This window comes from Papaver somniferum, unplaced genomic scaffold (assembly GCF_003573695.1).
Source record: "Papaver somniferum cultivar HN1 unplaced genomic scaffold, ASM357369v1 unplaced-scaffold_19, whole genome shotgun sequence".
Classification (NCBI taxonomy): Eukaryota; Viridiplantae; Streptophyta; class Magnoliopsida; order Ranunculales; family Papaveraceae; genus Papaver; species Papaver somniferum.
This window is the reverse complement of record NW_020628818.1, coordinates 4006543-4078631: the sequence shown is the minus strand read 5'-3', so window position 1 is coordinate 4078631 and position 72089 is coordinate 4006543. Positions and strand designations below refer to the sequence as shown.

At 36.6% G+C, this 72089-nt stretch overlaps 4 protein-coding genes and 1 non-coding gene across 6 annotated transcripts; 2 read left to right on the top strand and 3 right to left on the bottom strand.

Moving 5' to 3' along the window:
* Positions 1 to 37382: 37382 nt before the first annotated feature.
* Positions 37383 to 38327, bottom strand: LOC113338426. Its single transcript, XM_026583855.1, has one exon. The coding sequence runs from the start codon at positions 38325 to 38327 to the stop codon at positions 37383 to 37385; it is 945 nt and encodes a 314-aa protein (XP_026439640.1).
* Positions 38328 to 39744: 1417 nt separating this feature from the next.
* On the top strand, positions 39745 to 39817 carry TRNAF-GAA. Its single transcript has one exon. It is a non-coding gene; the product is annotated as a tRNA-Phe (tRNA).
* Positions 39818 to 40127: 310 nt separating this feature from the next.
* LOC113338376 (protein trichome birefringence-like 3) lies at positions 40128 to 46005 on the top strand. 2 transcript variants are annotated; one of them, XM_026583807.1, is made up of 6 exons: positions 44123 to 44402; positions 44507 to 44735; positions 44839 to 45013; positions 45097 to 45296; positions 45387 to 45545; positions 45645 to 46005. In XM_026583807.1, the coding sequence occupies exons 1-6, from the start codon at positions 44174 to 44176 to the stop codon at positions 45970 to 45972; spliced, it is 1320 nt and encodes a 439-aa protein (XP_026439592.1). In that variant the 5' UTR covers positions 44123 to 44173; the 3' UTR covers positions 45973 to 46005. The 2 variants fall into 2 exon arrangements, with proteins under 2 accessions (XP_026439591.1, XP_026439592.1); XM_026583806.1 differs by lacking the exons at positions 44123 to 44402; positions 44507 to 44735 and adding an exon at positions 40128 to 40600.
* On the bottom strand, positions 45879 to 49282 carry LOC113338375 (asparagine synthetase [glutamine-hydrolyzing]). Its single transcript, XM_026583805.1, has 13 exons — positions 48934 to 49282; positions 48703 to 48841; positions 48515 to 48610; positions 48279 to 48420; positions 47999 to 48189; positions 47696 to 47857; positions 47528 to 47608; positions 47224 to 47445; positions 46997 to 47131; positions 46815 to 46895; positions 46648 to 46734; positions 46443 to 46550; positions 45879 to 46345 (listed from the first exon to the last, which is right to left on the bottom strand). The coding sequence occupies exons 1-13, from the start codon at positions 49011 to 49013 to the stop codon at positions 46097 to 46099; spliced, it is 1773 nt and encodes a 590-aa protein (XP_026439590.1). The 5' UTR covers positions 49014 to 49282; the 3' UTR covers positions 45879 to 46096.
* Positions 49283 to 50476: 1194 nt separating this feature from the next.
* Positions 50477 to 56673, bottom strand: LOC113338684 (putative disease resistance protein RGA1). Its single transcript, XM_026584057.1, has 3 exons — positions 51232 to 56673; positions 50976 to 51079; positions 50477 to 50777 (listed from the first exon to the last, which is right to left on the bottom strand). The coding sequence occupies exons 1-2, from the start codon at positions 55629 to 55631 to the stop codon at positions 51070 to 51072; spliced, it is 4410 nt and encodes a 1469-aa protein (XP_026439842.1). The 5' UTR covers positions 55632 to 56673; the 3' UTR covers positions 50477 to 50777; positions 50976 to 51069.
* Between the last annotated feature and the right edge of the window lie 15416 nt (positions 56674 to 72089).

Genomic DNA, 72089 nt, shown 5'->3' with positions numbered 1-72089 from the left:
AAAATATTGCTCAATCGAACACTAGAAAATATCAAAACTCTCGGGGTTGAGACACAGACGTTATGGTGACACGGGCATACCTCCTTGGCAGACCAAGGTCGATACTAAGGCTTGCAAGGAGCCGGTCCCACACATTCTTATGATTTTGACCTAATTTTATGAATTGTTCATATTGGGTCCAAACTCTTTCCAACCAACTTGGAGTTTGCTCAAACGACCATCAGCTGGTCCCACGATCACCAAGGGCCGGTCTCTTTCCCTCTTGGTCGGTCCCTCACTTTTCCATAACTAGGTTTTATCACCTAATGCTCAATCGAGCACTATTTCAATAAATGATGAAACTGGCATTTAATCATCATTCTGGAACTTAGGAGCCACATGGACATTCATCATCCCATGTGGTCGGTCCCTCCCTCACTCATGACCTATTTTCAGCAATTCATCAATTAACGAACAATCGATCAAAAATTAGGGTTTCGAACAAACGCTCCACAAATCATCATTCTGAACAAGTTTAAACACTAAAAAATTTATGTGGGTTCGGAAATCAACATCTGGATTAGTCATATACTATTTGGTAGTCTAAAAATATTTAAATTAATATTTATTGGGTCCCGTCACCAATAAATAATTCGTCGAATTGAGCAATACTTGCTCAGTTGCTCGAATATTAATCCAACTATCAATATTTAATAATTTACCAGTAATTCTACGAATTGAGAAATACTTGCTCAGTTGCTCGAATATTGATCCAACTATCAATATTCAGTTTTTTATCAGTAATTCGTCGAATTGAGCAATACTTGCTCAGTTGCTCGAATATTGATCCAACTATCAATATTCAATAACTTGTCATCAATTAGTCGAATTGAGAAATACTTGCTCAGTTGCTCGAATATTGATCCAACTATCAATATTCAGTAATTTATCAGTAATTCGTCGAATTGAGCAATACTTGCTCAGTTACTCGAATATTGATCCAACTATCAATATTCAGTAACTTATCAGTAATCCGTCGAATTGAGCAATACTTGCTCAGTTGCTCGAATATTGATCCAACTATCAATATTCAGTAATTTATCAGTAATTCTTCGAATTGAGAAATACTTGCTTAGTTGCTCGAATATTGATCCAACTATCAATATTCAGTAATTCGTCGAATTGAGCAGTACTTGCTCAGTTGCTCGAATATTGGTCCAACTATCAATATTCAACAATTTATTAGTAATTCGTCGAATTGAGCAATACTTGCTCAGTTGCTCGAATATTGATCCAACTATCAATATTCAGTAACTTATCAGTAATTCGTCGAATTGAGCAATACTTGCTCAGTTTTTCGAATATTGATCCAACTATCAATATTCAGTAACTTCTCACTAATTCGTCGAATTGAGAAATACTTGCTCAGTTGCTCGAATATTGATCCAACGATCAATATTCAGTAATTTATCAGTAATTCGTCGAATTGAGCAATACTTCCTCAGTAGCTCGAATATTGATCCAACTATCAATATTCAGTAACTTATCAGTAATTCGTCGAATTGAGAAATACTTTCTCAGTTGCTCGAATATTGACCCAACTATCAATATTCAGTAATTTATCAGTAATTCGTTGAACTGAGCAATATTTGCTCAGTTGCTCGAATATTGATCCAACTATCAATATTTTATCGATGCTCAATTGCTCGAATTTAAAATATTTGCTCAGATAAGCAATATCTAAGAACGTCTAACATGTTCAATCCATGAATTATTGAGCATTCGATCACTCATGCTCGATTCAACAAAACTTAGACTTACTGTCAAATAGTCAACGACTGACTAATGAAATACACGTATGCTCTGCAGACTCCACGTTCATGAGACATCAATCACGTCACATGGGGGGATATCAATTAGGGTTTTGGTCTGGCGGCCTACGGCACGTGGATTGATCCACGATGAGAAATGTGAGTAAGTCGTGCAAATGGTTGAAGGAGTTATCAAAGTAGTGGGTGGACGGTTAATCAAGTCTCCACACGACCTGAAACTGGTTTCACCACGATTTCCCACTTTTCCACTATTTCACTCAAGAAACCGTCACACTTACAGGGATCAATGTGTTTATTATGACAATATAAATAAGTCTCTGGATCCATGACTGAAGAAAAGACAATTCTCGAGCAATTACTCTCAAGATTTCATCAATCTTCCAGAACTTATTCGAACACATCAGTTCACAAAAACCTTCAACACATCCACAATCCTTGATCATCATTGATCCCACACAATTCTCAGCTTCCCTCCTGCAGATCATCCAATTTCCCTCTTTGTGAACGAATTGACTCTAGAACGGCCATTGACGTGGTTTAGGCCGGAGTCCTACAGATTGATCTCTCGAATCTAAGCACTCCCTTTGCAGTGCATCTGTGGGAGGTGAACAGTTTGCTCGGTTGAGGAGTCTCGACAACACGTCTGTTTCTTCAATTCTCTAAAAAACCAGCAAATCGTTTTTCCCCATCTACAGATTGGCGACCACGGTGGGATATTAATCTCTCGGTTGCAATCTCAACTTTCACAAAATGGCTGGTCTTAGGTCCGGGTTAGTTACAAATAAAAACGACGCTAGCACTAGCAACACTGGTGGTACTCCAAAAACTGCTCATGCTCCCAACAAAAGAATTGGTGTTACCACTCCTGCTCCTCAAACCAACATTGGAGACAATCCTCTTAGGCAGGCCTCCCGAAGAAATCATAGAAAATCCGCCTACCATAGCTGATCTTATGAAGGTCCGGGAAGTTCTCGCTAAATCAGACTGACATGGCTGCAAAACAGAAAGAGTTGTGAAACTATCTCAAAACTCTCACTGACAAGATGTCAGAGAAGATTTAGGAGAAAGAAAAATCCAAGGAAACATCTTCAACTGCTGATCCTGAAGTTGTTCAAGTCCACGTAGTTGATGATGATGAACTCCACAAAGCTGCGGAAAACCCACCAACAAAGGAGCCTTCTGGTTTCATCACTTGTGAATACCCAGAGCGATTCATGGATGATCGAGGAAAGGGCAAGGCACCATCTATCCATCGTCATCAACATCCATATTCCTCTGCTGTATAGAAGGGTTCTCTCCCAAAAGGCTATACTTCTCCAACGTTCATACTTTACAATGGAACGTGGAATGCCCGAGAGCATGTTTCTCGATTCCTGAAGGCATTAGGAGAACATGAACACAATCATATCTTTCGACTGAAGGAGTTCTCAAAGTCTCTGACCGGCCGAGCATATACTTGGTAAAACAACATCTCACCAAGGAGCATCGCTATTGAGGAGAAATGGTTAATGCCTTCTACAGGAAATACTTTTTCGTTTCAGAGCAGATTACTCTCTGTGACTTAGGGAAATGGCTCAGAAAAACACCAAACATCCGAACGAATATGTGAAGAGGTTCAGAATTCAAGCCTTGGATTGTCATGATCCTAATGTTATTGAACAAAAATTGGTGGACTTGTCCATCAACGGGATGATCCCTGTCTACAGATCCTTGATGGAAAATCTTCGTTTCCAAACATTCTCAGAACTCCATGAAGCGGCTAAGCGATCAGCAACCACTGCTCCAGCCTTACTGGAAAGAACAAACTTAATCTGGTTACTTAAGTACGCGTACTTATTCTCATACTTAGGTAGGTTACTTTCTAAAATGGGTTTGTTCATGAACTAAAACATTTATATAATAAGGAATGCAATCTTTGTAAACCGTGTCTATAATGTTCATGAATCGATTCGAGTGAACCAAAACCGTTTGCTTCGATTGTATCTTGTATACTTCTATGAGATCTAAGCAATTGAACAACTCTCTAACTAGTTCATTTGAGTCATTTGAACTAGTTATGGTGAAGATGAATAAGTCTGATATGAAAGTGCTCATATGGCTAACCATTGGTTAACTATTGTTGAATCAACTAAGTGTACACGTTTAGGTACGGCTACTCAAACCTAAATGAGGTTACATTTCATTTGTGTATAACAAGCTAAGTTCGATCTAACGCTTGAAAGATATTAGCTTCAATCTGATCAGGTTTTCATCTAATGGTGAATATTGAATGCTTTGTTACCAAGGTAGCATTGATTGCAAACCCTGATTTGGAGACTGTATAAAGGAGAACTCTAGCAACTGGGAAACCTAATCCCCACATCTCCTGTATGATACTAGTTGTATAAGCTAGAATCGATTCTCCTTTAACCTTAAGTTTTTCACGAAACCCCGTAGGTTAACGACTTGAAGACTTCATTGGGATTGTGAGCCAGACCCAACTATTTTCTCTGTAGTTGCGTCATCTAATCTTGATGTTTCTAATCATACTGAGAACAATTGTAAAATTTGCTCGAGATTAATTTCTCTGATAGGAAAGATATAAAAGTAGTCACAAACATCTTTGTCTAATCGTTTGTGATTCCACAATATCTTTTTTCGCTAGTCGATTAAGATTATTGTGAGGTGATTGATATTTCTAGGATGTTCTTCGGGAATATAAGTCAGGTATATCAATTGGTTCATGTTCACCTTGATTTATCAAAAGACGAAACAAAACTCGTAGGTATTTCTGTGGGAGACAGATTTATCTATTCCTGTAGACTTTTCTGTGTGATACAGATTTGTTTATTAAAGTCTTCGACTTTGGGTCGTAGCAACTCTTAGTTGTGGGTGAGATCAACTAAGGGAATCAAGTGCATAGTATCCTGCAAGGATCAGAGATGTAAGGAGCGCAACTATACCTTGGATCAGTGTGATATTGGTTAGGGTTCAACTACAATCCATACCGAAGTTAGTTTTGTTAGAGCATTTCTAGGTCAAACTCGCATGCGTTGCTATCTCAAGCATGTTTGTCAATGTTAGTGATCAAAACTACAAGTCTTGATTTCTAGTCTATTATAGCTAAGTTTCGGACTAGGATATAAAGTGTAGTTGAGATCAAGGAATTCATGGCGATTCATCATACAATAAGAAGAACTACTCAAGGAACCGGTAGAACATCTCGACAAAAAGGTATGTGAAGACTTGAACTTATCTGTCACTCAAAAGTCTATCTACTCTATCTCCTACTCTTTGAGACAAGAAGTCGTATGCTATATATATAGACTTGGATTATACACATTTGGTATTTCGAGCCGAGTATACCTCAGCTATCTATATCTCGAAATATGTGTTGGTAAGCTTTTTGCTTCAATCAATTTTATCTTTACCTAGTGACGAAAGTCATGATATGTTTCAATCACTTAGAAAATTGCTTTGACGAGAAATGGTGTAAAAACTATATAACGTCCTCTGAGAATGTTTCAATGATTGAAATGAGAGTTTCGATTACATAACCAATGGTGCACATAAGCATTGTTGTGGAAACACATTTATGTATAAGTCCTATTCCTTGAACCAAAGTTTGCGAACTTTGTTGATCAAGAGAACCGGAAGAATGGCGTGAGCCAAGTACGCGAACTCAGTCCGTGAACTTCCAAAGTTCTCAAACCCGATAATTTCTGCTGGAGTTGACAAACTACTTGCGTGAAGCTAAGTCCGCGAACTTAGTCCACGAACCGGCGAAGTTCTCAAACCCGAGAATTTCTACTGGAGTTTGCAAACTATGCCCGGTAACTTAAGTCCACGAACATAGTCTGCGAACTTGAGAAGGTTATATATCTGAAGATGATTTCTGAACTTAAACTTAAAAAGACTAAGGAATGCAGTTTGCAAACCGTGGCTACAAAAGTTCATGAACTGATTCAAGTGAATCAAATCATCTTTGCTTTAACTGTGTCTTGTGTAGTACATGAGATTTCCTTGCAATTGAACAACTCTCTAACTAGTTCATTTGAAGTCATTTGAACTAGTTATGGTGAAGAAGGACATGGTTGATATGAAATGCTCATATGGCTAACCTTTTGGTTAACTATTGTTGAACCAACAAGTGCATACGTTTGGGTACGGTTAACAAACCTAGAAGTGTGCATTGTCAAGTGTGTGTAACAATCTAAGTTTTCGACTAACGGTTGAGAAATATTACCTTGAATCTAAATCAGGTTTTCATCTAACGGTGAATATTGAATGCTTTGTTACTAAGCTAACATTGATTGCAAACCATGATTGGAAGACTATATAAAGGAGACATCTAGTATTGTGCAAAACTAATCCCCACACCTCACTGAGATACTAGTTTGCATACTAGAGTCGATTCTACTTTAACCTTTGGTTTTCTTATTCTAAAACCAGGTTAACGACTTAAAGACTTTATTGGGATTGTGAAGCCAGATCGATACTACTTTTATCGTAGTTGTGTGATCTGATCTTGCATTTTCTATCGTACGAGTACAATCAGATTGATTGGCTTGATATTGATATCTCCGATAGGCAAGATATAAAAAGTAATCACAAACATCTTCGTCTCATTGTTTGTGATTCCGAAACATCTTGTTACGCTACCATAAGATTAAGATTGTTGTGAGGTTATTGATAACTCTAGGATGTTCTTCGGGAATATAAGATCGAATTAACGATTGGTTCCTGTTCACCTTGATTATTACCAAAGACGGAACAAAACCTTTAGGGTTTATCTGTGGGAGACAGATTGATCCTTTGATAGACTTGTGTGTGGGAGACAGATTTGTTTATTGTCAAAGCCTATGATTTTGGGTCGTAGCAACTCTTAGTTGTGGGTGAGATCAGCTAAGGGAATCAAGTGCGCAATATCGCTGGGATCAGAGGCGTAGGAGCATAACTGTACCTTGGATTAGTGGGAGATTGATTGGGGTTCAACTACAGTCCAGTCCGAAGTTAGCTTGGAGTAGGATGGTGTCTGTAGCGGCTTAATACAGTGTGTGTTCAATCTGGACTAGGTCCCGGGGTATTTCTGCATTTGCGGTTTCCTCGTTAACAAAATTCTGGTGTCTGTGTTATTTCTATTTCCGTATAATATTGTTTATCTTTATAATTGAAATAATACAGGTTGTGCGTTAAATCATCAATTAGAGTAATCCAACATCTGGTTGTTGATTGTCATTGATTGATCCTTGGATATTGGTCTTTAGTACCATCTAAGTTATTCCTTGTATTTTATTAGAAATCGCAGTTCTTGCTTGAGTAAATCAAATCAAGAAGAGAGATATAAACTCGTTGATATACTTTTAATTGATTGAGTCTTGTTGATTCTCTTAAAATTATATTCGAGTTTGTCCATACAGATTGCTAAGCGAAACATTGGGTGGTGTTGTTTGACCCCCGCTTTTTCAATTGGTATCAGAGCAGGCAAACACGTTTAAGACCTTACAAGTCTGTGTTTGTAGCGATCTGACTCTATGGAAAGAGGTGTTATCTATATTAACGTACCACCAGTATTCGATGGCTCTAATTACTTATGGCGGAAAATTGTTATGCGAGCTTTTCTTCAAGCGCGTGATTTTCAATCATAGGTATATGTTGTTAATGGCTATGATGCTCCTGTTATGGCAGTTGGAGATGTAAACGTTCCCAAGAATATTGGTGAATATAATTTTGCCGAGATGCTTGCTGCAAAGAGATATTACATCATACATGCCATTACCCAAATCTTCAGCACCATGTGTCAAATTTCACTAGGTCTAAAGATGCTTGGGATATCTTAGAAACCGTATTTGAAGGTAACTCCAGTGAAAAGGAAGCTAGGCTTCAAAACCTTAATTCCGATTGGGAGAACCTTCGTATGGAAGATGAAGATACATTTGATGAGTTTAATCACAAAGTTTCTGAAATTGTTAATGCATCTTTTGCATTGGGTAAGACTATTCCTGAAAAGGACATTGTGATGAAATTCTCAGATCGATGCCATCTAGATACGAGTATAATAAGCATGCCATCGTTGAGGGAAATAACCTTGATAATCTTTCCATAAATACGTTGTTTGGAAAGCTAAAGATCCTTGATCATGAGCATACATCCAAAATCGGAAAGGATGTTGCCTTTAAAGCACAGAAGAACACTAAGTTACTTGATAAAAGTAAAAGTGTTTATGTCTCTGAGGATGATCAGTCTGAGGGTGATTTTTCGGATGAATATCTTGAAAAATCAGTCTTCTTGATCACAAGACAGTTTAGGGATCTTCTATTGAAGAGAAGTAAATGGTTTTCAAGAGACAAACCTAGGTCGTAAGATAAACCTCACAATCACGTCCCTCCTAAAAACAGGGATGCTCACGAGGCTGATGACGAGGACATACTACAGTGATTTAAGTGTAAATGTTTTGGTCATTTTGAAAACGAGTTCCCAAATCGTAGAAAATACACTGGGAACAAAGGTCTTGCTATAACACTTGATGAGATGTCTGAGATCTATGATTCTGATGAAGATAGGAAATCAAGTGTTGGTCTTCTATGTGAAAACATTGATTTTGATAATTGTAGCAATACATATATCAACCTTGATGGTTTCGGTGAACAATATAATCCAATCAAGCTGGAAGAATCAATTGACACATCCTTTGGGAACTCTGTTTGTAATGTTTCAAGATCTATTATGTGTCTGGCTGCTTTCACATCACAGATGCCTGAATACTACCCAAGTTTGACGTGCTCGTTTTTTTCTCAGAAGGGTCATGAACTATCAAGATGTCACAAGTACAAACATCAAGTGAGGCACGCCAACAAACTTCAACGAAGAGAAAATCGATTGCAAGGAAGCTTAAACTTGCTCAGAAGACTGCTGAGGTATGTAGGATTTTATCCTCGTCTAAGAAGTTGGTTTCCAAAGACAAAATAAGACCATTAGAGAAGAAAGTATGGTAAAATCGTTTTGATAGACAAAGTCTAAGGATTCCTCTCTAGAGGAAAATGGTGGACAAATCGTTGTTTACCACAACACAAATTTATTGTGTTGTTAGGTAAATCTTATCTCATGTGCCTGATCAAAAGAGACAAGGTTGTGTACCAATCAGGCTTTAAGAAAAAAATTTCTTCTTCTTTTCTTAGTTGTTTGTCTATCAAAATAAAAGAAAGGGTTATTATCGACAATTATACTCTTTATAGGGTTTAGAGTTGAGCGTCCACAAACATTTTTAAAGGTTGCGAGCCCTACATTCCTTTTTCCTCTCTGATATCTTCTATATCTTAAGACTGCTTGATGAGATTGTGAATTCCACTCACAAAAACCAGTTGTTTATAACTGTTCTCTAAGCATCATGTCTTTGGATGGAAAATATGTCAATATGATTGTAAGCCATCAATCAAGGAAAAAGAGAAATCTCCAGTAACTCCTTCCTTGAAAATAAAGAAGAGAAATACAAGAAAGCCAAGGGTTGTCCCTTCTAACTCTCAGAAATTTTCCGATGTTTTTGATGAGTTGAAGGAAGTAAGAAAGGACATTAGAGAAATAAAGGATTTTGTTTTAAGATCTTTGTAAATTCAGAAGGCCCTGGTTCGACATCATCAACCAAGACGGTTTGTTGGTATTGACTCCTTCCTCCACGAACCTTATATTCCAATGGTTGTTGACGACAAGGAGTTCTGGAATGATAAGGAATTTCTCAAAGATATTGTTGCCTAGTATGTCTTCTTTTTGGATTAGTTGGAAGAATAACTAGTGCCTTGAATAGCAATGATTATGGCTACACATAGTTATTATTTTTCCATCTTCTTGTTCTTTTTTAGATTTATTAGTTTAAATTCTAAAAATATTTGGAGGATGATGTTTTGCAGTATTAATCTTTATGATTTGTTATATTGCAATGGGTTATGGGATATTTGTATTTACGTCCGTGAACTATATTTGTCCCATACTTTGTCAAAAGTAAAGTCGTTCGTGTTCGGTATTCACGTACTGGTAAAAGAATGTATGGACTTTTGACAAATACAAAAGTTAATCCTATATTGTCAATTATCTTGATGAAAGATAGGTTAAAATATTTTGTTATCAAGGATTATGTCTATTATTGTCGTTATGCAAATAGTGATTGAAGATAGAATGAATCCTTGTGTATTCCGCAGTATTGATCATCCCTGATCCATATTTTATGTATTACTATGAGGCTCCGTAATGTATCTTATGTTGAGTACCATACAACCAAGTTGATTTTCTTAGCTTAGTTGTTGTTCCGTGAGATATGTTATGTCGAGCATATTGAACTAAATTAATCATCTTATTTGGTTATTTAGTTATTGCTCCATAAGTATTCTTATGTCGAGCAAAACAAATGACAATTAAATTGATTACTTTTGTAATTAGTTTGGTTGTGTATTCCAATTAGATTAATTATGGGTTCTCTTGTAATTAATCTAGTTGAGTATTTTCGTGACTCCATAAGGTTTTCTTGTGTTAAGTATATGAACGGTTAAGTTAATCATTTTCTTATGGTTAACTTAGTCGTAGCTCCGTAAGTTATCTTATGTTGAGCACAATCAATTGAATTCATCACTTTTTGTGTTTAATTTGGTTGTGTATTCCGATTAAATTAATCATGGTTTTACTTGTGATTAATTTGATTGAGTTTTTGGATATAGAAAATCAATCTTATGGTTTTTGGTGTCCAATAAAAATCCTTCTTTTCTTTTGAAATTAAGGTCGCTCGTTGTTGTTCTTTCGGGAATGACATCGAATGGGGGAGATTTCTTTTGAACTTGTGCTTAATGATCATATCTTGAGGGGTGTGCGGCTGTGGAATTTTAGAAGGGTTATCTTGTATCTTTAAACTCCTTGATGAATGCATTTAGCTTCGGCTTTATGATTGCATCTAAATTAGTTGGTATGTATTTTTTTTTATTCATGAAATGTCTCTTTTGGAAATTTCATTATGATCTCGTTCTTGTACCTTTGCCAATTTTATTGACAAAAAGGGGGAGAATTAATATGTAGTTCATACTACAAATACATATGGTTTTCGGATCATTGTGTAAGGGGAGTGGTTTCCAAGTGATATGGAGTATTGACTAAGGGGGAGTGATACATATCACCATAGTATTATTGTTGAAGTTGTGATACAATTGAACTTTGACGCTGTGTAATAATAGTATGACAATGTATAACAATGATCGAGACAGATGCTTTCTCATTGTTATAGCTACGGATCTTCAACAGCGGTGATGCTAAACTTACAAACTTTTGGATCTTTGTAGTACTTGAAAGTGACGAAGATTTCAAGGAATGTTGAAGATTAGACATGTTGAGTATGAGCTACTAAAGTTTCTTTATCATTTTTATATTCCATATGTATTGATAGATTTGTCAATAAAATTGATAAAGGGGGAGATTGTTAGAGCATTGCTCGGTCGAACTCGCATGCGTTGCTATCTCAAGCATGTTTGTCAGTGTTAGTGATCAAAACTATAAGTCTTGATTTCTAGTCTATTATAGCTAAGTCTCGGACAAGGATAGAAAGTGTAGTTGAGCTCAAGGACTTCATGGAGATTCATCATACAATAAGAAGAACTACTCAAGGAACCGGTGGAACTTCTCGACAAAAAGGTATGTGAAGACTTGAACTTATCTGTCACTCAAAAGTATATCTACTCTATCTCCTACTCTTTGAGACAAGAAGTCGTATGCTATATATATAGACTTGGATTATACACATTTGGTATTTCGAGCCGAGTATATCTCGCCTATCTATATCTCGAAATATGTATCGGTAAGCTTTTTGCTTCGATCAAGTTTATCTTTACCTAGTGTCGAAAGTCATGATATGTTTCAATCACTTTGAAAATTGCTTTGACGAGAAATGGTGTAACAACTATATAATATCCTCTGAGAATTTTTCAATGATTGAAATGAGAATTTAGATTACATAACCAATGGTGGACATAAGCATTGTTGTGGAAAAACATTTATGTATAAGTCCTATTCCTTGAACCAAAGTTTGCGAACTTTGTTGATTAAGAGAACCGGAAGAATGGCGTGAGCCAAGTCCGCGAACTGCCAAAGTTCTCAAACAAGAGAATTTCTGCTGGAGTTGACAAACTACTTGCGTGAAGCTAAGTCCACGAACCCAGTCTGCGAACCTGCGAAGTTCTCAAACCCGAGAATTTCTACTGGAGTTTGTAAACTCTGCCCGGTAACTTAAGTCCGCGAACCTAGTTTGCGAACTTGAGAAGGTTATATCTCTGAAGATGATTTCTGAATTAAACTTAAAAAGACTAAGGAATGCAGTTTGCAAACCGTGGCTATAAATTTCATGAACCGATTCAAGTGAATCAAATCATCTTTGCTTCAATTGTGTATTGTGTAGTACATGAGATTTCCTTGCAATTTAACAACTCTCTAACTAGTTCATTTGAAGTCATTTGAACTAGTTATGGTGAAGAAGGACATGGTTGATATGAAATGCTCATATGGCTAACCTTTTGGTTAACTATTGTTGAACCAACAAGTGCATACGTTTGGGTACAGTTAAGAAACCTAGAAGCGTGCATCGTCAAGTGTGTGTAAAAAGATAAGTTTTCGATCCAACGGTGGAGAAATATTAGCTTGAATCTAAATCAGGTTTTCATCTAACGGTGAATATTGAATGCTTTTTTACTAAGCTAACATTGATTGCAAACCGTGATTTGAAAAACTATATAAAGGAGACATCTAGTATTGTGCAAAACTAATCCCCACACCTCACTGTGATACTAGTTTGCATACTAGAGTTGATTCTCCTTTAACCTTTGGTTTTCTTCTTCTAAAACCAGGTTAACGACTTAAAGACTTCATTGGGATTGTGAAGCCAGACGGATACTACTTTTATCGTAGTTGTGTGATCTGATCTTGCATCTTCTATCGTACGAGTACAATCAGATTGATTGGCTTGAGATTGATATCTCTGATAGGCAAGATATAAAAATTAATCACAAACATCTTCGTCTCATTATTTGTGATTTCGCAATATCTTGTTTCTCTACCATACGATTAAGATTGTTGTTAGGTGATTGATAACTCTAGGCTGTTCTTCGGGAATATAAGACCGGATTATCGATTGATTCTTGTTCACCTTGATTATTATCAAAAGACGGAACAAAACCTTTAGGGTTTATCTGTGGGAGACAGATTGATCCTTTGATAGACTTGTCTGTGGGAGACAGATTTTTTTATTGTCAAAGCCTGCAATTTTGGGTCGTAGCAATTCTTAGTTGTGGGTGAGATCAGCTAAGGGAATCAAGTGCGCAGTATCCTGCTGGGATCAGAGGCGTAGGAGCATAACTGTACCTTGGATCAGTGGGAGATTGATCAGGGTTCAACTATAGTACAGTCTGAAGTTAGCTTGGAGTAGGCTAGTGTCTGTAGCGGCTTAATACAGTGTGTGTTCAATCTGTACTAGGTCCCGGTGTTTTTCTGCATTTGCGGTTTCCTCGTTAACAAAATTCTGATGTCTGTGTTATTTCTATTTCCGCATTATATAGTTATCTTTATAATTGAAATAATACAGGTTGTGTGTTAGATCATCAATTAGAGTAATTCAACCTTTGGTTTTTGATTGTCATTGATTGATCCTTGGATATTGGTCTTTGGTACCATCCAAGTTATTCCTTGTATTTGATTAGAACTCGCAGTTCTTGCTTGAGTAAATCAAATCAAGAAGAGAGATATAAACTCGTTGATATACTTTTAATTGATTGAGTCTTGTTGATTATCTTAAAAGTATATTCGAGTTTGTCCATACAGATTGCTAAGCGAAATATTGGGTGGTGTTGTTAGACCCCCGCTTTTTCAAGTTTGTAGTAGGCTAGTGTCTATAACGGCTTAATACAGTGTGTGTTCAATCTGGACTAGGTCCCGGGGTTTTTCTGCACTTGCATTTTTCTCGTTAACAAAACTTATGGTGTCTATGTTATTTCTTTTCCGCATTATATTTTGTTATATAATTGAAATATCATAGGTTTTGCGTTGAATCGATCAATTGGAAAATCCAACCTTTGGTTGTTGATTGAAATTGATTGATCCTTGAACATTGGTCTTTGGTACCGTTCAAGTTAATTTCTCTTGTATTCAATTAGACTCGCAGATTGCTATTTTCTTGAGTAAGTATTGAATCGAGAAATTAAGATATAACTCTTTGATATACTTTTCATTAAGATTGAGTCTGATTGTCTAGTTGATTCTCGTAAAAGTATATTAGAGTTAGTCCATACAGATTGTTAAGTGAAATATTGGGTGAGGTTGTTGTACCCCCACTTTTTCACTTGGCCAAAGCGAAAGTTTACCAACACATATTTCGAGAAATAGATAAGCGAGATAAACTCGGCTTGAAATAGCAAATGTGTATAATCGAAGTCTATATAGCAATACTACTTCTCAAGATAATAGATAGACTATTGAGTGATAGATAAGTTCAAGTATCCACATACCTTTTTGTCGATGAAGTTCTACCAGTTCCTTGAGTAGTTCTTCGTCTTTGCACGATGAACGCCATGGAGTCTAGAGCTCAACTACACTTACTATCCTAGTACGAGACTTAGCTATAAGTAGACTAGAAATCAAGACTTATAGTTTTGGAAACTAAACTTGACAACAAGCTTGAGATAGCAATGCTTGCGAGTTCGACCGAGCAGTGCTCTAACAATCTCCTCCTTTGTCAATTTTAGTGACAAAACTATCAATACATGTGAAATACAAATTAAATAAACTTTGCAGCTTCTCATCCACGTGCTTGATCTCCTTAGTTCTTCAATATTACTCGAAATATTCGTCACTTCCAAGTACTCCAATGATTCCAAAGGTATTCAATTCAGCATCATTATTGTTGAAGTTCCGTAGCCATAACAATGAGAAAACAATAACTCTCAATCAATATTATTACACATCATCAAAGTTCAATTGTATCACAACTTCGACAACAATACTATGGTGATATGTATCACTCCTCCTTAGTCAATACTTTATCTCACATGAAAACCACTCCCCCTTACATAATGATCCGAAAACCATATGTATTTGTAGTGTGAACTACACATTAATTCTCTCCATTTTTGTCAATAAAATTTGCAAAGTTACGAAAACTAGTGGGATCCTAATGAAATTTCCATAGAGACACTTCATGACCAAAAAAAAGCACATATCAACTTTTTAGATGCAATCATATAGCCGAAACTAAATGCATTCATCAAGGAGTTTATAAAGATACAAGATAACCCCTATAATATTCCACATCTGCACTCCCCACAAAAATTTGGCAATTAAGGACAAGTCCAATTAAGAACTCTCCCCCATAAAATGTCATTCCCCAAAGAACAACTAGAGCGACCTTACTTTCAAAAGAAAAGAAGGATTTCTTTGGACATTAACAAATCACATGAAACATGAATTTGTATCCAAAAATCTCAATTAAATTAACCACAAGAGAACTCATGATTAATTTAATCGGAAATGCTCACATAAGAGAACTTACGGACCCGCACAATATTTACATAAAGATATGGATCAGGGAAGACCAATACTGCGGAATAAACAAAGATTCATTCTATTTTTCATCACTATTTTCAAAATGACATATAATAAATTTAATCTTTGTAAACAAAAGTTCATCCTTTCTTCCATCAATATTTGCATAATGGCATAATAGGCTTAACTTTTGTAGTCACAAGTCCATTCTATCTTTTATCAATACTTTCATACCGACATTTAATAGAGTTAACTTTTGAACAAATATGGGACCGTCGAGGTTCACGGACGTAAACAACATATCCCATAACAATTTGCAATATATGAAACCATAAAGATTAATACTGCAAAATCATCTTTTTTTGCACATACAAGATGGTTTGTCCTTAGAGGGTAGAATCAATCTTTTTCGCACGGGTTTACACCAAGAATAGCTACCAAAGTCGTATAAAAATATTTTCTTAACAAAGAAGAACATACAAATTCATTAACAACCATGCACCATAGTTCACGTAAGATGATTGTGAACATTCAAGAATCCCATAGAAATGTGTACTACTTCCCATTCTTGAACTTCCTTCTTTGTGATTCACCAATATCATTATTTTAAAATCTACAAATGAGCTTAGAAGAGTAGTACTCCAAGAATCCAAGTGCCGATACAAATGCAACGAAACGGAGCAAAACACTCAAAAACAAGAGACGGGGCAAAGATCAACCTTAACTCATCCAAATTCAGAAATTCTCATCACCATTTTGAAGAGAATTCAAAGAGGAAGAGAATGCAAAAATAATGAAGTAGTTCCGAGTTTTGACGAAGAAGTTACGGCCAAAAAAAGTTTACCGAATATCGACGTCTACGGTCAAGTATGCATACGGGTTTGCAAACGAATTTTCATGACCTGGAGCGGTATGCAAACAGTTATGCGTACTAAAATCCCTGGATTTTGATTTTAAATGATGGTATGCATACCTGGTATGTGTACCATGAAGTCCAAACATCCCGAACTACTATTTTCAAACCTAAACATTTAAGAACCTTAAACACGGATCAAGTTAGGTAGAAATGAATGATAAACAAGGTACATGAATCATTATAAGTACTCCAAGCAAATAAAAACACAAATATTGCTCAAGTTTAAAGACATACCTTTTTAGAAGAATCCAATTGAATTCTACAGCCTTACCGAACATAATCTGTGCGCCCCAATTCTCGTGCTTCCTTCACCGTATATATAGCGGGGCATTCCTTGGTGAGGATGCACTAACAACACACTCCAGTCGTGTTGATGTGAGAAATGTCTTTCTCACCACAAGTGACTTTTGAATTATCATGAAATAGATCGCTTTTAGAACCTTTCACATCCAAATCTATCTTTCCACAGAACCTTTTAAGTTCCAACATCATGGATACTGCCTTCTCCATAGTCATGGAATTTTCTGGGAGATCATTCCTTTTCACACTCAAAACATCATTGATTTTCTTTGGTATCCACTTCTGAGTGCGTTTAGGAACAATCGGAACCTTCTTCCCATTACTCTCTTCAAGAATTCTCGGAAGATAATTGGATTGACTATTCTTTTGCAAGTTAGTCTTTCTCCAATTGGGAGCATTGGATATTTTCTTCGTCTTTAAGAAGTTATCCTTTTGATAACCATTATGATTGTGAAAAAGATTTGTATGATGTTGATAGGAAAATATAGGTTTATCACAGCACTGATTCCTTTTCCTAAAGGTTGGACAGTTACAACCTGTAACGTTAAGGAGATTTTTCTTAACATATGATCTTGGTTTCACAACTTCTTGTGATTCCCAAACAAGAACATCATGAAGTTTCGCATTCCTTATACGGAAACGACATCTCCTTTCCAGGTGACCTTTATTTCCGCAATAGTGACAAACATAAGGAATGTTATTATCTTGATCCGTGTGTGATGACTTTGGAGGTTGATATACTTTTCTCTTGTGAACCTTAACTTCCGGTGAAGGTATTTCACTTTCACCATCAGTGAAAAATTTTGTTGAGAAGAATCACTAGCCTTGACAAATTTTACCTCTTTGTTAATACTTGGAGCATCTATTCCCTTATAGCCCAATCCTCGTGTATCACGATGATTTTTACTTTCCCCTAGCATAGTGGTTAATTTGATTGAACTAGTATTGAACTTTTTTAAGTCATCTTCCAACATCTTGATTTTATCAAGAGCGGCATCTAAATCAGCCTCAAGGCGTTTTTCTCGAGCGAGAAAAACGCATTCTCTGTCATCAAAACTTTCTTGCTGAGAGTTAATTCTTCCTTCAATTTCTGCAATTTTCTCTTCCAACAATAAGTATTTTTTATAAACACGATCACATTCAAGTGAATTTCTACTCAGGTTTTCAACGGTATTTGAGGACCGATTCCCAAGAGCGATTCCGACCATAAAGACCTCCGTAAATACTTTTCAATTTCTTGTTTTCTCGACAGAGAGGAGACAGGAGAGGTGTGACATGAGAAGTTATAATCTTATTTATTTTCCACGAATCCAAAAACTTAACATACTCTGAGACTTCCTCATCAACATCTCTATCAATATCTGAATCACTTTCATCAGAAAGTTCATCCGACTGTTCTTCTAGGAGTGTTTCCCAATCAACAGTTTTTACATCAAGAGAATGTTTAGATATTGACTTAGATGTGAAAGTTCTCTCAGGTAAATCCAAGCTTTCAGAATCATCTGGTAATTTCTGAACTGGTACGTTATTAGAGATAGACTCGTTCATAGTAATCATATTGCCACAAACACAAACTTATGAGGTCTTAAACGTGTTTGCCTGCTCTGATACCAATTGAAAAAGCGGGGGTCTAACAACCTCACCCAATATTTCTCTTAGCAATCTGTATGGACAAACTCCAATATACTTTCAAGAGAAACAACTAGAGAGTCAGACTTAATCTAGAGAAAAGTATATCAAAGAGTTATATATCTTTATCTCTCAATTCAATCTGCAATCAGCAAATAGGAATTTGCGAGCCTGACTAAATGTAAAAGAAGTAACTTGAACAGTACCGAAGACCAATGTTCAATGATCAATCAATTACAAAGGTTGGATTTCCCAATTGATCAATTCAACGCACAACCTGTGATATTTCAATTATATAACAAAATATAGTGCGGAAAAGAAATAACAAAGATACCAGAAGTTTTGTTAACGAGGAAAATGCAAATGCAGAAAAACCCCGGGACCTAGTCTAGATTTGAACACCACACTGTATTAAGCCGCTACAGAAACTAGACTACTACAAACTAACTTCGGTCTGGACTGTAGTTGAAACCCAATCAATCTCACATTGATTCAAGGTACAGTTGCGTTCCTTACGTCTCTGATACCAGCAGGATATTACGCACTTGATTCCCTTAGCTGATCTCACCCACAACTAAGAGTTGCTACTACCCAAAGTCGAAGACTTTAATAAACAAATTTGTGTCATACAAAAAAGTCTACAGAAATAGATAAATCTGTCTCCCACAGAAATACCTACGAGTTTGTTCCGTCTTTTGATAAATCAAGGTGAACATGAACCAATTGATATACCGGACTTATATTCCCGAAGAACAGCCTAGAAATATCAATCACCTCACAATAATCTTAATCGACTAGCGAAACAAGATATTGTGGAATCACAAACGATGAGACGAAGGTGTTTGTGACTACTTTTCTATCTTGCCTATCGTTGATATAAATCTCAAGCAATCTTAAGATTGCACTCAATCAAGATATAAACAACAAGATTAGATGACACAATTACAGAGAAAATAGTTGCGTCTGGCTTCACAATCCCAATGAAGTCTTCACGTCGTTAACCTACGGGGTTTCATGAAAAACCTAAGGTTAAAGGAGAATCGACTCTAGCTTATACAACTAGTATCATACAGGAGGAGTGGGGATTAGGTTTCCCAGTTGCTAGAGTTCTCCTTTATATAGTCTCCAAATTAGGGTTTGCAATCAATGCTACCTTGGTAACAAAGCATTCAATATTCATCGTTAGATGAAAACCTGATTAGATTCAAGCTAATATCTTTCAACCGTTAGATCGAACTTAACTTGTTATACACAAATGAAATTTAACTTCATTTAGGTTTGAGTAACCGTACTTAAACGTGTACACTTAGTTGGTTCAATAATAGTTAACCAATGGTTAGCCATATGAGCACTTTCATATCAACCTTATTCATCTTCACCATAACTAGTTCAAATGACTCAAATTAACTAGTTAGAGAGTTGTTCAATTGCATAGATCTCATAGAAGTATATAAGACACAATCAAAGCAAAATCGGTTTTGATTCACTCGAATGGATTCATGAACATTATAGCCACGGTTTGCAAAGACTGTATTCCTTATTATATAAATGTTTTAGTTCATGAACAAACCGATTTTAGAAAGTAACCTACCTAAATATGCGAATAGGTACGCGTACTTAAGTAACCGTATTGATTTTTTTTTCACTTTCAAACTCCAGCAGAAATTCACGGACGTGAACTTTTCTCCAGTAACCCGGATATCCAATAACCGCCAGTACGTGTACGGGTACGCGTACTTTGGGTTCCCGGTTTTGGACTTTCGCACAAATGTGAGAACACACTATGTTTATATCCAAAGATGGTTACATGTTCTAAACTCTCATTTCAATCATTGAAACTTTCTTAGAGGATGTTATATAGTTGTTATTCACAAGCTATTTTTCATCAAAGCGATTTTCAAGTTATTGAAATAATCAACATGACTTTCGTCATGAGTAAAGATGAACTTGGCCAAAGAGAAATCTTACCAACACATATTTCGAGAAATAGATAAGCGAGATAAACTCGGATCGAAATAGCAAATGTGTATAATCGAAGTCTATATAGCAATACGACTTTCGTCTCAAGATAGGAGATAAAATAGATAGACTTTTGAGTGATAGATAAGTTCAAGTCTCCACATACCTTTTTGTCGATGAAGCTCCACCAGTTCCTTGAGTAGTTATTCGTCTTTGCGTGATGAACGTCGTGGATTCTAGAGCTAAACTACACTTACTATCCTAGTCTGAAACTTAGCTATAAATAGACTAGAAATCAAGACTTATACTTTTGGCAACTAAACTTGACAAACAAGCTTGAGATAACAACTCTTGCGAGATCAACCGAGCAGTGCTCTAACAAAACCAACTTAGTTTTCAAACTGGTACGCAAACTTAAGTTTCAGACTTTGGTCTTGTCCTTCAGTTCGCAAACGGGTATGCATATTGTCGTCCCGGACCTAACTCAGGTAAAACCGTTCGCATACTGGTATGCATACTTGGTTCCCGGATTTTAACAATTAAAACCGTTCGCATACTGGTATGCAAACTTGATTTTCGGATCTGAATCATGCCACACAGTTTGCATACCGGCATGCATACTTTGTTATATCCAGACAATGGTTAATTGTTCTAAACTCCCATTTCAATCATTGGAACATCCTTAAAAGACGACATTAGTTGTCTCACACAAACTATTAGATTATAAGTAATTTTCAAGTGATTGAATGATCAATACGAAACATTCCGATTCTACATCAAATGACTGTCTCATAAAAATCATGTAAGATGTTTCAAGGCAATTTTCACATGATCATCTTTTGACTCATTATTTAGTTTCCAACATATAAATTGTTTCCAACTAAACTCGTCAAAAATAATGATGGCCGTAGATAAAGCAAAAAGCTTCCAACATATATTTCGAGAAAGATATAAGTGAGTTAGACTCAGCTCGAAATATCAAATGTGTACAATGTAAAAGTCTATATAGCTATACGACTTAGTCTCAATAGGAGATAGAATAAAATAGACTTATGAGTGATAGATAAGTTTTAGTCTCCATACGCCTTTTGTTGATGAAGTTCCTCCAAGATCTTCTCAGTAGATATTCGTCTTCAATCGATGAGCTCCGTGAAGTCTAAATCTCAACTACACATTCTATCCTAGTCTGAGACATATCTAAAAATAGACTAGAAATAAAGACTTATAGTTTTGATCACCTAAACTTGAAAAATAAGCTTGAGATAACAACGCTTGCGAGTTCGAGCGAGCAGTGCTCTAACAATCTCCCTCTTTGTCAATTTTAGTGACAAAACTATTAATACATATGAATTACAAAATAAATAAACTTTGTATCTTCTCATCCAACATGCTTGATTTCCTTGGTTCTTCAACATTCCTTGAATTCTTTGCCACTCCAAGTACTCCAGTGATTCTGAACGTGTTCAACTCAGCATCATTGTTGTTAAAGATCCCTAGATATAATAATAATCAACAAGATTGTTTTCATATTGTTATGCAATGTCATAGTATTATTACACATCATCAAAGTCCAATTGTATCACAACTTTGACAATAATACTACGGTGATATGTATCACTCCCCCTAGTCAATACTTCATCTTATAATGAAAACCACTCCCCCTTACATAATGATTCTTAAACCATATGTATGTTATGTGAACTACACAATAATTCTCCCCCTTTTTGTCAATATAAATTGGAAAAGGTACGAAAACTAACGGGATCATAATGAAATTCTAATAGAGATACTTCGTGACTAAAAGAGATCATATCAATTTTGTTTCGATGATTTCACATAGTCGAAACTTAGTGTATTCATCAAAGAGTTTATAAAGATACAAGAAAACTCCTAGAATATTCCACATCCGCGCTCCCCACAAAGATTTGGCAATTAAGCACAAGTTCAATTAAGAACTCTCCCTCATAAAATGTCATTCCCGAAAAAACAACAAGAGCGACCTTAATTTACGAGAAAAGAAAGATTTTTTTGGACATTAACAAATCACATGAAACATGAATCTGTATCCAGAAAACTCAAATAAATAAACCACAAGAGAACCTTAATGATTAATTTAATTGGAAATTCTCAACATAAAAAAACTTACGGAGCCATACAATACTTTCACATAGAAGTAGATCATTTAAAAATCAATACTGCGGAATATTCAAAAGTTCGTTCTATCTCTTATCAATATTTGCATAAAGACATAATAGATTTAACTTTTGACATATATGAGATAATCATAGTTCACGGACGTAAACACACATATCCCATAAAAATTTTGCAATATATAAAACCATAAGATTAATACTGCAAAATCATCTTCCAAATAAATTAAAATTTATAAATAAACCTAAAACATTGCAAGATGAAAATCGTTGGCAATAGCTATGTGTAATCACAATATTTGCTATTCCAAACCCTAGTTATCCTTCTTAAAGGCACAAGAATAAATTCTCATAAGAAGTTTCCTAATATCATACCTCTCCATCACTCCATCATAAAAGGTATTATCGATATGCTTGATCCTTTTGACCGTAGAAACTCCATGTTTATGAGTTAGAACATTCACCTTTCGATCAACGAAGCGAGCAAGTTGCCTAGATTTGATGCAAGCAGAGATGAGTTTCTTCTGGTTCCGAATCAAGACTTTTTGATTTTCAAGGATTTTGGTCTGACCATCAATGAGATGATTTATTTGCAGTTGAAGGTTTGCAAATTCAACCTTTGAGTCATTCTGAAAAAGAATTAAATCTTTGACAGATTCACCAATCCAGGAGTTGTACTCCTTCCTTGCAATCATATTTTTCAAGACAAGTTCTTGAACCGAACTGCATCCTTTGATGCCTTCTTCCATATCAAGATTCACGATTTCCTGAGGTCTTAAAGAGTTTTCTATTTTTTATTATTAGAAGGGACAATATAATATATATATGTTCGATAACAAGAGAAGGAACCCTTGTTAAGTAAAACCCTAAACGCTCTCAAAAAGAATACACAAACGTTCAAAGACCAGTTATAGAAAATTAATAGATCAGACAAGATCCAAAATAAGGAAATACACTTTGTTTTCAAATACCTCATATCTTTTCATGGCTCAATAATTTAGAAGATGCTTTAAATTAGAGGACACAAACAAAGATACATTAGTTACTAGGAGTCAAGACATGACTCAATTTTTGTAAATGGAGAAAACTATATTAACATAAATCATTTGATAAATCAATAACATACAACAAACTTGAGCATCCCGCAACTATCATCCTTGCAACTCTCAAGTTAGATACAAGGATGAAATTACCTACTTAGGTACTATAGTGAGAAATAATCCCATTAGGAATATTAAGGGAAGAGTTGTAAATACCTTCTGAGCATTTATGCGGTGTATTCCTTACGTTTCTTCGGTTTTATCTTATTCCAGAAGAATTAGACATAAACCCTTTTGAATATCCATCAGAAGGATTTTTTAAGGATTAAGTCTAGGACCTCTAGAGATTGGTTCCAGAGGATCAGAATTGTGAGAATTCTATCTTCTAGACTTAGGTCTACCAGACTTATTCTCATATACGTTAGAAATGTATATATTTATAGCGTAAGTGTTTGCACCATAAGGAGATACACGATTCCTGTAGAGATTTCTAGATGAGTGATCTTGGAAACCTCTTTTATGAGAATACTGGTTTTCTGCAGGAATGAAATCCATTATAGACGTCGTCAGAAGATTTACTCTGTCAACAATAAAAAGAAGTATATTTTGAAGATCAGAAATCTGTTTCTTTCTAGAAAAACAATGTAGAACATTGTGATTCCTTTTCCCGAAGAATGAACAAGTTCGTGGATAAGAAACGTCAGAAGCATCTCGTTTCATACTCATAGCATTTTTGGAATTTTGTAAAACACGTGATAGTCTCTTAGCAGGAAATTCCTTAGAAGAAAGTTTCCCCATGCTTGGTAATACCACATGAGAATTAGAGATAGGCAAAGAATAAGACTTTTTTATTAAAATAGAGTTTTCCCTTTTCAAGGAGTTGTACTGTTCCTGGGCTAGACGAAGAGATTCAACAAGTTTCTCTTTTTCAACACGAAGGTTACGTTTTTCTCTAATTGAAACTTCTTTAACAACATCTTCAAGCAAACTAATAATCACATGTTGTGCGTTGAATCGATCAATTGGTAAATCCAACCTTTGGTTGTTGATTGAAATTGATTGATCCTTGAACATTGGTCTTTGGTACCGTTCAATTTATTTCTCTTATATTCAATCGGGCTCGCAAATTCCTATTTGTTTGATTGCGGATTGAATTGAGAAATTGAGATACAACTCTTGGATATATTTCCATTGATTGAGTCTGACTGTCAAGTAGATTCTCTTGGAATTATATTGAAGTTTGTCCATACAGATTGCTAAGCGAAATATTGGGTGTGGTTGTTAGACCCCGCTTTTTCAGGTTTCCCAGTTTCTAGAGTTCTCCTTTATGTAGTCTTCAAATCATGGTTTGCAATCAATTTTACCTTGGTAACAAAGCATTCAATATTCACCGTTAGATGAAAACCTGATTAGACTCAAGCTAATATATTTTAACTGTTAGATCGAACTTAGCTTGTTACGCACAAACGAAAAGTGATTTCATTTATATGTGTGTACGTACCTAAACGTGTACACTTTTGTTTTCTCAACAATAGTTAACCGAAGTTAGCCATATGAACACTTTCATATCAACCTCATTCATCTTAACCATAACTAGTTCAAATGACTCAAATGAAACTAGTTCTAGAGTTGTTCAATTTTTTATATTCTCATAGAAGTATACAAGACACAATTGAAGCAAAATCGATTTTGATTCACACAAATCAAGTCATGAACATTATAGCCACGGTTTGCAAAATATTACATTCCTTATTATATAAATGTATTACTTCATGAACAAATCGATTTTAGAACATTATGCACTCAGGTATGCAAATGGGTACGCATACCTTAGTGGTCGGACTAAGTTTGGGTTTGCCAGTATCCGAATGGGTAAGCATACTAACAAACTCAGCAGAAATTCCCGGACCTGGACCTCACGCCAATACGCGTACCGGTATGTGTACAAGGTTCCCGGTATTTCACTAAACCAACCAGTACACGTACGGGCATGCAGACCATGGTTCCCGGACTTAGAATACATATATGCAAGTACAATGTGATTTTCACGTGATCATCTTTTGACTTTCGTCAAGAATATAAGATGAAATTGGTTAAAGCGAAAGCTTACCAACACATATTTCGAGAAATATTTAAACGAGTTAAACTCAGCTCGAAATATCAAATGTACATAATTATAGCTATACGACTTTTGTCTCAAATAGAAGATAGAGTAGATAGACTTTTGAGTGATAGATGAGTTCAAGTCCCCACATACCTTTTGTTGATGAAGTTCCAGAAGCTCCCTTTAGTAGTTCTTCGTCTTCAATCGATGAACGTCGTGAAGTCTAATGCTCAACTACACTTTCTACTCTAATCCAATACTTATCTATAAGTAGACTAGAAATCAAGACTTATAGTTTTGGCAACTAAACTTGAAAAACAAGCTTGAGTTAGCAACGCTTGCGAGTTCGACCGAGCAGTGCTCTAACAATCTCCCTCTTTGTCAATTTTAGTGTCAAAACTATCAATACATATGAATTACAAAATAAATAAACTTTGTAGCTTCTCATCCAAATGCTTGATTTCTTTGGTTCTTCAACATTACTCGAAATCTTCGTCACTTCCAAGTAATCCAGTGATTCTGAACGTGTTCAACTCAGCATCATAGTTGTTGAAGATCTGTAGCTATAAAAATGAGAAAACAGTTGCTCTCAATCATTGTTATACAACGTCATAGTATTATTACACAACATCAAATTTCAATTGTATCACAACTTTGACAACAATACTATGGTGATATGTATCACTCCCCCTTAGTTAATACTTCATCTCACATGAAAACCACTCCCCCTTACATAATGATCTGTTAACCATATGTATTTGTAGTGTGAACTACACATTAATTCTCCCCCTTTTTGTCAATATAAATTGGCAAAGGTACGAAAAATAGTGGGATCCTAAAGAAATTTCCATAGAGATACTTCATGACCAAAATAGAACATATTAACTTTGTTTTGATGATTTCACATAGCCGAAACTAGTATATTCATTAAGGAGTTTATAAATATACAAGAAAACTCCTACAATATTCCACATCCGCACTCCCCACAAAGATTTAGCAATTAAGCACAAGTTCAATTAAGAACTCTCCCCCATAAAATGTCATTCCCGAAAGAATAACAAGAGCGACCTTACTTTCACAAGAAAAGAATGATTTCGTTGGACATTAAAAAATCACATGAAACATGAATTTGTATCCAAAATACTCAATTAAATTAACCACAAGAGAAACCATGATTAATTTAATTGTAAATGCTCACGTAAGAGAACTTATGGAGCCGCACAGTACTTACACAAAGATGTGGATCAGGGAAAGACCAATACTGCAGAATATTCAAAGATTCATTCTATTTTTCATCAATATTTGCATAACATGTAATAGATTTATTCTTTGTAAACAAAAGTTCATCCTATCTTCCATCAATATTTGCATAATGACATAATAGGCTTGACTTTTGTTGTCAAAAGTTCATTCTATATTTTATCAAAAAAGACATGATAAACTTAACTTTTGAGCAATATTTAGCTGAACTTCTCATGAATTTAACACATTTAGCAGTTTAATTGAAAGATAAAATCATTCAAGGCTAAAACACCATTAAATTCATTACAAACATTAAGAACAATAGTTTAATAGATTCAACACAAGAAGTTCATCAAAAGACAATTAAGACAAAATTAAGAAACTTAACTATGCATGATTGCGATTGTATTTCTCAGCAATCTTAAAGACAGGTTCAGTCAGTTCAGGATGAACTCCCAAAACATAGTTCAGTTGTTCCTGCACGCACTCAATTCTTTCCTGAAGAAGAGTAGTTTCAGGGTTGGAAGGTTTCTTCATCTTGGTGATGTTTTTATGAGTCAGAGGATTAGAACAACCAATGCAGGTACCAACAGGAAGAACTCCAAAGTGACTGCAGATTCTTCTCGTGAGACATGGAAACCCAAGATTTTTCTTCTGTGAAACCATATGAATCATTTGACAGATAATAAGGCCACAAAAATTAATATCTTCACCAGAGACAAGATAGCAAATCATCTCGGCAAGGGTCCTGCTCCACAGATTCTTGTCAAGCGTGCTTGGAATCAAATTTGCAACAACCAATTTGCTAAAAACTTTCAGATGAAAGCTTATGTTGTCGACAGACAACTTGCTGCCAGTCCAAGATTCACTCCTATTTAGTAATATTTCGGATAGTTGTCTCTGAGATGGTCCGAGATGATCAGGTTGAGGAATGATAAAAGAGCGATCAAGCGATAGATTTATCAAATATGCAATCACGCTAATATTTACCTCAAACTATGTCCCACCAACAATTGTTTTAAAAAAAAATTGGTCGTGTCGGTTGCATGCAGGTTAACATAAAATTAACAGGTCATCTCAGGATGAGACGAGCCAAGGCCATCATGAATATATCCCCATTTATATCGACTCATGAACTGGTGAAACTATGGTTCTTGAACAATTCGACATAAACTTTTTCTGTCATGAAGTTACCTTTAAGAAACTTGACATACTTTTTCCTAGCAACCAGACTAGTAAAGCTAATTTGAAGGGATGGATCATAATAGGGTTGGAGAGCATCTATACCAACATCATCATCATCAAATTCATCATCACTATCCACAATTCTTCTACTTGAGCTGGTGATGCGTTTCGTAACCACAACAAATTAACTAATGTTTTTCCACCTAATTAACAAGTAATATAGTGTAGTCAAGTTCGTTCCCACAAGGAGCAAGAGATTTTTAATTGTAAAGTTGTCACGAAAAGTGGGGGGTTTGGTTTTGAAAAGCAAAAGAAAATAAACAAAGCAATTAAAAGTGTATGTTGAAACCAATAAAAGAGATTAGATCAAGGAATACTTCTTCGTTGCACAACAATAAATCAAGTTATGTTTTTTTCCACTTTTTATTAGTCACAGATTATCACCAACCGTAGGTAAAGCATCTAGCTCAGTGCTAAACCCCTAAATCCCTAGTATCACCGGATAAGGAAGTTCTCGACTACCGGATTCTATTCAACAAACCACCTAGTAGTAGCTCACTCAAGATATAATTTAGTTAAACGCATTAAGATTTATGAATTTATTAGGTTGATATTAGTAGTTATACTCTTAGATCAATGTCTACTTTCTAACGTTGTTTTCACACACAATTTCTCCACGGAATCCCTCTGCAAGGTCTCGTGTTTGTTACTTGTGTAAATAGTCAAGAAACGATTACTTATCCCCTAACTTTGACTAGCTTTAGATAAATTTAACAAATAAATTTAGTTGGCCACCTAAACAATCTATCAATCAACCATGAATGTATAAACATTCCTATTAGTAAAAACAAACGATAATCATGTGAAAAACTTCAAAGTAGATTTAACAACAAAACTCAAAACATGTTAAGAACTAGGAATTCATCCTCAATCAATAAGAAAATTAGCTACTCGTGTTTTTGAAATTCACACAAATAATTAAATGGAGAATTTTTAAAGTTCACACAAATAATTAAAAGAAGAATTTTGAAAAAGCAAGCAAAAACACAAGTGTTGTGTGTGTAGAGGTGTAGAAGTGTGTGTAAAGAACTTCTCTATTTATAGGCTTCAATTTCCTAGAAATCCTCTTAGGAATAGAATCCCTTTCCCTTTGTAAGTCTTCTTTCGAAGTCCTTGTCTTCCTCAAATCTTCCATCTTCACTTTCCAAATTCAAGTCCAATTCCTCAAACCCATAGATGAGTCTAGAAAATTCCTCACTTTGGGTCGCCGGAAAAAGTTCTCGGGATCACCGGAATCCGGCCACATAACCCCCTACCGGTAGCTGGAATCTTCTTCTATGTTGACGGAATATTTTGTCACCGCACCGTTATAATTAACAGTCAGACCAGTCAAACTGTTAGTTAATTAGGTCAAGGGAAGTAATCAACCATCTTGAGTCAGCTTCTCAGTCAGTCTTACTGAGCTTACTGGATCTTACTTAGCTGAGTCAAGGACTATCGGTCATCACAGCGCTGAGTTGAATCGTCGGAGGGGAAATTCAGACAGAGTATCCTATTTTCAGGACTAATCCGGCCATAATTTCAGGCCATTTTCTTCTTCCCTGCGACAATCCTACACATTCATCATTGTAACTCAAGCATTAGAAGCTTCAGATTATCATCAGCTTTTCAATTCTTGCAACATCTTTGAAATTCAACCACACAACACCACCAACACTTCCCTGAGCTTCACGGTATAACAACATCGACTCAACTTCTTCACAGCCTCTTGTTTTGCAGCTCAAACAAGCATCAACCCATGAGAATCCTCCCTGTTCTGTGGAACCCATCTCCTAATTTCAGTCACGACAGCAACAATATCAATCTCTCCTTTTCTCGGTTGTTTCAATACCAACATCATCTTTTACCATCACCATATTCAGCCCTTCAATTCACAGGAAAACCCTAAATTATCAAAACCCACAACTGCAATTTCTGCCTTCTTCTTCATAACGACCAACATCAGCTACTCCATCATAATCTCTGTTGCATTCTTCTTTCCGAACAACACTAATTCAACAACTTCAATTCTTCTTAATTCATGTCATCGATTCGATTTCCTCTCTCAGTTCGACCATTTCCATCTAACCCATATCAGTTCTTGTGTTCTCCCTAATTCCTATTAAAAGCAACTCTCGATTTGATTCATCCACGGAACCCTCAATTTCATCCTCTCTGTGTTGTTCAACAACAACAATACTCTCCACTCTCTGATATATACAACAGTTCCTTCATCATTTCTTCTCGATCTTTACAATCGTAGACCGATCAAAATCTCAGCTCTCATCAGTTTCTCGATCTGGTATGAACAGCAGCAGATGCTGCCTCCATTTCAGGTGGAATGAATGAGATGCAAATCTCGATTTTAGGGTTAAGTTATAAACTTTGGCCTATTCTTGTACTCGGTTACTTCTGATAAGGGTTAACCAAGTTTCTAGCCTCTTATCCTTGACTGGTATGTCTTTAGCACTCCTCCAAAGAGAGTTTCCCCTTAACCTTGATTGGGCTCCAGATAATGTTCGTCTGTGAAATGACAATTTTGCATTTTTTTTGCTCAAATTGGGTGATTTCTTCTTCTTTTCCTCCGTGCGACTCCACAGTAGCTATAAAACTCAAAACACGCGTAAAATACATAATTCACAAGAAAAATAGCAAAGAAAGCATAACCAATAGATATTAAATCAAGGTGTATTCTACACCTATCAGCTGGCATCAAGTTATACTTCCTTCTATACATGCTGATATAGGAAAGAGAAAATAAATAACTCTAGATGTTTGAGAACTTACTTGGATAATCGAACTATTAAAAATGGTGAAGTTCCAAAACGATGACCAATACAAAATCCATTCTTAACCCATAGCATAAAAGCTTCTCCTGATTTCAATGGAACAAACAAAACACACAATGGTTAAGAAATGAAAGAAAGAGGTAGATGATGGTATCCGAACCTTGGGTTTTTCTTTTTCGTTCTCGAACTGTTGAGAGGAAGAGAGTTATTCCGGCTAAGAAAGTTCTGTAACGCAGTCCAAACACGTAACGGTTATGAGTTCATAGAATATGAACCAAATGTGTGCAGACTAGGACTCGTTTTTTTTTTGCACCACATCATATTTTGATTTAACCAAAATACGGAAAAGAGATTTGAGGAAAAACACAACAAGTCTCTCATGAGAAACTCTTTGAGAGCTCATAAGACGAAATAGTCGTGTACACCATGACACCAAGAGAGAGCTTCTTTACAACTGCTCTTACATCTTACAATATTGAGGCACACACAAGGAACTGTTGTTACAAATTTTTCAAAGAACTTTAAGGAGACACAAGAAAATTTGTATTCCTGATTTCTTCGTGTACAACTCGTAACAGAAAGTCTCTGCAGATAATATTCAGTACTTCACAAGGAAACCTTTTTGGTAAAAGCAGACATCTTGACTTTATCACAAAAGAGAGCAATACCATTATCTTGAGAAGGTGTACCAAGATTTGAATGATGAACATAGTCAAATTCAGAGATGAAACTGACTGATAGATGAGGTTTAGATACTCTTGTATTATATCCAAATTGTCAGAGACACATGCGACAGAGGGAATGCCCTTACCGATAAGAATATCAATATCAACCTCAACATGGAAATTATTCATCATAACTTAATTTAGCTTATCAAGAGATTCTTGCTATTTCTGGAGATATAACTCCACATCAAGAGACAAGCTCTCAAGCCTTTTTCTCAAGCCCTGAAAACACTTCTAGGGATTTTAAACCTGGTGGAGGTTTAGAAAGAATTTCTTCTACAGATTTTACTAAATCAGTCATGGAAGTGAATTCTAAAATCCCTGGATCTAGTGGTGCATTTATTGAGATAACACTACTGTCCATAGAGTTAGATCGCTATAAACACAGACTTATAAGGTCTTAAAAGTGTTTTCCTACTCTGATACCAATTGAAAAAGCGATGGTCTAACAAACACACCCAATATTTCGCTTAGCAATATGTATGGACTAACTCCAATATACTTTAAAGAGAATCAACTAGATAGTCAGACTCAATCTTAAGAAAAATATATCAAAGAGTTATATCTCAATTTCTCAATTCAATCTGCAATCAAACAAATAGGAATTTACGAGCCCGATTGAATATAAGAAATAACTTGGACGGTATCAAAAACCAATATCCAAGTATCAATAAATTTGATCAATCAACCAAAGGTTGGATCATAATTGATTGAACTTATGCACAACTTGTGATATTTCAATTATACAAACAAATATAATCCGGGAAAGAAATAACACAGACCATAAATTTTGTTAACGAGGAAACCACAAATGCAGAAAAACCCCGGGACCTAGTCCAGATTTGAATACCACACTGTATTAAGCCGCTACAGACACTAGCCTACTCCAAGTTAACTTCGGAATGGAATGTAGTTAAGCCCTAACCAATCTCACACTCATCAAGGTACAATTGTGCTCCTTACGTATATGAACCCCAGCAGGATTCTACGCACTTGATTCCCTTAGATGATCTCACCCACAACTAAGAGTTGCTACGACCAAAAGTCGAAGACTTGCTAAACCAATCTGTCTCATACAGAAAAGTCTAATAAATAGATAAATCTGTCTCCCACAGATAAACCTATGAGTTTTGTTCCGTCATTTGATAAATCAAGGTGAACAGGAACCAATAGATATACCAGACTGATACTCTCGAAGAACAGCCTAGAAATATCAATCACCTCTCAATAATCTTAATCATATAGTAGCGAAACAAGATATTTGGGAATCACAAACGATGAGACGAAGATGTTTGTGACTACTTTTTTATCTTACCTATCGAAGATTAAATCTCGAGCAAAACTTAGAGAAGATAGTACTCAATCACGATAGAAAACAACAAGATCAGAACATGCAACTACAGAGAAAATAGTTGGGTCTGGCTTCACAATCCCAATAAAGTGTTCAAGTCGTTAAACTACAGGGTCTTGGAAAAACCTAAGGTTAAAAGAGAATCGACTCTAGTCGCAACTAGTATCACACAAGAGGTGTGGGGATTAGGTTTCCTAGTTGATAGAGTTATCCTTTATATAGTCTTCAAATCAGGGTTTGCAATCAATGTTACCTTGGTAACAAAGCATTCAATATTCACCGTTAGATGAAAACCTGATTAGACTCAAGCTAATATCTTTCAACCGTTAGATCAAACTTAGTCTGTTACAAACAAATGAAAAGTGACTTCATTTAGATATGGGTAACCGTACCTAAACGTGTACGCTTTTTTTGGCTCAACAATAGTTAACCGAAGTTATCCATATGAACACTTTCATATCAGCCCATTCATCTTAACCATAACTAGTTCAAATGACTCAAATGAAACTAGTTCTAGAGTTATTCAATTGTTTATATTCTCATAGAAGTATATAAGAAAAAATTGAAGTAAAATCGATTTTGATTCACTCGAATCAAGTCATGAACATTATAGCCACGATTAGATTGCGTTCCTTATTATATAAATGTATTAGTTCATGAACAAATCGATTTTTGAAAATCATCCACTCGGGTATGCAAACGGGTACGCAAACCTTAGTGGCCAGACTAAGTTTGGGTTCGCCAATATGCGAACGTGTACGCATGCCACCAAACTCAACATAAATTCTCGGACCTAAACTTCACGCTAGTACGCTTACCGGTATGCGTACAAGGTTCCAGGGCTTTCACTAAACCAACCGGTAAGCATAAGGGTATGCATATCATGGTTCCCGGACTTGGATTACATATATGCAAGTACGCATACTATGCTTATATGCAATTGTTATAAACTCTCATTTCAACCATTGAAACATTCTTGGAAGACGACAATAGATGCCTCATACAAACTATTAGCTTCAAAGCAATTTTCAAGTGATCGAATGATGAATACGAAACATTCTGAGTCTACATCAAATGACTGTCTCACACAAATGATGTAAGATGTTACAAAGCGATTTTCACATGATCATATTTTGAATTTCGTCAAGAATATAAGATGAACTTGGTTAAACCGAGAGCTTACCAACAAATATTTTGAGAAATATGTAAGCGATTTAAACTCAACTTGAAATATCAAATGTGCATAACTGAAGTCTATATAGCTATATGAATTTTGTCTCAAATAGGAGATAGAGTAGATAGACTTTTGAGTGATAGATGAGTTCCATTCTCCACATATCTTTTGTTGATGAAGTTCCACAAGCTCCCCTTAGTAGTTCTTCGTCTTCAATCGATAAACGCCGTGAAGTCTAATGCTCAACTACACTTTCTATCTTAATCCGAGACTTAGCTATAAGTAGACTAGAAATCAAGACTTATAGTTTTGGAAATTAAACTTAACAAACAAGATTGAGATAGCAACGCTTGCGAGTTCGACCGTGCAGTGCTCTAACAATACCAATCTTCCATTAACTGATAAGTCTATTTGATTTTCATTTTGATCTTTCGATCTAGATTTGGAAATTTGTTTACAATAGACAAAGTTAGCAAACCTCACGAATCCGAAATACTTATACTCAGATAGCTGAGAAGCCTAGATTACCAACCACCTATCAAATACGTTTAAAAAAAATCAATGAAGAAGAGTTTTAGATATCTATCTTGAGTAATTACAAAGTTAGAGACGAAGAGAACTTTGTGATTTCTATTTATCTAGTTCCTGATCGGAGATTGACGAAATCCTCAACGATCAATAAGAACAAGATCAGGTAAAAGATAGTCGGACCTGTCTTCACAAATCCCTAAGTAAAAGATAGTACGGTCACCAAATATTTTGGCTGATAACTCATCTCTAGTTGACTACAATCTACAGCACAAGCCTATTATAGTTTTATGTGGTCTTGTTCTCTACCACCAACTACTAATTATCCCCCAATGATTACATGGGGAAATAATAGTATATTTAAAAAGATTTTTTTTGTAGCTTTGAGACATGTTAAACTCACTTACTGTTTGTTTGAGCTTTCATGTTATTCTCAGAATAAAAATGATCCCAAATGACGTACTCATATGAATTTGAAATATTATGCGCTTATGAAGCGTGATACTTGGTACATTGTTCCACCACCTCCTAACCAAAATATTATTGGTTGCAAATGGGTGTATCGCATTAAAATACAAGTTGATGGTATCATTGAGCATCGTAAATCTCTTCTAGTTGCAAAGGGTTTTAATCAACAAGAATTTATTGATTATGGTGAGACATTTAGTTTGGTTATTAGGCCATGCACTATTTGTATTATGTTAATACTAGCATTGTCTTATCATTGGTTCGTCGACTTGATGTTCAAAATGCCTTTCTCAAAGACATTCTCACTTATGAAGTCTACGTTAAACAATCTCCATGTTATACATATCCTCAGTTTCCAGATTATGTTTGCAAGTTACGTCGATCTATTTTATGGTCTTAAACAGGCTCCTTGAGCATAGCATACTCGTCTCAGCTATTTTCTTCAGAAACTTGGTTTTGTTACCTCTGTTTCCAATACTTCTTTGTTCATTTGATGATCAGCTGAGCGTATTATATTTCTTTTGATTTATGTTGATGACATAATTTGAACGATATCTTCTATGGCATGTATCAAACTCCTTATAAATACTCTTAATAATGAGTTTTCTCTCAATGATCTTGGATCTCTTTCATATTTTCTTGGCATAGAGGTCATGCAAGTATCTTTCCCAGCGCCTCCATATTGTATATTTTCTTGTTCGTTCAAACATGTAAGGGGAAAAACCAGTTACTGCTCTTTTTAGCACCTCTACTGAGCTACCCTCGGTTGATAGTCTCTTGTCATCCGATGTTACTATGTACATGAGGTTAGTTGGGGGTATCCAGTATCATGACAAGGTTGGACATTGCTTTTCCAGTTAATAAGGTATGTCAATCATGCATAAACCTACATAAGATCATTTGGTTCATGTTAAGCACATACTTCGCTATTTGCAACATACTTCTACCTTTGGCATTCTTCTTCGTCCGCAACAACATTTGCAGCTTAGTTTTTCGACATATACTGATGTTGATTGGGCTGGTTATCATCTTGACAGTCATTTTACGAGCAGATATTGTGTTTATCTTGTTCTAATTTTATTTTTTGGAGTTCTCGTGAACAACATATAATCTCCCGGTCAAGTACTGAATCTGAGTATCGTGGTTTGGCTATTACGACTGCTGAATTAATGTGTGTTTAATGTTCTTATGAAACTAAAGGATTCTATTCAATTTCCACTCACTCTTTCATGTGATAATTTAGGAGCTATACATCTCACCATGATCCGGTGTTTCATGGTTGCACAAAACACATACAAATAGACTATCATTTTTTTCGTGAGAGAGTTCAAAGCAGTCAGATTGATAATCATTTTTTTTCATCTAAGGATCAGGTTGCGTACATTTTATGAAATTTATTCCAAATGATTACTTTTGTCGGTGGTACTCTAAGCTCAATGTCGTTGACAACCCACTTAGATCGAGAGGAGGGGTGGAGGGAGGGGTTGTTAGACATATAAAAGACGTTAATTAGTCACAACTTCATAATCTTCCCTTGTTATAGTCCTTGTCATATAAGTAAATATCTTTATATACCTTATAAATATAACTGCCTATATAGTTGGATTTGCAATCCCGATCGAATTTGGTCCAAACCAAAAAAAAAACTCAGGAATCAAAGACAAAAAAAAATCCAGAAACCGAGAAACCCAAAACCAAAAAGCCTATTTTAGGTGGTTGATTTTGGTATAATGTTACAAAAGAACCGAAAACCTAATAGAACCAAACAAACAAACAAAAAAATCCGAAAATTAGTACCAAAAAAACTAATAAAAGCCATAAAAATATGTAGGCAACTTTCTATCATGATATAATATATATAGATTTCAATGATATAGCCATAAATAACAAAAGTCTAATTAAAATCAAAGATAATAACGAAGAGGAAGGATCCATGGGCAATCTTATATGTACACTTCCAAACAAGATTGATCCAAAAAAAATATTTATAGTCTAAATGACAATGAATTTGAACCCAAAGTTTTGATGATATATTCCTGTTATTAAAATCTAGATTCCTACGAAAAATGAGCACAATCCGAGACGTGTAACACCACCATCCACCACTTTGAAAATCAACCGTGGAAAATCAACGGTTGAAATTAAAATTGGTAGATGGTGAAGTGTGGTATATAGAATTGTGCTCATATTTGGTAGGAATCTAGAGTTTAATGAGAGGAATATATCATTAAAATAATGTATTCAAATTCATTGTAATTTGGTTTCTTTTCTTTTTTTATTCGGTCAATAAAATAGATAAAAAGCAAAAACTGTACAGGTCCTAGGCTATAATGAGCTAACCATGGGCTACCAACAAAACTAGCCTATTTAAAACGGAAATAAACCTCACCCGGCCATTCTACAGAAAGCATAGAAATTGGCCTTCCCTCATAAAACTCAAAAAGCTTGAATGCAACTCATCGAATCATATTGAACGCATATACTCCTAAAATTCCACCTTCTGGCCAACATAGAACCATATATAACTGCGCACACTTCTGCATAAAAGTTTTTCTGCAATCCCAGGCCAACGCAGAGGACTCCCAAAACAGCTGCGTTTGCATCACGAAATGTAACGCCAACACCAGTCGGGCCTGGATTTCCAAGGGACGCACCATCACAGCAAATCATGATTTCATCTTGGTTAGAAGGACACCACCTTACCTCAATTGGAGAAGAAACTTTGCACGATATATGCTTCACTTTGAAATAATTCAAGATGCGTAAATCCTCCATTGTATTATTCATATGGCCCTTCATCCGTATTGAGTTATCACGAATTAACTGATAAACTCTACCTTTAAAACCTAGCCAATGCACAACAGCATCTTCAAAATAAACTTTGTTGCGCAGCCTCCATAACTCCGTAGTGATTGCAAGATTAGCAACCAACCACAAATCCTTAATCATCCTGCTGCACCCCTTAGCAGCCTTATACGAAGCCACCAAATCTTCTCTTGGTTGCAGATTAAAAATACGAGCCGCCCAAGCCCAAATTCTCTTGGCAAATCTGCACTGCCAAATAATATGGCCAAGAGTTTCGCAACCCCGTCTACACAAATGGCACATTGAAGGCAAACACCTCCCAGTCTTCTTAATGACATTATCATCACTAGCACAACACTGCTTTGCCAAGATCTTCCAATATTGAACACTTAGAGTAGGGTGCACAACTGGCCGAGAAAACAAAATTGCAGTTGGCAGAGTTTCCGCATTCTCTCTAATGGTATCCTTTGCATATTTAACTGAGAAGACTCCTTTGCTATCTATATCCCAAATCTTACAGTCATCGCCCCCAGCAATAATAGGCAAGTTTCCAACATCAATATTGAGTTGAACCATCAAATCCCGTGTGCTTTGAGGAATGGCCCAAGCACCATCAACAATAATATCACTAACCTTAGCCTTAAAATCATTAGGGCCTTTGGAAATAATACCTAATCTCTTCGCAATCGAAAAATCACCAAGCCAATTATCAAAGAATAAGGAAGTATTAGCGCCATCACCTATAATTTTCCTAGTATGTTACTGCACAAAATCATAAACCCACCTGATTCCAGCAAAAACCGTAGAACCAAGTTTCTAATCAATCAAAACTCCATTAAATTTGAAGTACTTCGCCCTCAAAAATATGTCCCAAGTCTTGTCCGAATCACGAATTGAAATCCATAACTTCATAAGCATAGCCTTGTTAACATCAACCAATCTTCTAAGGCCCGGACCACCTTCACGTCTTGAACAGCACAGGTTGTCATACAAAACCGTAAAGAACTTACGTTTTTCCGCATCACCCGACCAAAGAAAATTCCTAATGGCCCTCTCAACCTGTTTAATGATATTGCAAGGACATTTATAAACAACCATAGAGTGAATAACATAGCTAGCAATCACCGATCTGATCAAAACCAGTCTAGCTTGAAAATATAAGAGTTTACCCTTCCAACCAGCCATCTTGTCCATAATATTTTCAACCACCTGCCTGACATGAATGTGCCGCACAATGCCAGGATTCAATTGAATTCCCATATATTTATCCGGAAATAAAGCTCTTTCCATGCCCAAATAATTAGCAATAGCAATACTCCGAGAATAAGTGCCACCGCCGTAATAAAATTTGCTCTTCGCATAATTTACGCACTGGCCTGAAGCCTTCTCATAGACACTAAGCATAGTCTTCAAATTCATTGTAATTTGGACTCTAAAGAAAATGGGTTCAATCTTGTATGGATAATGTACATATAGGTCCTCCCTCAATATTAAATCATATAAATATAGATTTTCTTTTGGAATATGATTTGCTTAAAATATTTTTTAATAAGATGATTTCGTTTGGTTATAATGAATTGGACTTAGTAATTAAATTACAAATTCAAGGTTATAAATCAAATCTATAATAAAAACCATAATAAATGGAAAAATCGAAAAGCCGGAAGGATTGTTTTGGTTTTGAATATTGTAAATCGAGAATGGTATGGTTTGTTTTTTCATAAGAAACATTTATTTGGCACAAAACCAAGCCAAATCGAACCACTGACAGCATGTATATACAGAATATCTTCTTATTGTTTGTGAAATTCCACCACCTCCTGGTATCATAACCACAAAAGGTTTTCTCTGTTTCCCATCTATTAAGAACACATAAAAATCCTAATCTCAAACTCTGGCATCTTGGAATAGAATGTTCCCATCTTTTGATATGAATTGCAAGTCTGGCATATATTAAAGGACTTAGTATTTAGGATCGGAAATATGCCAGCTCGCGGGGATAGCTCAGTTGGGAGAGCGTCAGACTGAAGATCTGAAGGTCGCGTGTTCGATCCACGCTCACCGCACTTAATTTTATTTTTTTTCCCTTTCAAACCTTTTAAACTTTTTTCATTTTCGAGTTCAGTTAAGTTTGATTTGAATGTGTACCACCACCTTTTTATGCACAGTTAACCTTTCACATCTGTTGGTAGATTTAACTAACTTGTTGGTCACATGGATAAAGAGATTATAAAATCGTAAATGCTAACTTCCCTTGTACTACTTTGAACAAATATGTCTTAACTTCACTCCTACTCAAATTCTATAAGCAAATTCACTCCACCTCTTTCATATAAGCTTATAATTCTTAATCTTCACATTGCTCTCTTTCTGTCTCTTTAATCTGTAATGATGAACTCTGCTCGCGCGAAAACTTCTGTCTACACAATAATTACGGTCTTCTTCGTGTTCGCTTTCATCGTTTTATTACTCCGCACAGATGAAAATACTGGGTCGCTTTTTTGTATCTCAATTCTCAAACTTGACAAGTCTTGGTTAAGTCAAGAATCAAAAACAGGTCATGAAGACATAATTGCGAATGACATCAGTACTTACACTCGTACAGGTACTTCGGTTTTAGCTCCAGATGAAAGCAGCAATAACACAGGTATTGATAATGAAGAGGAATTCATTGTAAGCACCTGTGATATTGCTAAAGGGAAATGGGTTTTCAACAATATGTCTAAGCCTTTATACTCGGACCACTCTTGCCCGTATCTCGATAAAGAAGTTTCTTGTGTGAAGAACGGACGAACAGACTCTGACTACCGTCACTGGGAATGGCAACCAGATGATTGTGTTTTGCCAAGGTACGGGCTGTATATAAGATGCCTCTCTGCATCATAATTGACTTTTGAGCCTAAGAAATTATGTTTATTCTGCTGGTTCATGTGCAGGTTTGATCCTAAGACTGTTCTTAATAAGCTGAGAGACAAAAGACTCATGTTTGTAGGAGATTCGCTACAGAAAAATCAATGGCAATCTTTTGTTTGTCAGGTACAATCGGTTGTACCGGCAGAACAGAAGTCAATGCAACCCGGGCGTCCTCATTCTATTTTCAAGGCCAAGGTTTGCACTATATCCGACTAGTTAGTCTAATATCTTTGAAATTTTCAGTATAGATGACTAACAATTTCAGTAATTTGTCAGGAATATAATGTGATGATCGAGTTTTATTGGGCGCCATTTCTTATCGAGTCAAATACAGACCTCGATATCATTGCGGATCCAAGGAAGAGAATACTGAAAGTAGATTCTGTAACTAAGCATGCGCAGTACTGGATGGGTGTAGATATTCTTGTTTTCAATACTTACATTTGGTGGATGAATGGTATAAAGATTAAATCACTGTAAGTTCTAAATTTCTAGTTGCTCTTCATTGAGCTTCATACTGGTTTGATTTTCAATAGAATGATTTCCTTCTAAGCTTTAGTTTTTGTAATGAGAACAGATGGGGTTCTTCGCAAACGGAGACGACGGGTTTGAAGAGTTGGATGCAGAAGTTGCTTATAGAATTGGTCTGAAGACATGGGCAAATTGGGTTGATTCCACTGTTGATCCAAACAAGACCAGAGTTTTCTTTACTACCATGTCTCCTCTACATATGGGGTTTGTTTCATTCCTGAATCACAAGTACATTCAAAGTATTTAGTAAAACACAAATGGCAAACGGACCATTCCCTTACTAAGACAGTAAGGTTGCTGCAGAATATTCCGTTTGAACTGGACCGTTCACTTCTAACTGCACTTGCAATTTTAGCATCAACTTTGCTTTGTGAAATTGCACTTGCAGTTGCTGTTGGAAAACGATTAATAAAAAATAATTTTTTAAAATTTTAATAAAAATTATAATTTATTGTTTTCTTTTGTGAATGAAACTTATTAGTCCCACATTGTGGAGTTTCCAATTTTTAGTAGTTTTAAGAAACTATATAAACCTTTTAGTCCCACATCGGGGAGTTTTTCTTCTTAAGTTGTATTTGTCAATTATATAAACAAATTCTCTACTTTTGTAAAATCTATGGGAAAGGGGTTTCTCTATATTTAGAGGGACCCCTAAGGGAAAAAATATTTTATATTGTTTTCTCAAGTGTTCGAGATTTTCCTTTATGGTTTTTTTTCGGAGTTGCCAAGCTCAAGTTGAGCATCTACTACATATGCTAGTAGTAGGTGTAATAGGTTGTTTTATCCTGAGGGCTATAGCATCACTCTTGAGTGTAGCCGGGCGCCAATGTCTTAAGGACAACGTGTTGAACACGTGACTCACTCTGTTTTTCCAAAGTTTTGCCTTGCTGCTGTTGCGGAGATATGGGGAGCTCGTCCGTTTCATCAAATTGATCACTTCCATTATAAAGAAGCTAAGTATCAATAACTTTTGCTTATTTGATTTTTCCTTATTTTTGATTATTGCACCCAACAGTTGCATTTGATGCAGGATGTGTATATGCATAATTTCTCAAGCGGGATAGTTTGGCATAAGTGCTGAGTGCATATGAGTGTTTTAAGTTTGAAGCAATGGTCTACTTCCTAGTGCAGTTGCATGGTGGAAGTAATGACATGTGCATGAGTACCTTTTCTTTGTTTTTTGAATGACCTCAAAATACTGATGATAAACTATTGACTGCAGAAGCTACACTCAGCATGAGAAAAGGGGATATGGATGCTACAATGAAACAAGGCCATTTCAGGAGTACTGGGGAAGATACTTGAGTCAACGTGTTACGAACATAGTATCCAGTGTAGTGGAGAGAATGAGAATTCCTGTTCAATTTATCAACATAACACAAATGTCTGAACAAAGAATCGATGGTCACGCATCAATTTACACCGAGTCTGGAGAAAACGTGATAACAGATGAACAAAAACCTCATTCAGACTGCATTCATTGGTGTTTGCCTGGTGTACCGGATATATGGAATCAACTATTGTACACATACTTGTAACCAAGAAAACATGAAACAAGAAAGCATTATTTTTTCTGTGTCCCTCAGTTTCACTTGTTATTATTCTTCACCTGAAAAATAGTCAGAACAAAGCTGGCTGGTACCTTGGAGGGTAGAGCCCCGTGAAATTTCCGTTCTGTTTCTAGCTCTCGGAATTGACAATTCATAGCTCCAAGTTCCACCACAAAGTTCCGTAAATCTTCGTTATGGCCCCTATCCCTCGATTGCTTCTCTTTCTCAATCACATCTGAATCATAATCCAGTCCCTGAGGGGTCGGCATCAAATGGAACTGGATATCCTTTGATTTTCCTGTCCCCACCTTGATGTGGTGATGCAAGTGGAAATGCAAGAGAGGCGGCAATGGCATCCTCTCGTCAACCCGGAAAACAGCTGTATTTATATCCGCAACCCTGAAATGCATGTATTTTACATCATTTCTTGTAAATATGAACCCGTTTACATGGGCTTCAAGGTTCCAATGATGGTCTCTCCACCTTCTGGCTTGCGTTATGATTCTGTCTTTCTTTACCATCATCAGGGGCTTTATGGCAGGATCATATTGTGTGTCAGAACCGGTCAAATGAAAATATTGTGTGTCAGACGAGTTCTCCTTTTTTGATTTCCCATATTTTGGTCTCTTTTTCGCATGTTTCCTCCCGTGCTCTTTGTCAGAATTAACCGTTGTACAATACTGTTCAAATTTCCAGGGAAGTGATCTCTTTAAATGACTACCAAGCCTTGCTTGCTTATTCCTGAAAAAATCGTCCATATACATCTTTGGGTTGTCAGAGTTACGAAATGTTGTGTACTGTAATTACCATCACGATCTATCAGACGCTTGCGGAAGTCTGCAAGATTGCTGGCATCATAATCACTGGTTTCAACTACATCCATTTGCAAAGAGTTGTCAAACTAAATGAATCTGCGTCTAAAATCAGAACTGTATAGTTTTCGGGTTTTCATTATTCCATCCCCTCTGTATCTAATCCAGTCCATGCATCCTACGCAATAGTTGAAGGACAATTGTCGTTTGGCTAATTGCTGTTGGTAATACTGTACCTCGTTTCAGAAAAAGTGATACTTATGTTTTTTCATTTTTGCCTAAAAGTAGGCCAAGTTGAAAAAGCAGAAGTAGCACTTTTTCTGAAACGGAGTATATTTTCAGGAGCTTTTCGCGGGTTCACCTGCTTATAGTTGAGCTTTCCCATCTGCTAGGTGTAGTTTACCTAAGCTATAAAAAGTGTAGTGCAGTAAGAGTGGCAGTTGGAATGTTGCATTCTACCCTTTTCCATAAACTTTATAGCACGTTGCCTTAACTTTACTCTTACTCAAATAACTTCTTCACTTATATAAATCATATGATCTCAACAACCTTATTTCTTCTTTTAAATTCTCTGCCTCTTTAAGCTATTACAGTAGTCTTCCTCATTGTTAGCACAATGAAACATGCCCCAGTAAAGATTCCGCTTTTCGTCATTGCTATCGTGTTTCTTGTATTTGCCTTTGTTGGTTTATTCCACAATGATGAAAACTCAAGGTTACTCTCTCCCACTTCGTTTTTCAAGCTTAGCAATTCTTGTTCAAGTCAGGAAACCAAAGTAAGTCATTCGGGTACCCCTGCGAAAAAGAAAACAAGAAGTAATCTTACCAGCAAGGGTTCTTCTAAAGGTGCGCTACTTCTACTGTTTATATGCCATGTTTCATTGTATCTTACGAAATTCGGTTATATATACTTGTTGGTTAATGTAGTGCAACTCTGAATGGTAATTCAGTTACTGAAGTAGAGGAAATCTACAAAACCGATAATGAAGACGAAGATTTTCTTGAAAACAAGTGTGACATTACTAAAGGGAAATGGGTATTCAACAATTTGTCTCAGCCATTGTACTCGGACCAATCTTGCCCGTACATCGACAAACAAGTTTCTTGTGTAAAGAACGGTCGAACGGATTCTGATTACCGTCACTGGGAATGGCAACCAGATGATTGTGTTTTGCCAAGGTTGATTTCCTTTCCTGTTAACAAATGTACATATCCACCACATTTATACTTGTACGTGTAAGTCTAAAATGCACATTTGTTCAAACAATGAATTCACTTGCAGGTTTGATCCAGAAGTTGTTCTTGACAAACTGAGAGGGAAGCGGCTCATGTTTGTTGGAGATTCACTACAGAGAAATCAATGGCAATCTTTCGTTTGTCTGGTTCAATCTGTCATACCGCCAGAACAAAAAACCATGCGTCGACGTGGTCGTTCTCACACTGTTTTTAAAGCCAAGGTACGGGCTATGCTTTCGCTGGCGCTAAATAAGTGTTTTTATTCTTCGGTGTGAACTGATTACTGACTGCACTCCATTTTCAGGAATATAATGCTACAGTTGAATTTTACTGGGCGCCATTTCTAATTGAATCTAATTCCGATCTCGATATTATATCAGATCCAAGGAAGAGAATATTGAAAGTAGATTCAGTATCTAAACATGCACAATACTGGGTAGGAGTAGATATTCTTATTTTCAATACATACATTTGGTGGATGAATGGTATCAAAATCAAGTCACTGTAAGTTCCAGCTCTGAACTTATGAACAACAATTCAAACTTTTTGGATCCAAATAAAAAGCTTTAAGCTGATTCGTGCTATTGATTACAGATGGGGTTCATTTTCAAATGGCGAAGACGGGTACGAAGAGTTGGAGGCAGAAGTGGCATACAGAATTGCCTTAAAGACATGGGCTAATTGGGTTGACTCTACCATTGCTTCCAACAAGACCAGGGTCTTTTTTACTACAATGTCTCCAACACATATGGGGTATGCTTCATTTCTCAACCCAAAAAGTTCCCAAAATTAGAAGTAAAATACACTCATTTTGGGATGTAATATGTCAATAACGAGTTAAGAACATTGCAGAAGCATAGATCGGCATGAAAAGAGAGGATTTAGATGCTACAACGAAACAAAGCCATTCAACAAGTACTGGGGACGTGATTTAAATCGCCGGGTTATGAACATAGTAGCCAGCGTAGTAGGTCGAATGAAAATTCCAGTACAATTTATCAACATAACACAAATGTCAGAGCGTAGAATTGATGGACATGCATCAGTTTACACTGAATTTGGTGGAAAAGTTGTAACAGATGAACAAAAAGCAAAGCCAAGAGGCCACACAGACTGCATACACTGGTGTTTACCGGGCGTGCCGGATACATGGAACCAACTGTTCTTCTCATACTTGTAATCAAGAAAATAATATAACACACACTTTCACTAACCTCACTCTCTGAAATTCCTAATGGTAGTTAAGTACATACGACACTCTAAAACTGCACACCCCTACCTTAGAAATATGTATATCGGAAATCTTAGGTTTGAATGGCAACACTAGGAACATCCAGTTCGACCATCCTCTGAACGCCAGTCATGATCTTGGCTGGGGATATTGAAACAGGAATAGGACCAGGCAATTTTGGATCGTACGCCAAAACATGAACACCTAAGGCAGCTCGGCCAGAGGGGTCGGGATTGTTTGACCAATTAGAGTCCCATTCAATGGCTTTGGCTGTGCTGCAGGCTATGCTTGCACCTCCTGGAACTGTTAATGTAGCTGAGTTCTGCATAGAAAAAAGAAAAGAAAAGGGTAACTAAATTTATAAATATTCTGATCAACAGTGTGCTAGTTGTTTTCCACAGTTTAACCGGTTTTATTACCTGTGGGAAGAGTCTCTCGAAGATCATTCTATAGTAGTAAGCCTCTTTACTTGTGGGCGTATTATGAGGGTAAATGTGCGCTGCCTGAAGCATCATTTTGTCCGTCACCTGGAAAGAAAGATGTGCATTTTATAATTCAGAAATAAGAAATCATGCATAAGCAGATATTGACAAACAACTGCGAACACTAAAGAGAGAAGAGTACATTTTCTGCAGCATGTGCTTTAAGCCCATCAATCCAGCTGTAGCCAACACCATCACTGAACTGTTCTTTCTGCCTGTAGAGAATGTGCTGCAAAACCGAAAAGGTTTGTGTCAGTAATTTACAGTGGTGGTATAGAAGAGACTGAAGAAGACAAGATTTCGCCGAACCTTTGGAAGGTAAGGACGCTCTTCATCATCGAATGCCCTTCTGAGAATCCATTTCTCAATGCGCCCCTGACTCTTATCGATCTGATTAAAGAAAAATAGTGAGCTCGGTTATAAGTTCTGAGAAACAAGAAAAGTGAAACTTAGAGATAGTTTAGTTGAGAATGTCTCATTTTTCAACGAACCATTTTCCACTCAGGGTCAATATCCATTGCTACATTGATAAATTCTTTATCCAAAAATGGAACCCGAGCCTCCAAACCCCAAGCAGAAGTTGATTTATTAGCTCTCAAACAATCATACTGATGGAGAGCATTAATCTGCAAAATGGAAGAACAAAACTTATGTTTATTAGCTATCCATATAATTTTCTGGTTTAAAATACTGTAACTACAATCAGTACATTGATTACCTTACGACATGTTTCACGGTGGAACTCTTCTTTGTTTGGTGCCTTGTGAAAATACAAGTACCCACCGAATATCTCGTCGGAACCTTCTCCAGATATCACCATTTTCACTCCTAGTGACTTGATCTTGCGAGACAAAAGAAACATAGGAGTGCTTGCTCTTATCGTAGTCACATCATATGTTTCAACATGGTATATAACGTCTTCAATCGCATCGATTCCATCCTATTCCGATTTCAAAGCAACTTAGTGAGTAAGAGAAATGAGATTCATGGAACCCCAAAGATGCTATTCTGTCTTTAAATACCTGAACTGTAAAATGAAATTCATGGTGAATGGTACCCAGATAATCTGCAACCTCTCTTGCTGCCTTCAAATCTGGCGAGCCCTGATATAAATGAACGAATTATGCGGTTATTTTTTCAGAAACACACAAAACCACATCTGAATTCTTGTTATGAAAATTAGAAGTAACCTCAAGGCCGACGCAAAAGGAATGAAGTTGAGGTCCCCATTGCTTTCCTGCTTTTGTAGCGGTCAAGTGGCGAGCAGTGATGGATGCAACTAACGATGAGTCTAATCCACCCGACAGCAGAACTCCGAAAGGTACATCGGTCATTAGCCTCTTAATGACAGCCTATAAAATTTTGATTATTTCATTAGCTACTTACAAAAAACTGTCTTATTGGGACACAAGTTGCAGTCAGATGCACAAGAATTGTCAATTTCAAGCTCAGTACCAAAGTTCCAAATGTTTCAACATAACAAATTTACTCACATCTTCGAAAGCACGTCTGAGAACCAACGGATCATATGGAGTAGAGGGAATAGTTTCTGACATCCACTTTGGGTTATACCATCTTCGGAAACCGCCTTGTTTGCTTGAGTACAAGTGACCAGGAGGAAAGTACTCGAAATGTTCACAATCGTCATTCAGTCCTTTCATTTCTGATGCAATCCATATCGAACCTGGCAAATTACAGCCGTGCACAAATTTATCGATCTATCCAGAAACAGAAGAAGCTGCAGCTAATTAGGCAGGTTAATCAAAGACTTACCATCTAGTCCCCAACCAATATAAAGGGAGGTGATCCCAATTGCATCTCTTGCAACAATGAAACTGTTGTCACGGGTGTCCAACAATACAAATGAAAACATCCCATCCAACATGTCCACAAAATCTTCTCCATGTTCCTCATACTAGTAAAATCCAAGTGCAGCAGGAAATAAAAATTACTCAAAGTCATCAAACAAGTAAAAGGAAACATTTCAAGAAATCTGAATGAAAACCAACCAGATGAGCTATGACGTCGCAGTCACTTCCAGTACGGAAACGATGATTCGGCAAACCCTTCCTTAACTCTTCATGGTTGTATATCTCTCCATTCACCTGTGTTCTCAACAGGTGAACATCCTTACTATTTCTACTTCTAACAAAACAGAAGCCTTTTGAAACTAAAATACTAAAAAAAACTATCTTACAGTGACAACAATGGCTTTGTCTTCATTGTAAAGAGGCTGATCACCCGAAGCTGGATCAACGATTGCAAGACGTTGATGAGACAAAAAGCAGTCTCCATGTTGGTACATCCCGCTCCAGTCAGGTCCTCGGTGCTTCAATCTGCACACGCACAATTTTTGCTTCTTCTTTAATTCTACAATGTTTATATGATATAAATGCGGTTAAAATGGAATTGTTTAACGCGTAATGACCTTCGTGAAAGCTCTAAGACTCGAACTCTTTTCGCTTGTGAATCATCAGAACAACCCAAAACTGCTAGTATTCCACACATTTTTTTTCTAAATTCTCTCAAGATATCTTAAAATGCAAAAACAAAAATGAAGATAGAGCACAAGTTTGTTTATATGGAAGAGCAGACGAAATTGCAAGTGGTGGAAGAGGAAAATCGAAGCTGACAAAGAGAAATTTCAATGGATTAAACGAAAATGTAGGCTAAATTTTAGAGGAAATGGAGGTTAGAACTCAAACTTTCAGTACAATGATTAATATAAAAATTATATCCACAACCACTGCTATTTATAGCGCAGCACCGTATTTCATGAAGAAGCAAAACACGAAAAGTGTCGATAGGACTCATCATAGTCATATCTTATGGGGCAACACATGGCTATATCTCTATAGTGTAAGAGCCCCATCAACCTGGTACCGCCTCAAGATGACCATCCACGTGTCTTTACATTCTAACACTGGACTTTTGTTTACCCACTTTTATCTTATCGTTAATCACCCACTTCATTTCACCATGAAACATACACTGTTACCTAACAGCTTTACCCAGCTTCCAGACCAGTGGCAGTGATCTTGGTTGAAAGAGAAGTGGGTAATGTATACTCACTCTTGAATGCAGGTTTTAACAGATGTATGTGGTCTACCGATTCACATTCAAACATGTTTATCCAGTTTGGATAAATACGTAATCAAGAAATCGCTGACTCAGAAAATCGTGGGCAATTATTTTGACCTGCATTTTCTGTCCTTTGATCATAATACGTGTCACGATAACGATGCCCTAGATTATCTATATCTAGCTTTTCCCATTCCAAATGGAGATTCATTTCCTAGTATTCACCCTAGGGAATATAGACATGACAATATCATCCTTAAGTTTTAACCGCCGATGATACTTTCAAATTCAGAGAATGTAACGTCGAGAAAAATTAACGGCTCAGATTATTGATGATACATTCCAAAGGGTATATCCACTAGCATGCACTAGTGTTTTTTTTGTCTGTGGTGATTAACCCTAGCCCCTAGGCAAGGAGTTGGACCGCTAGGTTGTTGTCCCATTTTTTACATTGATTGCCACCAAAAAGGTTTGAAAACAAGTTTGGGGCCTTTGGGCAAAAACTGGTGTAAGATTATTGGTTAAATCATACGGTTTTGTAAAAAAGGGCCGGCAGCCTAAGCCAAAAAGATGTTCAGGTTTTGCACACAAGTCCCAGAAGTAGAACTACTAATTGTGATGGATAGGTCGCTCAAAGTTTGAAAGGGGCGGCACTTGTGCGCATAACTGCCATTCTCTCCGCTGGAGGCTGAAACTATAGCTATTTTGCATTTGAAAACCAGGTGCAAATGAGGTTGCACACTCTGTAGTGAGTTTTGTGTTTGAAAACCAGGTGTCTGATTAGTGGTTATCTTCTTTCGACTTATTTTTTTGCCTTGCAAAAATAAAATAAAGTCCCACGATTGCGCCAAATCTTACACAATTTTGAAATGAAAGAACTGTTAGGTAAGAGAATAGATACCTTGTTCAAATTTTATTCATATTTGGTCACAGGTTTCAGATCATTTCCAAGACGAGTGTTTCTCTTTGTAATCTACTCCCACAAGTAAATGATTTTCGAACTAAAACGTAAAGAGGGATGCCGGATTTTTTTTCTCCAATAATACATGTTTGACAACTGCACAAGTAAACTATGATTACAATTGGAATCCATACGGATACAAATACTAAAAAGCTTTACATTTTTATGCACGCCGAATCCTACTGCTATCCCCCTGTTTCCACGAATTGAAGCTCTCTAGACATGTTAACCTGAAACGCAAAAAGATGTTGCGCGACTTATAATCATTGATACAGATACTTGTAGAATGCTCAACATAAGCTCCAATTTAAAAAATGTTTTGTAACAGAAAAACAAACTGTTACTGACCAAACGAAAGTAATCATTGAAAGTTGAAACTGCACAGTTCAATGCTAACTATTTGTGAAAAGTTAAATCTGAAACCGCACCTTAGTTCACTTGTTACGCAGGGTCCAATATATGGTATTAGTGCATTACATCCTCCAAAGCATAAGGACAGCAGAAGAAGAAACTGCAATCAGCTCAAAAGTCCCTACAGAAATAACAACAAAGTCTTGTAAAATGTCAGTATTTCTTTGAGCTACAAAGAATGTATAAGATATTGAGTGTCAAGTTGCTATATATCAGTGTCATGCATCATTCCACTATAGCATTTAACTGTTATTGAGAGAGAGAGAGACTAACCATCTGAAGGAGACTTTTTCAATGTGAGAAATCTTCTCCCACTCTTCCCCAGTCTTAAAGGAGCATCTTTCCTCCAATAATGGACAGTCGAAGATGTAGAGTCTTTCAAGTGTAGTGAGGCTAAGCATGGTATTCTTTGAAGGGAGATGCATCAGATTCTTGCAAGAAGAAATCCACAAACTATAAAGTGATGAAAGGTTGCTAAGCCACTCAGGCAAACTCACTAAACCATCAAAATTTTCTATCCTTAACTCGCTTAGATTCTTAAGATGCTGAAGTTGGAGAGGTAGAGAGTCGAGCTTCGGCCAACCATGAATCTCTAATTCTGTAAAGGAAATGAGGTGCTGGATACCCTGGGCTTCTGATAGGAAAACATCTGGCTCCTCTGAAATTTTTGCAATTTTCAAATACCTGAGAACAGTCAGATGTTTCATACCCTCCTCTTGACGAAGAAGATTAACCAGACCACGGCAATCCTTAATTACTAAACTTTGAAGTGATGACAGTTTCACCAGCCACTCTGGCAGAGCCACCATCTCACTGCCCATGTTGGATATCACTAACTGTGTTAGCATGCTGAGGTGTTGTAGCTGCTGAGGTAGACATTTGAGACTGGAGCATCCGTCTATCTCTAATCTCCCTAGTCTTTTCAGAGAAGATTCGGAGTCTTGTTGTTCAATAGAGAAAGGAAAAATATCTGGTTCGTCAGAAAACCAACCAATCTTCAGTTTCCTCAGGTCCTTAATGCATGACAGATCCTTTGACAAAGACATCCATTCTTTAGAGCACTGAATTTTTAGTTTCCAAAGAGATATTGACTTCTCAAATGAATTGTTAGGAGCCACAGAGATGCTGCTAAGGCCCTCCTCTTCATTTCTCCGGAAACCTTGAAATCTACGGCAACCCCAGATTTTGAGAAACTTTAGTTTAGGTTGCAATATATGTAGTGGTAATGACTCCAGCTCTAGAATTCCATTAATGTTGAAGGATTTCAGAAAAGTTAAAGTGTTGTTACCAATTGATTTCAGTGTCAAAGCATTGCTGAACTTAACCTTCAACCACTGGAGAGTGGGCAATGCAATTGGCAATATTGTCAACTTCTTGCAGAATTTAATGGACAACACCTCAAGGCAGGGAAAAGAAGTTGAAAATGATGGCTCCACCCATTCTTTCAGGTTGCGCATCTTATCGAGACTCACAGTTTTCAGGTGAGGAAGTTGCCCAAGCCCTTGCAGTTTCTCACATCCATTGCAGTTTCTAAGATGAATCTCCACCAAATTCGGCAAACACAATAATATGGTGCCGATCATCATCCATGAGGGAAGATTCACGCCATTATACCCATCAATCATTAAATGCTCCAAATTAGAATGAGGCTGAAGCCCTTCCAATGTCACTTCATCATGTTCAGCTTCATCAGTGTCCTCGCCATGAGATCTTGACTGCCAGTGTAATTTCAAATTGAATATATCTTGTTTTCCCTTCAACATTGATCCTTGGGACCCCACTGGTTGGACACTTAAATTGTTCAGATTGTAAATGTGTAGTTCGCCTCTGAATCCGTGGAGAAAGTGTAAACCTCCAAGCTCTTCAATACCACCTCCAGTTTCGGTGTCTTCCGTCTTCCTTACAACATATTCCCTTAACGTTCGAAGAAAAGTCAGTTGTCCCATGCCTCTTGGCGTTTCTTCTCTATGACCCTCGTAGTCGAGATGCTCCAATTTAGTCCAGATTTTTATGTCTTTGGGAAGCTCACAGTACCACAAATTTACATTCACTAAATTCTGGAGCCCGGAAGAACAAGACTCGGGCAATACTCTGATCTTCGTACACCTGAGGTCAAGGCATGTTAGATGTTTCAAATTTCCAATGTCTTCGGGTAAACCTTCAAGAAGATAGCAATTACTGAAACTCAGAGTTCTCAAATTGTAGAGCTCAGTGACAGATATAGGTAATTCTCTGATCTTTGTACCCGTCACATCAAGGCGACTCAGATGTGTCAAAGCTCCTATATTACTGGGTAGCTCTTCTGGAGGACTAGAGATAATGCTTAACGATTCCAAATTGGAACACTTAGTGATAGATTCAGGTAACGCCTTGAGCTTAGTCTCCTTGAGCTCAAGGCATTTAAGAAATTTCAAATGGTCTAAATCTCTCGGCAATGCTTTAAGATAAAAACAATCCTTGAGTATCAACTTTTCCAAATAGCAACACTTAGTGATGGTCTCAGGTACTGTTGTGATTTTTGCATTGGTGAGAACAAGCTTCCTGAGACCTTCCAATCCTCCAATGTTTCTAGGCAAATATTCTAGAGCAGAACATTCATAGAGATCTAATGTCTGCAGATTGGAAAGGCTGGTAATAGACTCGGGTATTGATTCAATGCCACCACTCTCAAAGAATTTCAGGTGCCTTAATCTTTTTAAATTTCCAATGTTCCTGGGAAACTTTGTAAGGGCTGGGATATGAAGTACAAGGGTTTGCAGATTGTAAAGTGTACAAATAGACTGAATTTCTAGAGAATCATGACATTCTAGTGATGCTAGGAAAAGGTATCTTAAATGTCTTAAGTTGGTAATAGAAGACAAGTTTTTTATTCTTTTACCATTCAGATCTAGGACACGCAAGTTTATATTACTAAAGACACTAAAATCAATTTCCTCACAGTTGTGCGCTTGAAATGTATGAATCGTCCGCAGCTTCTTTGAATCGAACAAGCGTTCTGCAAATGCCGATAGTTTCATATCAAAAACAAACCCCAGTTTACGAACGTTACATAAATCTCTCATGCTAGTAAAATCTTTTATGTTAGTAACCTTCACTACCGCACATTCATGATTCTCGGTTACACTCTCAGCAAGATCATGTATAAGAGCATGCATCTTGCATGTAGAAATGTTGCCATACTCATCTGTCTCTACATCCTGAAAAAATGAGTTCCACAACAAACTATTGAAGTACTCATTTCCAACATCTTCCACTGATTTCTCAGGTCTTTCACCCTGAGATGGTTGAGGGATTAATCCTTCTGCCATCCACAATCTAATCAATGTTTCCCTTTCAATTTCCCAATCCTTCGGGAAAATTGAACAAAAAGAGAAACATTGTTTCAAATGAGAAGGCAAATAATCATAACTATACCTCAGTATTTGTGTAACTCTGCTCTTAACTTCGGGTATGTCCAAAATCTTGTTTTCTCTTATCATCGCCCAATCTCTTTCCTCTTTTCTTAAGTACATGAGACTTCCTAAGGTTTTCGCCACAAGAGGTACACCACCGCACTTCTTTGATATCTCCTTTCCAATTTTCGTCATATTTGAATTGAACTCTAGCGCTCCACCAGGACCAAAAGCTCTTTGCCTTATAATAGACCAGCACTCATCATTTGATAACTGTTGTAAATTGTACGAAGCAATTTCACCCCGAACAATTGAAGCAACTTGATCTTTGCGTGTAGTGACTAGAATTTTACTCCCTTTAGCACCAACGTCTATCCAACTTTTAAGCGTCTCCCATTCATGGACATTCTCACTCCACAAATCATCCAGTACCAACAAGTACTTCTTCTTGTTCAACTTTTCATGAACTTGACACACCAACTCATTCACATTCGGCGCATCACACTTGGTCTTAGTAATAGATTCAAGGATATCTATTAAGATCTTATTCGCATCAAACTCCTCATCTGAAATACAAACCCATATTCTTAGCTCAAAATGCGCCTTAACTACCAGATCATCATTGTAGATTTGTTGTGCCACTGTCGTCTTACCAATTCCCCCCATACCCACAATGGATAATGTGGAAAGATTCTCATTTGACCACGATGGACTAATCAACAAGTCCATTATCTTTAGTTTATCATTTTCCCTTCCAACAATCTCTGAATCATTCACAAAAGAGGGTGTTGGTCGCCTCCGCCGATCACTATTACGACTCTGAGTACTAGTACTACCAATACTAATTGGGTGTAACTTGGACCGAACATTGGCATCATTGACAATTCTATCTAACTCATAATTAATATCTCTGATTTTACGGCCCATCTTGAAACCAAATACAAGTGGATTGAAGGATTTTGAATAAAAATCACGTACCTTATCCCTCTTGCGGTTGATAATTCGTCGACGCATGACCTCATATGAAAAATAATCTACCACGTTTTCAGCATCATAGGCTACATCCTTGAACCTTCTCAACCACATTCTCACAGCATTATCATCAACTTGTTTTGTCTCAGCATCCTCTATTATCGTCAGTATCATCTCCAAGGTGTTTTGAAGATTTCTCAAGTCATTTTGAAATCCCTTGGCTGAATGCACGTTTTGGGCTATAAAGGGAACGAGACCCTTTAAAATTTCTGTTACACCGTTAACGAGAGCCCCTGCTGCTATTTCCATGTATCAAACAGAAGAAGATTGGAGATTTGAAAGATGTTAACTATGGAAGGTCATCACTAACAGCAAAACTAGTCCACAATTTGTGAATACATGCCATTGACGATGAAGGCGGCTATGACAAAAAATTATTATTAACAGGTCACTCTCTAGTCTATTAAAGTAATGACCTTCAATTATTGTCCTTATGAATACTGATTTTATACACCTATCATTTCTTACCTTCCACCACCCACTAACAGGTAACCTACTCATCTCTCCCTATCAACTACAGTATATAGAATCTCAACCTTCACAGTAAAAACCCGGATTTACTTCCTGCTATCTAAAAAGCACAATGGTTGCACTTAGACTAACCTATCGGAATATCAATGTTCTTGTGTCTGTGTTGGGATATCCACGTCCATACGTAGTTGTCTCCATGTTTTCAACATGCGATTCTGCTTCACTAAGTGAATATTTGATCTAAAATTTTACAGGCTTTGATAAGAACCAGTATAAAGTATGAAACCTAATTTACAGTAATGGGACGCATTCTAGGCTTTGATAGAAATTCAGTCAATTTTTAACAATTCCTAATTTTCCGCTCATAATCTATCAGATGTTTCAGACTATCCAAATTTAAGAGGTTACTACTTACTACAAGATATTGTGGAAGCTACAACTTCAATCTTCGTATCATATAACTCTGCTCCGGTGTCTTCCAGTAGCGATTCCGAATAACCAAAAATTAAGAAAGATTCTACAACATTTTTCTATCTGTCTACCTCAATTGAAAATATTTCATTGAACGAGGAAAGATCAATACCAATGAAATAAGAGACAAGACTCGTACCTGAATTTTGTGTTTCAGGTACAGGTGAATTCTGACCGGAAACAATTGACTCCACTCATGAAAATTAAATATGCGAAGAAAAACAAAATCCAAAAAGAGTTGCATAATACTTGAATGAGGGACGAGTCTTGCCTAATCTCAAGCGTAGGCGGCAGTTTTCCGACTATATTCCCGTCAGCTTCAGCTCAGTTTAGTCAGTTTATGATTGCAGAATAGTCTAAGAAATTCATAAAATGAGATGATTTTATTACTGGCCGGATTGGGGTATATACCCAAATTAGTGGGGTATACCCAAATTTAAGTGAACCTAAAAACAATGCTAAGGGACGACCAAAAAAGATAAAGTTACAGAAATACCTTTTACAGTTATAATTAAAACTTAACCGATTCATCTTTTTCTCTTTCTCCATTCAACCTAACGACCGATTGGTCCCTCTCATCCTCCTCCTTCATTCAAATGAAAAAAAGAAACTTATCGATTAAATAATGAGATTGAGAAAGTAAGTGATTACGTAAGCTCATTTCAGTATATTAATTTGTTTTTTGTATGTCAAATTTGGTTCAAAAAATCAAAATTCTGAAGTTGCAGTTGTTAGAGCACTGCTCGGTCGAACTCGCAAGCGTTGCTATCTCAAGCTTGTTTGTCAAGTTTAGTTGCCAAAACTATAATCTTTAGTTTTAGTGTACTTTTAGCTATCACTCGGAGTATGATAGAATGTGCAGTTGAGCTTTAGACTTCACGGCGTTCATCGATTGAAGACGAAGAACTACTAAGGGGAGCTTGTGGAACTTCATCAACAAAAGGTATGTGGAGACTTGAACTCATCTATCACTCAAAAGTCTATCTACTATATCTCATATTTGAGACAAAATTCGTATAGCTATATAGACTTTAAATTATACATATTTGATATTTCGAGCTGAGTTTAACTCGCCTATATCTTTCTCGAAATATGTCTTGGAAAGGTTTTTGCTTTAACTACGTTTATCATTATTCTTGACAAAAGTCAACAGATGATCATGTGAAAATCACCTGGTAACATCTTACATAATTTGATGTAGACTCGGAATGTTTCGTATTGATCATTCGATCACTTGAAAATTCCTTATAAGCTAATAGTTTGTGTGAGACGGCTATTGTCGTCTTCTAAGAATGTTTCAATGATTGAAATGAGAGTTAAGAGCTAAAACCCATGTCTGGATGCATTCGGTTTGTGTACTTAGTGTACGAACTGTTTTGACAGCATTCAAAACCGGAAGTTTGCATACTCGTTCGCAAACTGATTTAACTGTTGAAGTCCGGGAACCAAGTTTGCGTACCTGTTCGCAAAAGGTTTCAACTGAGTTCGGTCTGGAGCTAAAGTTTGCGTACCCGTTTGCAAACTGTCGGATTGTGACCAATGTCCGGAACTTAAGTTCGTGTACCTGTTTGCAAACTTAAGTGGTTCAAGTTCTTAAATCGGTTAAGTATGATTTCATACTCATGAACAAATACATTTATAAATTAAGGAATGCAATCTTTGCAAACCGTGGCTAAAATGTTCATGAACTGATTCTTTTAAATCGATCTGATTTTGCTTCAATTGTGTCTTGTATTATGAGAATATAAACAATTGAACAACTCTATGAGTAACACACTTAGATTCATTTGGTTATCAATTGATCTAGAAATGTGAAGATGAACATGGTTAATAGAAAAGTGTTCATGTAGATAACTTCGATTAAATGTTATTGAGCCAACTTAATATACACGTTTAGGTTCGGTTACCCATATCTAAATGAAAGTATATTTCATTTGTGTGTAACAAGCTAAGACCATCTAACGGTAGAAAGATATTAGCTTGAATCTTAAATCATGTTTCATCTAACGGTGAATATTGATTGCTTTGTTCCAAAGTTATCAAACCCTGATTTGAAGACTATATAAGGGAGAACTCTAGCAACTGGGAAACCTAATCCCCACACCGCTTGTGTGATACTAGTTGCAACTAGAGTCGATTCTCCTTTAACCTGGGTTTTTCCTAAAACCATTATAGGTTAACGACTTAAAGACTTCATTGGCATTATGAAGCAAGACCCAACTATTTTCTCTGTAGTTGCGTGTTCTGATCTTACTTTGTTCTATCGTATTCAGTACTATCTTCTCTAAGATTTGCTCGAGATTTATCTCCGATACATAAGATATAAAAAGTAATCAGAAATCTCTTTGTCTTTGTGATTCCACAATAACTTGTTCTACTACCTTATAGTTAAGTTATTGTGAGGTGATTGATATTATTAGGTTGTTCTTCGGGAATATAAGACCGGTGTATCAATCGGTTCATGGTCACCTTGATTTATCAAAAGATGTAACAAAAGCTTCTTCGGTATTTCTATGGTAGACAGATTTATCTATTCAATAGACTTTTCTGTGTGAGACAGATTTGTTTATTAAGTCTTTGACTTTGGTTCGTAACAAGTCTTAGTTGTGGGAGAGATAAGCTAAGGGAATCAAGTGCGTAGAGTCCTCATGGGATCCAGAGGCGTAAGGAACACGACTGTACATTAATCAGTGTGAGATTGGTTAGGGATCAACTACATTCCATTCCGAAGTTAACTTGTAGTAGGCTAGAGCACATGGAGTCTTAATACAATGTGGTGTTCAAATATGGACTAGGTTCCGGGGGTTTTCTGCATTTGCGGGTTCCTCGTTAACAAAACTTCTGGTATTTGTGTTATTTCTTTTCTACATTATATTTGTTTATATAATTGAAATATCACAGGTTGTGTGTAGTTAAATCAATTGGTAAATCCAACCTTTAGTTGTTTATTGAAATCGATTGACACTCGAACATTTGTCTTTGGTACCGTTCAAGTTGTTTCTCATAATAATCAAGATCGCGGATTTCTATCTGTTTGATTTGTTGATTACATTGAGAAACATAGTTATAACTCTTGGATATATTTTCCTTGATTGAGTCGGAATGTCTAGTTGATTCTCTTGGAATTATATTGGAGTCAGTCCATACAGGTAGCCTAAACGAAATATTGGGCGTGGTTGTTAGACCCCCGCTTTTTCAGCAGTTATGTGGAGGGTATCTGTTCAACGACCCTGACGACTTTTCATGTTTTTTTAGCCGTTATCTTCCTAAGTTTAATTTTGTGACGACTTTTCATTTTTGGAAGTGACATTTTTATAGTGTTGTCATGATATTCAACTTAATAACTTGACGACTGCAGATGTTGTATTATTAGTCATCTTGAAAATCCTTATTTTCCGACTAATCACTTTCAGAAGTAATTTTCTTGTGTACCATTTGATTATTGGTCGTCATCTTATTGAAATAACACCTTGACGACTAAGTGTTGGTCGTCAATTTGTAGATTACTGACCAAGCGGACTAATATCTCACTAAAACATGATTTTCCGGTGTTTATAATGGTTTTTAGTTGGTATGATTTGTTGAGCCTAAGTTAACGACTAGAGTTTGGTCGTCCCTTAATATAATTTTCAACCGTGACGTCTAAGACCATGACATATTGGTCATTATCTTCGTGTTTTGTTGAGCACGCTGACTTCTTTTTATACTTTCATTTCTGAAATGTTGTTTTCTTCTGTAATTTGAAAAATGAAATCATTAGACAGTTTTCCAATCCTTTTTTAGCAGTGTTTAGCTAGTGTGGTTACATTTCCGTTCCAAAAAAATTCTAAATTTTTTTTGTCTCAAAAATCTTCCCACATAGTTCATAAATTCAATCTAACTAAAACATAGTTTCATAGTTTTTACTCCAATTAATTAAACTAAACAAATTTATCGGTGCTAATTAAATAAGGGTTGATTTTCCATTTTGAAAATAAATGACTAAGGGGTTTTAGGTTTTACTTCCTAATAACCCTATTTTGTTTTATCAGGTATACCCCAACTAATCTGGGCATACCCCAATCTCGCAAGTATTTTATTCTCCTATCTATAATACAAACCAGAAGAAGTTTTTGAGCATTGGACGTTCAGATAACATTTTCAGAGAAAAATGTTACATCCGACCATCTCAGTCTCATCCCATCCATAGACATCGGAAAAATGTATGATTTATAACCTCCTTCCATTATTTTTATTTCCTTCCATTATGGATATATGCATTGATAACCCTCATAATTAGTTCCTCGCCAATTAAAAAAATTAATGTGGCAACAAAAAAAATAAAGTGAAAAATTAAATGTTTCATCCATGAAAAACTCATATTTTTACACTCATATTTTATTATTCAAAAAGAAAAATAAAGAAAATTCTTTAACTCATATCTTTTTAGTTACGAATTAGCCAACCTTTGTTAACTTGCAAAGAACAGAGGACAACGAACTTTGGATCCTCTTATTAAATTAAAAAATAGAATTTCTTTTCATTATACTTATTATTTCCGAGGAACAATCGAAAAATAGAAACAAATTTATCCAATTTAGATCATGACCATCTTCTTGATCATCACATGGTGGTTTCCTTTTTCCCTTGCATCTATTAATCTTATTTTTTTATCTTCTTGATTACGACTATTTTTTCGTCCATAACAACATGATTGACAATCATCATCTAAACCTTTATATTCATCTAACTTTGATTTTGAGATTCTGTGGATTTGATGGATATAGCAAAAAATCATTATGCATATCGCTTTGGTTGTTAGACTTTTCAGAACTTTCTACACCGAGAAACGTTACAAACAGGGGCATCATATCGAGCTAAAATTTAGTAAATGCATTGCATGATTAAGGTTTATACAGCTCACTTTTTACCCATTTTAATTAAATCAACAATAAAATATTGTCATATATTTATGGCCGAAATTAGGGCAGTGTAGAGTTAGGGATAAAAGCAATGCCTTGAACACGATCTGATTCCGATTTTCCTTTACACTACCGGTCTTCACCTGATTATACTCCGCATCCCCCTAATTATCCTCCCCACATACACCTATTATCCACATACGCACTAATTTACCATCACAATATATAATAAAAAAAAATTATCCATATTGGTGTAATTAGTTTTCGATTGATTTGATTGACTAATGGTTGTTGAAACTTTAATTGAAACTAATTTGTTTATGCTTGAGAATCTTCTCTTCTATATAAGATTCACTCAAAACTAGATCGGAGTATCGACAGGATCTTTAGAACTGTTGTTAGATCTAAAGACATCTCATTGTTAACAGACTCCGTTTTGTGCATGATTGATCACAAGAGATTCAAGTGGTGTTGTGCAGGTTACTGAAGATTAAAGAAAATTTGAAGAAGGATAAGATTTCTTATTAGTTTTCATATCTTGTGAATTTGTGTGCACAAACCTTGATCGGTTGAGATCCAACTAGAATCGGATTTATTCGATTGATTAGTTGCGTGAGATCGGGATTCTCTATATTTCTCTTTGAGATTTGTTTTGATTGAGTGCGAATACATACTTGACTATTTTGATAGTTAAAGTTAGATTGATCTAAACAGACAAAAGAGTCTATTAGGTTAAATGGAAGATCCTTTGTCAAGAAACTCATAAATCTTGTAGCAATATTGATTAGAGTGGTTACCAAACAGATTTTTCTTTAATGTTGGAATAAGATCCAAAGGACTTTCTATTCACGTGCATGACTCTAGAAGTCGAAGGCGCAGGTATACTGAGGGAACTAAGTAGCTAGGGGTAGTCTGCTTGGTCTCAACTATACGAAGTTGGTATTAGATTTTTTATAGCGGCTTAATTCTGAGAGTATTCAAAACTGGACTAGGTCCCGAGGTTTTTCTGCATTTGCGGTTTCCTCGTTAACAAAATCTTGTTGTATCTTTCACTTTGATTTCCACATTATAATTGTTTATTATAATAAAATAAAATAAAATACACATATATGTTAACTCTGCAATACTTGATAGTGATCCTATAGAGTTTGGTTATTACCTAACATATTATCAAGTAACACACTTTGTTGTAGTATTGTCTCGATCTTGTATCCATAGCCAATCACACAAGTTATCTTGTTCTTTTATTGTCTCGATCTTGTATATATAGACAATCACACAAAGTGTGAATCGAATTATAGCATTGTCTCGACTTTGTCCATAGATGATCACATTCGGTAGAGGACTTATAGGTTGGAACAAAAAGATTGTGGTGTATTTGGGTACCCTCGTCTTTTCAAAGATAATTGTAATCTTGTCCCTTCTATTTGCTACTAGTGGATTACCCGTTCCATAATGGCACGGGGGCGGAAGCAGTGTTGGTGATGTAATGGTGTATCGAGATCGATATCCACCACTTTGTGAAGAATATATTATCCAAGGCTGAGTTAAGAAAAAACTAATATATCCAAAGATTGGTATTTGTATTCTTTATGTTACTCAATCTATTTGTATATATTTTTTTAATAGTCTATAATTGTGTGCCAATGTAATATATGTATTGGCGAAAAAACAAAAATAAAAATCATGTTAGATCCAAGAATAGACACTGCTGATAAAAGCAATAGAATCAAATTTTGAAAAAAAAATTTATGACAGGACTTCTGGATAAACAATATTTTTTGTTTCGTGTCTAGGATTGTTCAAATGGAGACAATTAAATGGAAAAATCAAACAAATCAATGAGAACCAGGTAGCCAGGCAGCCATTCGAGTCTCCAACAAATCAAATATAGGGAAGGAGTGTTTGGTTGGTGTGAAAAACAAAGTCTAGTGTTACTGCCACTACTTTATCGCTTTCTCTCTCTAATCTCTCCACGTTCCTTTTTTTTTACTCATAAGGGGCAATGGATTAAAAAGACAGTGTCATCATTAAGGAAATGGCGAACAACTGAAAAGAAAAAAAATACAACTCACTTATAGTAGAGATATTATTATAAAGGACCTAAAACGACATCCCAGTTACTCAACACAAAATCAAGAGTAATTCCCTCAAACAAATTAGTACCCGCAGACCAATTAAACATAAAAACTTTTACACTATCAATGATCTCATCTAAAGTTTTGTACTTACCATTGAATACTTTAGTATATTATTGCGCACGAGATTTCTATAAAATAGTGTAATTTAAATGGAGGCATGTTTGTCATTGTGACAGCGGTGATGGTGGTGCCGGAAATTTATCATTTTCCAAATAGTAGTATATAAGATCATTTGCCAAATAGTTTTATCAATATAAGGATTGTTTTTGAATTATTCAAACGACAAATAGAAGGAAGCTTGTTGAGTTTCAGAAGTTAGGAATATATTTACCCAAACACGTGTATCCCATGCAAATATTCTTATGTTCCTTTTTCGGTGCAAATATTCTTACGTGTTGTTGATAAGGAAAAACGATTTGCTGGTTTTATGGGAAAATGAAGAGACGACCGTGCGTAGGAGACTCCTCGACCGAGCAAATTGCTTTAACCTTTTTCAAACAGATGCACTGCAAAGGGAGTGCTTGAATTCGAGAGATCAATCTGTAGGACTCCGGCATAAACCAAGACAATGGTCGTTCCAGAGTCAATTCGGTCACAAGAGAGGATGGATCGATCTGTAGGAGGGAAGCTCAGAAGTGTGTGAGATCAATGATGATCAAGGATTGTAGATGTGTTGTGTATTCTGCGTGAATAAGTTTTGATTGATTAAATTTGGAGAGTAATTGCTCAGACGATGAGAATTCTTTATTCAGACGAGCGTTCTTGTTCTGTTTTTTTTTTCCAATCATGGATTCAGAGACTTATCTATATTGCAAGAATAGTAGACACATTGATCCCAGTAAGTGTGATGGTTGCTGGCGTGAAAGAGTGGGAAATTGGGAAATCATGTTAAAACCAGTTACTCATCGTGCGGAGACTTGGTTGATTGTCCACCCACTACTTTTCTAACTCCTCTAATCGCTTGCAAGACTTAATCACATTATTATCATGGATGGACACAGGTGTCGTAGGATGCCAGACCAAAACCCTAGTTAATATCCTCCATGTAACGTGATTGATGTCTCATGAATGTGGAGTCTGCAAGGCAGACGTGTAATCAATCAATTGTTGACTTGACTAGACGATGAGTCTTAGTATTGTTGAGTCGAGCATGATGGACAATGCTCCATGAATCATGGATTGAACATGTTTTCTATGACGAATGTATAGTACTCGAATGAATGTTGATAGTTGAATCAACATGATGAATAATGATAATCTGAGCAAATATTGCTCATTTGATGAATTACAGAACATTGACAATTGAATTAATATTGCTAATTTGAACAAGTATTGTTCGTGTGAGCAATTATTACTCGTGTGAGCAAGTATTGCTCACGTGAATAATTAAATATTGATAGTTGAACCAATATTGCTCGATTGAGCAAATATTGCTCGTTTCATGAATTATTGGTAGTGCGACCAAATAAAATATTAATTTAAGATATTGGTAGATGGACCAAATATAATTAATTAGAATGTTGATTGATGGATAAACATAAAAAATATTAGCGTTTGAATCTGTTTCGAACTATGCTTTGAAGAGCATTTGATTCAAAATCCTAATTTTGATCGATTGCTGATTTACTGAAAATCAATCACTGAGCGAGAGAGGGACCGGTTACATGGGATGATGGCCCGATCATGTAGCGCCCAAGTGCTCTAATAAGCATGCACCAAAGTCCTTTGAAGACAAGTTGGTGAAAGGATGATTAAATGCTGGTTTAATCATTTATTGAAAGTGTGATCGTCTGAGCATTAGGAAATAAAACCTAATTATGGAGAGATGAGGGACCGACCAAGAGGGCATGGAACCGGCTCTTGCTGGTCGTGGGACCAACTGACGGTCGTTTGATGAAATTCCAAACTGGTTGGAAAGAGTTTGAACCTAATATGAGCAAATTAGGTCAAATTATGAAGATGTGTGGAACCGGATCCTTGCAAGCCAAAGGGCCGACCCTGGTCGGTCAAGGTAACATTCCCGTGTCACCATAGTTTCCGTGTCTCAACCCTGAGAATTGGTATTTTCAGATGTGCATTTGAGCAATATTTTGGATTTTCAGAAGAGTTTGATCTTGACTGAAACTCTCAATTTTGCTTGAATGAGCAAGTAGGACATTGCTCATGCGATCAATATTTTGAGAATATTAAAATAATAATATTTTAATATTTGTCGCGAGTTGCCTAGTCGGGCATGTGACCATTTGACTTTTGGCCTTTTGCTAGTTTGATCAATATCGGTGAAATAATTGAAAAACCAGTGTTTTGCTCAAACGAAGGAGTTTCATGAGATGAAGGAAATAATAATGATAATAAAATAAAGAATCATAAGGTGTGGGACCTGCCGGCTAGTAGACTCGGTCCCATGACACCTTTCCCTATTTATTTTTTTTAATTATTTTTCATCGTGTGAAGAAATTATGGATAAACTGAGAGTTTTGCTCTAACGAGGGATTTGCTCAAATGAAGGAGTTTTATATGAGATTAGGAAAAATAATAAAATAAGATAAAATAATGGGAAGAGGTGTGGGGACGACCACGACGGCATGACCATCCGTCCGGTGGTCCCGGTCCCCTAGGCGCCTCTTTTATTATTTTATTATTATTATTTTGTCTTCCCTATTTTGCATAGGTTTCCTCGTTTGTCCATATTTTTGAGTGTTCGTTCGTGCACTCGGATGCTCATTCGTGCATTATTGCTACGTACACGCGCACCATTTTCTTGGGGCTTACTCGGTGATGGTCCAGATGCCCGTACGTTGAATATTTATTACTAACCCATGGAATTCTGCTGGGAAAAGCCATGAATTGAAGTAAAGAAATATTATAAAGAACGTAGAATGTTTTCTAGGAATTCAGTTGATGAATCTAGCGACTAGAAATAATTAATGGCTCTATACTAGCATGTTGTCTAGGACCATTACAATTATTCGAGAATTGAGCGATTTGAGCTAATTGAAGCGTCATATTTATTTTATATAGTCACGGAAAACATTGTTACATCCTGAAGACGTTATCGCTCTATACTAGCAGGCAAGCTGTCTAGGAGTCGTCCAGTCGTTAAGATTCTATATAAAAGTGATCACTGAAATTGTTCAGTATTAATGAAATATCCCGTGGTCTCAATTGCGAGACTACATGTTCACATATGCTCTGAGAGGCAATACACCCAATCAGAGGTTCTTATGGATGATCTCAGAGGAAATACACTCAATCAGAGACCATCGCGACATGATCTTTCATGCTTAAACTAGAGACATGAGTCTCAATACTCGTCTGATTACTGGATCAGGAATATGCAAGGTTACGATTTTACGATTTTAGCCTTTATCAAAAATCCACCATCAATACGTGTGATTCTTCTTTATTCATTTGGCGCTCTAATGATGGTGTTATCTTTCTATTGGTGTATGTCGACGATATTATTTTAACAGGATCTCTGATGGGATGTATCCAGTCTTTGCTTTCCACTCTTCAACATGAGTTTGCTCTAAAGGACCTTGGATCCTAGTATTTTTTTTCTTGGTATTGAAGTGACACCAGTTTCAAATGACTTGTTTTTGTCCCAATGACGCTATATTGAGGATCTTCTGGCTCGAGCCAATATGCAGGGTGCTAAGCCAGTTAATACTCCTTTAAGTACATCCATGAATCTACATCCAGTTGGCAGTCCTTCGATATCGTATGTAACTATGTACCGTAGTTTGGTTGGAGGCCTTCAATACTTGTCTATGACCCGTCCTGAGATAGCTTTTGTTGTCAACAAAGTGTGATAATTTATGCACAATCCAACAGAGGCACATCTGCTCATTGTCAAGCATATTCTTTGCTACCTTCAGCATACTTCTACTTATGGAATTCTTCTCCAACCTGCTCCTTCATTTCACATAAATTTCTCGGCATATACTTATGCTTATTGGCTGGTGATTCAGCCACATGAGAAGTTCTCTTCACAAATGAGGATCCTCTCGACCGTCACTCTACAAGTGGTTATTGTGTTTTCCTAGGTCCTAATATCATGCAAGCAAAGAACTGTCTCTGCGTCAAGTACGGAGGTTGAGTATCGTGTATTAGCTATTGCTACATCTGAATTAGTATCGGTTGAGTCTCTTCTTTGTTAACTCCAAACCCATGTTCGTTTTCCGCCAACCTTGTGGTGCGACAACTTAGGTGTTATTTATCTTACCATGAATCCTATTTTTCAGGCTCGCACTAAACACATTGAAATTGATTACCATTTCGTTCGTGAAAAAGTTCAATTAGGTCAGCTTGATGTTCGATTTGTTTCTTCAAAGGGTCAGGTTGCAGATATCTTTACTAAGTCACTTCTGAAAGATCATTTCTCTCATCTTCGATCTACGCTCATTTTTCTTGACCATCCGCTTAGATCGAGAGGGAGTGTTAGAACTATGAATAATATGCTTGTACAGAGTCTAAACTATAATAAGGAAATTGTTGTTACGTGAGTAACAAACAACTGTTTGTTGAGTATTAAGTTTTGTTGTATTTTAAGCATGTCCTATATGTTCTAAATTAGGTGATCGATAGTCTTGTAACCCAAGACAATAAAGTTCTAGAATCTTCTTTTACTATGTATATATAGATGATCATCCACACGGTCTGTGGGTGGAAGAGTCTTTGTAATCAATTGATTAGAGTTCACCCTATTGTTCTAGTTTCCACACTCTCATCCCTTCTTAGTTCTCTGCATCTGCAACTGCGGGTTTTATTTTTGTCTACCTAAGATTATCAACAAAAGAGCGAATTAAATATGTATTATTATATGTATGAGTATTGAACACTACATATGTGGATTCTTAGAAAACTGATTTCTCAATGATTTTTGTGATTAGTTTTTTTTTTTGCTCCGCAATTCTGTTTATTGTATGTGGATTTTGTTCACCAAAGTTTTGTTTTGATTAATATTTTTTTTTTGATCTGATTTTTGGTGGATTAAGCTCATGAAATTTTTAATTTTGCATCAAATCGCCCAAATTCGAAAAATGTTTAGTGTATAAATGATTCATAACGATGGTGGTGGTGGTGGTGGTGGTAGTGGCGGCGAATAAGTAGGTGGCGTTGCGCTGGAGGTGCTTCTTGTGATGGCGGAGGTGCTTCTGGTGGTGGTATCACTGGTATGGAAGCATAGGTGTTGTTGGTATCGATTGGTAGTGGCAGTGGTGTTAGTTGTGGTGGTGCTGCTGGTTGGGGCGTAGGTGGAGGCAGAGGTTCTGCTTGTGTAATGTTCGTGACGAAGGTGGTAAAAACACGAAGGGGATATAGTGGTTTAACCTAGTTTTAATAGGGATGTTTTGGTGGTGGTGGTGGTGTTTTTCTATAATGGTGGCGATGGTGTTACCGGTAGTGGTTTGTGTGGGGGAAGTTGAAACTGATGGAGATCTAGTTTGTGTTCCACTGGTTTTGGTGGAGGAGGAAAAACCGATGATTTTTTGAAGAAAAAACAGAGGATACCTATTTACCCCTTGATTTTTCGAAATCTACTAAAAAAATAGACGAATAGGGGTGCTAAATGTTTGTACAATGTGAAAATAGCTCTTAGGAATTGGAACCTGAATTATTTTGGCAATTTTCAAACTCAAATTAATGATATTCAAAAACAGTTAGAAGATGTCTCCTTTGATATGCATGATAGTGCTAGTATTTCTGTGAAAAAGTCTTGAAGAGTCTTTAAAATATTGGTATGGTGTTAGACAGGATTATTACATGCAAAAAGCTAGAGAAAATGTTAATTTTTGATGACAAAAACACAAAATATTTTCATGATAAAGTTAATTTCAGAAAAAGAAGAACTCAAATTGATTGTTTGCAGAGTAGTATTGGTGTGTGTTTAACTGATAAAAGTATGATTGCTATTGAACTTAGAGAGCATTTCAGTAAAATAAGTAGGGCTACTAATCCCCCTAGAGATAGGGGTTTTTTAGATGTCTTATCTTCTTGTATCGCTGCTGAGGAGAATGAGTTCCTTATTAGTCATCCTATTGATGAGGAAATTAAGGCCATAGTTTGGCAAATGCAGCCATGGACAAGCCCTGGCCCTAATTGGTACCCTTATAGGTTTTACTAACAAATGTGGGAGATAGTTGGTCCTGACACTGTTGAAGTGGTTAAGAGTTTCTTTCACTCTGGTCAAATGCTTAAACAAATGAATCATAACTTTGTGTCTTCAATTCCTAAAAACAATGCCCCTAGAACACCTTCTGATTTTAGGCCTATAAGCTTAAGTAATGTGAGTTACAAAATTATTTCTAAGCTCCTTGCTAGTAGGCTAAAAACTGTCATGGACAAGTTCATTTCACCATATCAAGCTGTATTTCTTTTTTCTAGGTAGATAACAAATAATATAGTTATTGCCCATGAAATTTTGAACACTATGAGGAAAAAAAAACTAATTCTGGTCTTATGGCTATCAAATTAGATATGTCCAAGGATTTTGATAGAATATAATGGCAGTTTTTACTTGATATTCTAAGGAAACTTGGTTTTCATGATCATTGGTGTAACTTAATTGAACAATGCATCACTACTGTGTCTTCCTCTTGTTGATGGTGGTTTTTAGGTCAGGGCTAAAGTTATAAAACCTAGCATTTAATGTGCCATCACTCTGCAAAGTAACAGAGACATGTAAAAGTAATGAGTGCTCAACCTCTCCACTGGCGCATTTATTGAGCAATTCAACATATTCACATAAAATTTATCCAGAATGGTTCATGTAGAAACAATCCCAGATATTTTGTAAATTTTGGCACTCTGCCTGTATTATTCAATTGATATAAGTTTCTTTGAATGCTTTCCGTGCTATGTTCCCCGGCTGAACCTTTAATATTGATATGACATGACAATTTGTGTTCACTCGCAACAGAGTAGCATGAATTTCCCAAAGTATCAAGGTTAAGGTCCTTGCATAAAAGTACTCAATCGGAAAGCATACTGCTCTCTGGCAATAAATCTAAAGAACTCTGTGTCAACACACAAAATTCAATCAATTCTGTGATAATTCACAAGATTCAAATATCAACCTGATTAATTTGCAAAAAATAGGGTTTTGCGCCCTGCACAGTATATTAGACCCTGCTGGTCGAAACTAAGCTTAGGCAAACTAGGCAATTGATCTGTCATGGATTATTAGGTACGAGATCCTAACCAAAATCAGAAAACAAGGGATAAAGAGGAGCCATAGAAAATAGTAGCAGCAGCAAAGGGAAGTGTAGTCGTGTCATAGGCCACCGGAACCACTTGCAGATGAACACACCCCCATGCTGCTCGACCGGCCCTCCTCTTTCCCATCGACAAATCAGGTCGCTTTAAATCCGCCACATGCACATGAGTTGTGGCTGGGCCCATACTTTCCGTCCATCTTCCACATCGACGAATCAGGTTGCTTTAAACCTGCCACAATATTAAATGAGGCAAAAAACTGCGTCGGACGGTCACAATGCCAATTGGCTTTCCAAAACCGCGCCAACATGCTAATGGCATGCCAAACGCGCCATTCCGCTCCAGCGTGCTGATGGCATGCCAAACATGCCATGCCGCGCCAATGTGCTAATTGACATGCCAAACACGCCACTTTGCCGCAGTAGCATGCCGAACGTGTCAACATGCCATAAAGAGCACACATACGTGCTAATTCACCTCATGTTCATGGTTAACGCCATAACGAGTTCCGATTAGGGTATTCTAATCAGAAACACGACTTTGCTTTAGTGGCATTAGTCGAAACCCTAATTTCCAGTTGTGGCCCAAATTACACCACTTTGGGCCCCATAACATGCCATGAGCCATGCGGGACCCAGGAAACCCTAAAAATGACGTCATACTATGGACACTCATAGCCGCCCTTGCTCCTGTGGCCATCCCCATGTTATGGATTCACCATAATTCCTTTGGCGTGGCCATGGCTCCATTTTCACAAAAAAACGTCACAGTGTCGCGGCCACATGCCACACACACTAATTAGGGTTTCGATATGCCAAACCCTAATTTAGATAAGGTTGCCACGCCAACCAAGCCAAGTAATGATCCCTAGGGCATTAAGTTTGATATGGCAAATGGAGCCAATGTTTCCGAGCCATATTTGGGTTTAACACCAATATGCCAAAATATAGCTGCCACTGTTACGCCAGGCGCTATTTGTGCCACTATGCTGCTGGCATATGCCAACCATGCCGTTGTGCCACTCGCAAGCGTTAAATATGCCATCATTCCACCTGCATGTGCCAATGGCGCCGCTATGCTATTATCAGATGACAATGGAATGTGGCCATAATCAATGGCCACCCTCCCTCCTGAATCACAATCTCAGCCGTCCAAATTCGCCACAGAATTAAAAGGCCTATGGCAAGTTTTAGGCGACCAGCCAAGACAAGCCTAATAGCATCACACGTTATTCTCCTACGGCAAGTCTCCTGACTTTGACTTGCCACACATGGCTATCTACTACTTAATTGGCACACAATTAATCAGAATAGCCAGGTCTTGCATACAAGACCCATTCAACAATCTGCTGCACATTTTCCACGAAAATACTCGAGACATCAAACATGTCACAAACTGGGGGATGCTTATCAGGGTATTGGTCTGGCGGTTTAAAGCGTGCGACGTGCAACACATCCATTATAAGTAAGTGTCAGAAAACGGGGAAGTTAGTGGCGGCAAGAAGTAGC

Bases quoted from the DNA above. Each gene is read 5' to 3' on its own strand.
- LOC113338375 (XM_026583805.1), bottom strand. From the start codon at position 49,013: ATGTGTGGAATACTAGCAGTTTTGGGTTGTTCTGATGATTCACAAGCG. The intron at 46,735-46,814 runs GTTCGGCGAAAT...TCGGTTTTGCAG, and splicing joins AGCGTCCTTACCTTCCAAAG to CACATTCTCTACAGGCAGAA. The intron at 46,346-46,442 runs GTAATAAAACCG...TTTTCTATGCAG, and splicing joins TCGAGAGACTCTTCCCACAG to AACTCAGCTACATTAACAGT.
- LOC113338426 (XM_026583855.1), bottom strand. From the start codon at position 38,327: ATGGTTCAACTCAATATTGATGTTGGAAACTTGCCTATTATTGCTGGG.
- LOC113338684 (XM_026584057.1), bottom strand. From the start codon at position 55,631: ATGGAAATAGCAGCAGGGGCTCTCGTTAACGGTGTAACAGAAATTTTA.
- LOC113338376 (XM_026583806.1), top strand. From the start codon at position 40,140: ATGATGAACTCTGCTCGCGCGAAAACTTCTGTCTACACAATAATTACG. The intron at 40,601-44,838 runs GTACGGGCTGTA...ATTCACTTGCAG, and splicing joins GATGATTGTGTTTTGCCAAG to GTTTGATCCAGAAGTTGTTC. The intron at 45,014-45,096 runs GTACGGGCTATG...CTCCATTTTCAG, and splicing joins ACACTGTTTTTAAAGCCAAG to GAATATAATGCTACAGTTGA.